Consider the following 71,074-nt stretch of genomic DNA (forward strand, 5'->3'; position numbering starts at 1 on the left):
ACTTTAGCGAACGACGGTGTTTGGCTTGCACCAGAGCGACGCAACATCCACGAGCTGCTTGATGAAGTTGTTGTCCCTGAAAAGATTTATAAGCTCGATGATGAGTAAGTGAGCTCACAGGGGGGAGAGGGTTTCAATATCTCACGTGCTCACATACGTAGGATCGCACGTATTTCGGGAGGGCTGGCCCGTGTGCCGTAGTAAACTTGAAGCGAACGCTTGTTATTGTGCCTTTACCGGTGGACACTTTTGATTCTTATTTGAAACTTCCTTGAGGCTTAGGACGATGCGTTATGCTTTTGACGTGCAGGGCCAAGGCCTAGGCGGAGAAACTATTCTATACCGTTCGGAGTACAGGCGTGGTAGGTGTGCAGATCTGGGTTAAGTCTGTGTGACCTCGCACCCGTTGCTTTCCTTCTCTGGGCTTCGGTGCCGCCTCGAGTGGTGGTGGCCGTTTAATGAACTAGAGTAACACGAGTGAAATACACTGGCGCAGGGTCTGACACGTGGCAGGCTCCCCGAGTGTTCAGAACGGCTACTCGGGAATTGTGTGGAAGTGTCCCGAATCTTACCCCTGGAGGTCTGGGAACAGTTTCGATGAGCCCCGTCAGTTTCGCGTCGTTGGGCGTGCGGGACTCCTAGCCGGCGGGGCACTGGGTTTGCCCGTCAGAGACTTCCCCCCTGAGTGGGGGACGAGGCGGGTGCCGGTTCTAGGGCCTTTGGATGCGTGTCCAAGGAAGCGTCATCCCTCCAGAGTCACCGCCGGGCCACGGGCCGCTCGGCAGCCGGCAGGCTTGCGGAGGTGTAGTGACAGCAGGTGACAGAGGGTGCCAGCTCTAGGGGAGCCAGCGCAGCCCTCGGGGAGCGGCAGCAAAGAAAGGAAAGGCGCCTTTCCTGGGAGCCTAGCCCCTGAGCCCCCTCCCTCCGCCCCGGCCAGCCAGGCCTTTGGAGGTGAGAATACCGATGACCCAGGAGTGGGGGTAGTTTTTCTTCCCCTCTGGCAAAACCTCTGTCTTCCTTCTGGACCCTCTCGGGACTTGCTTTAGCTTCCTAGTGCTCCTTCTCTCGCCCTGTTCGGCGTCGTGGCGCTGAATACGCCTATCGAAGAACTGGAGGGGGCGCTGTGTATCTTTCATATCATAAACGACGTCAGGTTTGTCCCACAAAGATAAACCTTCTGTAGTTTCTGTCTGTTCAGAAGAAAACCAGAGCATTGACGCGAGCATGGTAAACTTATCATGGAACTCGGGGCTTTGCAAATACTTCTTAAAGGCCCTCTCAGACACCTGCTCTGCTTGCAGACACATGAATACATTTTTTTTTTTTTCTTCCTCCAGGGGCATGGCTTGCACCGTGGCCGGCGTAACTTCTGACGCTAACGTTCTGACCAACGAACTGAGGCTCATTGCCCAAAGGTATGGTCAGAGAGAGTGTGACTGACGATCAGATAAGTCAGTTTGCTTGACATCTCTAAGGAGAACTCGTTTTTGCCAAGATGAGAGTCATCGCAGATTTATTAATTGAAAATTGCTTCTTTTTTCTAACCCGAACTTATAAAATGCTATGGTCATAAGATTGTTAGGATGTTGACATTCCCCTGCTCCCCTTTCAAGTGACAGGTGACTGTCAATGTCCCCCCATGGCGCAGGTTTATGTCCAGAATATGTTTTGCTTAGATTTTTGTGTCTTAGGAAAAAATGATGACTATGCCAGTGTTTTCATCCTAGGTATTTATTTATTACAGTATCGGGAGCCAATTCCTCGTGAGCAGTTGGTGACAGCGCTCTGTGATATCAAACAAGCGTACGCGCAGTTTGGAGGTAGGAAATCTGGGGCATATTTATTCCAGAAAGGGGAGACATTTTCTAGGTAATAATTTTTTTATGAGATGGTAAAAAGAAATTGAAAAGTAAGTGAAGAACTTTTTGTACATTTGCGCTTCGTGGTTTCCGCGATATGTATTATCATATGTTTTATTAATAGACCATCGAGAGGCAGAAATAGCCTTTTTAAGTCTGGAAACCGATTGCTTTTCTTACCTAATAATTAAACTCAGCGCGGAGTAGCGGTCCTCCGGGTCTTAACTCCGTCTCCTGGCTGTGCCCATCTCCCCGAAGCAAGTGGACGTTTTGGTGGGCCTTAGTCTGTGGTGGCCAGAACAGAGCCACTTACGAATGCTCAGCTTCACAAGAAAGGTGCTTCAGCTACGTTCGGGGAGCTCGAGTGACTGTAGCGATACTGCCTTTGGGCGGCCGATGTGCTTGACGGTCCTCTTTTCTTGGTTAAAGGGAAAAACGTGCCTTTGGCGTCTCGCTGCTGTCCATTGGCTGGGATAAGCGTTACGGCTTTCAGCTCTATCGGAGCGACCCGAGCGGAAATTACGGGGGATGGAAGGCCGCACGCATTGGCAATAACGGCGCCGTGAGTATTTCTGTGCTGCTGTAAAACCTAGCGATAGGTACCTAACGTGATTTTGCAACGGCGATGAATGTAAACGGTATTTGAAGGTAGCTGCAACAACTTTAGCACCTGTGATTGCTATAACGCAGCCGTGCGTGTGTGTGTTTGCCCCCAGTGGAAATTGCCACGCCGACCAGAGAGAATGGAAAGACGGTCATCGGAGTCCTCGGACAGAAGGAAGTGGAACAGCTGATCAGAAGACACGAGGAAGAAGAAGCTAAGGCTGAGCGTGAGAAGAAAGAAAAAGAACAAAAAGAAAAGGATGCGTGGAAGACAGAATTGGGGGTCTTATAAATCTTTTGAGCCCCATTTCAGCCGCCCTCTTCCACAGTGAGCACGTGTTGGCTTTTGAACCCGGACGGTGGGAAAGAGGGATGGCAGCCTCTGATCGGGGCCTCGCCTTTCTGTAAGTTGAGCGGTGACTGCTCTTCATGGGCCTTTCTACCCCCCCTCCCCCCTTTTCTGGGAATAAAACTCGGTAAGAATGGAAACGGTGAAGGAGAATTGTCTGTAGCAGTCACTGTTGTTCACCGGGGTTAGTGGGTCTGTGATCCTTCATGCTTCAGTGTCCTGGGGCAGCCCTGGAGGTGCCGGGACACAAGAGGCTAAAGTCGGTGGGTGCGAGTGTCATCAGCAGGGAAAGATGGGACCTGTGCCCTGAAGGCCTCCCTTGCTGTGTCCCTACCGTCTTGGAGAACCCGTGGCCCTCGGCCTCTGTGGGAATCACGTTCTTGTACCTGTTGCCAGCCATCGACACCGATGGCTCTTCCTAGGACCGGAAGTGTGTGCGTGCACACGTATACACACACGCGTTCACGCAAACCGCTCCGAAAACACGTGAAAGGCCCGTTTACAGTGCAAGCCCTGCACCCGCTACAGTAATCGGTCATCAGTGCTTCTGAGCACCTCTGGATCCCTCAGATCCCATTTCCCTCTCCCCCTCTACTCCCGAGAGAGAACTCGAGTTTACCTTTCCCCTTACCTACGGTTCTTACAATGCGTTTGTCTGTTCCTCTGACCCAGGTGGCACATCCCTCGGGGTAGCCGGGTGTGCCCTCTCTCCGTCTCCAGCGGTTGGTTTAAGAACGACCGTGGGCTGAGCCGACCCAGACCAGACGGGCGGGGGGATGACAGCTGCGGACGCCGCGGCAGGCCCACGGCGGGCGCGTGGCAGCTCCTGTGCAGGAGAGATTATGGCCACAGAGGAAAAGGGGCCGCAGACGAGAGCAGTCGGTCTTGGCTGAGGCGGGGGTGGGGGGGGTGGGGGGTGGGGCCCTGGTCTCATCCCAGGAAGGCTCCAGGGCCACCGCCGCAGTGCCAGCCTCCCACACTTGTCCCCTCCAGCTCTCCTCAGAGCACATTGAACCCTTCCGTCGGTTCCCCATGCGAGAATTTCACAGATCTGCTGCGAAGTGAGCGAAGCTTAAGCTTCAGGACCCCTCGCTCCCGAGGCCTGGGAAGGGACCCTCACAATGTGTTCCGTGCTCGTGCTTTTTGTAAAGTCGGCAAAAGTAAGGTCTTCTACCTGCAGTTAATAAGCGCTACCGTCTGTTTCTGCAGCGGAACATACTTGTTCGCAGATACTTCCATGTGTAGTGAGGTTATTGTTACTCACCTCAGGGTCGAAATGGCTCTCGGGACGTGTTCCTCACCCACCCGCTGAGCCTGCATACCCAGTATAGTGACAGGAAGGCATAGGAACAGAAGTTGTCACCATCGTTGGAAGTTCCCGGACAGTGGGAGAGGAACAGGGCTTGACATGGGCCAAGTCAGAAGCTCGTCTGTGGCAAACTTCATCCTTAAGGTGTGTGCAGTTACCATCTGGGGATTCAGGTCTCGTGATGCCGGAAACGCCGGCGGGGGGGTGCCTTACGGGTATGTCGGCTCATCGAACCACTGCGGTGATTTGGTGAGGTTTCTCATTCTGATTTTCAATTTGATGCCCAATTTTGTATTTGCACTGTCGTATTCTTTGGCTTTAAGAGGACACCGCCCCCCCCCCCAGCCCGCTACACACACACACAAATAGTATGTTCTATATAAACCCGAATCAGCCCCTGCTTTCCCTCGTCCTGAGAATAAAGTCCACTTTCTTCATTCTGACCTGCAACTCGCCACTGCCTTGTTGCTGATGCTCTGTCCTGGACCCCCGCCCCCCTCTGGACCGCCCTCTGTCTGTCCCTCACCCTCTCTGGAATGCTCTCCTCTCTGCACTCTGTGTCTCCCGCCCCCGAAGAACTACCCCGTCCTCTTCCCTGTCCCCGTGGGACTTCAGGGCCCTCTAGCCTGCTCCCGAAGATCTTACACTCCCTCCGCCCCGCTTCCGACAGGCTGCCGCCACCTCGGCCCCGCCCCTGGAGGACTTAGGAGCCGCCTCCGGGAAGTCTGACCTTCCGCCGCACTTCCGGGACACTTCCGCCCTCCCGGTCCCACCCCAGAGGACTTCCGGGCGACTTCCGCTTGCGGCGGGCCCGCCATCTTGTTCCCGCCCTAGGAGGTCTCACGCAGCCGAGGCCCAACCCCCGAAGGTCTACGCAGCCTGCCCCGCCATCTTGGTCCCACCCCGAAGGTCTTCCGGGTGTTCGGCCTCGCGCCGCTTCCGGGTGTCTTCCGCCACCCTGTCCCCGCCCCCGAAGAACTAGAACTAGCGCGTCCCCTTCCCTGCCACGCACTGGCACTTCGGGGTCCTCTATCCTGCTCCCGAAGGTCTTACACACCCTCCGCCCCGCTTCCGACAGGCTGCCGGCACCTCGGCCCCGCCCCTGGAGGACTTAGGAGCCGCTTCCGGGAAGTCTGACCTTCCGCCGCACTTCCGGGACACTTCCGCCCTCCCGGTCCGACCCCAAAGGACTTCCGGGTGACTTCCGCTTGCGGTGGACCCGCCATCTTGTTCCCGCCCTAGGAGGTCTCACGCAGCCGGGGCCCAACCCCCGAAGGTCTACGCAGCCTGCCCCGCCATCTTGGTCCCACCCCGAAGGTCTTCCGGGTGTTCGGCCTCGCGCCGCTTCCGGGTGTCTTCCGCCACCCTGTCCCCGCCCCCGAAGAACTAGAACTAGCGCGTCCCCTTCCCTGCCACGCACTGGCACTTCGGGGTCCTCTATCCTGCTCCCAAAGGTCTTACACACCCTCCGCCCCGCTTCCGACAGGCTGCCGGCACCTCGGCCCCGCCCCTGGAGGACTTAGGAGCCGCTTCCGGGAAGTCTGACCTTCCGCCGCACTTCCGGGACACTTCCGCCCTCCCGGTCCCACCCCAGAGGACTTCCGGGCGACTTCCGCTTGCGGCGGACCCGCCATCTTGTTCCCGCCCTAGAAGGTCTCACGCAGCCGTGGCCCAACCCCCGAAGGTCTACGCAGCCTGCCCCGCCATCTTGGTCCCACCCCGAAGGTCTTCCGGGTGTTCGGCCTCGCCCCGCTTCCGGGAGTCTTCCGCCACCCTGTCCCCGCCCCCGGAGAACTGCCGCGTCCCCTTCCCTGCCCCACCCCCGCCCCAGGACTTCGGGGTCCTCTATCCTGCTCCCGAAGGTCTTACACATCCTCCGATAGCGTTCCGGCACCTCGCCCCCGCCCCTGGAAGACTTAGGAGCCGCTTCCGGGAAGTCTGACCTTCCGCCGCACTTCCGGGACACTTCCGCCCTCCCGGTCCCACCCCAGAGGACTTCCGGGCGACTTCCGCTTGCAGCGGACCCGCCATCTTGTTCCCGCCCTAGGAGGTCTCTCGCAGCCGAGGCCCGACCCCCGAAGGTCTAAGCAGCCTGCCCCGCCATCTTGGTCCCACCCCGAAGGTCTTCCGGGTGTTCGGCCTCGCCTCGCTTCCGGGAGTCTTCCGCCACCCTGTCCCCGCCCCCGAAGAACTGCCGCGTCCCCTTCCCTGCCCCCCCCCGCCCCGGGACTTCGGGGTCCTCTGTCCTGCTCCCGAAGGTCTTACACGTCCTCCGCAATTCTATGGAGAGGTTTACGGTATCAAATTACAATAGTAAACTCAACATTTACTTAATCTGATGGTGCTCAGACTTTTTTAGAAAGTGCAAATCATCACCTCTCGATTCAGACACCAGGCTCTGGGATTGCCAAGAAGCCACTTAAGTCCACTGAACTCAACGCGCTTCACCTGCTCCTGTGCGCTCCAGAGGAACTCTTCCATCAACCTGTCAGTGTGCTTGCCGGCTGTGGCTCCCCGTCTGTCCCAGTGCTGCCCTCCTGTGGGGAACTCTGGGAATTACAGCTAAGGGAAGCTCACCGAGTCCATTGTACGGATAGGGCTAGATGGCTAGGCTCAGGGTTGATAGGTTTAGCGTTAATGAGCCTAGGGTTAACAGGCTTCTATCTTTAATAGACTCAGCCTTCCTGGATGGAGCTTCAGAAGAGCTAACAGGTTTCCAGAAACGCTTCGTATGTACCCCATCATCAGGCCCAGTGCTCTTTCGGGGTGGCTGTAGGAACCTCGAAAGCGAGGAGTAAGGCCAGCGGGAGACTGTGCAGAGCGCACGTCTGTCCCAGCACACTAAGTGTGAGTAGTCGTAGCGGGGGTTAAAAAAAAAAAAAAAAAAAAAGAATGGCAAACTACCTAGATACTACCTGACTTAGTAAGATAATGTAGCTTATTTAATTTTTTCTGCACAACGGTGAGGCAGCAAAGCAGAAGTTATTCTTTCTTATTAATTTTCTAGAATTAAAAAATTCAAACATACATAAAATATTCAAATATAATGACTTGAAGAGTTCTTGCCATACACTTTTAACAGTTATTGACATTGTGCCAATAGATATCCATATTGATGTAGGTTAGGATATTGTGGCACGTGCAGGTTCACAGCTAAACGAGTGGTGGTGCCAAGTATTCAAAATAAGGTTTTCAGCTTTTCAGTCCTTTGTCCTTCCTTAGTCACCAAATTTTTTAGGTAAATCATTCTTCTAAGTCCCCAAATTTGAGACAGTACTAGAGAAATGATATTCAAAGTTAAAATTGAATTTGTACAGCCAAAACTTAAGTCTCTCAGAGTGTTAATGTCATTTTTCTTATTTATACCTTTTATGTATCCAGTTTACTTTGTCTCTTGTTATTGGCAATTTTTGGGTCTTGTTTTAAATTGTTGTTCTTTTACGGTTGTCCCAGTTTTTCGCCCGTGTTGTTTTTATTTTTAACTATCGGCCCAATACCTTCTTGTTTTTGTTCTTACACTGTTTTTAGTGTGCGTCACTGCTTGAACCCCTTCACTTTTTTTTTTTTTTTGAAATATGTCATCTGTGTGCTATTAGTAGGTTGCTCTTCTAATTATCATTATTAGCTTTAAAGGGTGTAGACTCTGGGGAAGCTTCTTATTGAACTGTCATTGTACTGTGCAGAGAGTGCCCAGTTCCACAGACAAGCTCTTCCCTCGTATTTTGCAAGGTTCCTTTCCTCGGGTGATCTGTAGGGAAACGACCTTTAGTGGCCCTCCGGGAGGTTTCAGGCAGAATCAGTAGCTCTGCAGGCAGTGACTGCTTTTGTTGCAATATTTCTGTGTATTTGTGTCTTTGGAGGTCTATCGGTTACCATTACTCTAGTAGTCATTTGTGGAATAATCAGAATGACCCCGTGCTGGCACTTCCATGCACAGTTTTATTTCATCCTCACCGTGGTCAGTTTTACAGAAGGCAAAACTGATATGCAGAGAAGGAGGTAACTTGCTTTCAGGTCAGACAGCAGGTGTTAGAGGCTGGAAGGAACCCAAGCCGTCCACCTGAAAATCCTGTGTTCTTAACCAGCGTGCTGTTATCCCCTCTCTTCATACTCAAATCTGAGTAAGACTAGGTCTCCGATTTTAAGAAGCGCAGGCTAATGCCTCATCATCCTTAGTAGCAAATTTCTGCAACTAGGTGAAAGTTGTTTCGCGACCGACGATGAAACTCCGAATATTGGAAAGAAAAGGGAATTGTCAGATGGTATGGACTCATGTGTTCATTCGTGTATGCATTCAACAAAGTGAGCACCTACTATGTACTTCGTATATCTTTGTATATTAAAATCATGTATGTCTGCCTGGTGTGGCTCCGTGGATTGAGTGAACTAAAGGGTTGCTGGTTCGATTCCCAGTCAGGGCACAGGCCTGGGTTGCAGGCCAGGTCCCCAGTCAGTGTGGGTGCATGAGAAGTGACCACACACTCATGTTTCTCCCCCTCTATTTCTCCCCACTTCCCCTCTAAAGATACATCAATAAAGTCTTTTCTAAAAACATGGAAATTAAAGCACGTTTCTTTTACATCTACCGTTGATACGTTTATTTTACTTCCCTACATGTTTTCTAGGTTTGAAATTGTGTGTCAAGCAACCCCCTAACTGGTCATTTAAAGGCTTCTGTTACTCGGAAGTTAAATAAGTCTGTACTAAGTACCGAGTGCTTCTTAGGGAACTCTGCCTATTTCCATGAGAGTCCTCTGATTCAACTTAAAAACATATCTGAACTGGAGTGTTCCTTATTGATCACAAAGAATTGTATTAATATTTCATCTTAAAAGTACTATTAATAATAGCCTAACTAATAGTTTGGTTCACTAATGATGACGAACTTTTAAAAGTTATTTGTAGGAGAGAAGCCGGTACGCTAACTTTTAAAAATTTGTTAGACAGGATTAGCTGAACCGTTCTTTATTGCAAAACATGAGGATGGCTTGTTTAAGGATTGATTTCGAGGCGACGAAAGATGGGTCCGTCCTGTGGAACACCCACGAATGACAAGATAAAAATCCAGTTTGGCCTCGCCATATCTCAGTTAGTGGGTGTGGTAGGTGTGCATGTCATTCTGTATTCAATGCCATCCTCCTCTGTAGGTCAAATCGCTCGGGGGCCGTCCGCTAAGCTATTTCTTCTTCTGTCCTCTCCGCGACTCTAGGGACGCCCGGCGGCGGCGGCACTCTAGGGACGCAGAGTGTACGTCCAAGCTTTACGAAGCTGCCGTTCTAGCTGTGGCCTCGGTATTTTTTTCTACGTAGCAGCTTCACAGAGATTCAAGCCTGTGCCTCGGCTCCTTGGGTGTTGGTAAGCTTGGAGAAGAATACACTGGGAAGGAGGACAGGGCGTGTCGGGGTCTGAATAGCATGGTCTGGAAAGGTGTCCCCGAGAAGCGGCCGGGCCGTGGGACTACCCCGGGGAGGGTGTGTCAGGCCGGGGAACTGTCGCGAGTGCAAAGGCCCCGAGGCTGGCGTGTGCCGGTGTGTTTGCGGAGCAGCGAGGAGGCCCGTGTGGCTAGAGGCGAGTGACCCCTGGGGAGGAGTGCAGGAGATGAGGTCAGAGAGGCAGTGGCAGGCTGGCCACTCGGAGATTTTGGCTTTTGACAAAGATTTTGGCATCAGAACCTGGCGGCGGCTGGAACGCCCACCCGGACTTTTGACGTACGCAAATGAACTGCATGCAAATGAACCTAGTCCCAGCATCTCCCAGAGGAAATAAAAATGGACTTGGCTCCTTCTCAGAAGAAATGTTGATGGACTTAGCATGATATATGACCGGCCTGGCGGGGAGAAAAGCAGGGCGATATAAATAGCCTGCTGAATGTGTCGCCGCGTAAACTCGCTGTAAGTGAAATGTACTGTTTGGAAAGATGTGGAGGACGGTCTTGCACCGCCCCCCGCCCCGCTTCAGATAGGCCGCCGGCACCTGGTCCCCGCCCCCGGAGGGCTTAGGAGCCGCCTCCGGGGAGGTCTGACCTTCCGCCGCACTTCCGCCACGTTGGTCCCACCCCAGAGGACTTCCCGGTGTTCGGCCCCGCCCCGCTTCCGGGAGTCTTCCGCCACCTTGTCTCCGCCCCCGAAGGGCTTCCTTGCCCTCGGCCCCGCCCCCGGAGGACTTCCGTATCTTCGGCCCGTTCTCCCCGCCCCCTGCCCCACCCCGCGAGATCGTTCTGCGCACGCGCGTGGGCCACATGGGCAGCGGACACTCGGCGGGGTGTGTCCGATAGTGGGTTCTTCCTGTGGCGTGAGGCCCTTCGTGTAGCCCCCGATTCCAGTTTTTCTTCTCCGGTTAGTACCTGCCTTTCGGGCGCCGCGGGGGTGCCGGCTGCGCCGGCCGGCGTGGAGCATGGGGATGAGGACTCTCCGGCGGCCTGGTCGCAGGTCACCGCCTCCCAAAGTGCCAGGCAGGCCCCGAGGCCCCGGCCCACCTTTAAGAAATCTCGTCTGGGCGCGCCGGTCCTGCGGCCTTCGTCTGGTGTTCCGCTATTTGGGAAATGTGCTCTGGGGGCCGAGGTCGCCCCACGCCCCCACCCCCAACCCCCCGCCTCCTTCCGCATGCAGGACCCCAGCCCTCCCGGGAGAAGCCTCTGCCCCTCTTCACGTGTCCGTCCTCCTGGACTCCGTGGTCGGGATACTGGCTTAGCTTTCGAGCGGCTGCGATTCTTTCTTTTCTTTTTTTTTTTTTTGAGCTTCGGCCGTTTGTCTCTTGCCCGTGAGGCGTCCGACTCAGTGTTTTCTGCTGAAGCTTCCTGCTCCGCCTGGACGCCCCGTTCTTTCTCCTTCCCCAGTTCTTCCTCTTGGACCTGCAGGGTCTCATCCCTCTTTCTGCCTCTACCGCGTCTCATTTGGGCTCCTTTTCTGCGTTGGTTTTTTTTTTTTTCAAAAAAGGGCTTTTTCGATTTTCCCCTCCAGCCCCGGTGCCTCGGTCTCCACCTGTGTCAAATCGTGTTTGCGTCCCTCACCTCGGCCAAAGAAGGGGGTGGACGGAACGGTTTTAAGCCGTGGAAATGCTTTTTCAGTTGTAACTTTCGTTTTAGTAAGGATCTTACCTTACTTTCTTTTGACAGGAGCCGTAAAGTTCAGAACACACGGTAAGTTCCGCACACGTCCGTAAGCTATCGCCTGACAAAGGGTCTGGTACTCAGCTTACAGACCTGCGTGAGAAAATGGGAGTGGGAAGAAATGATCGGTTCCCTGCTACACACTGGACTCTGGGTGCCAGGATGTGTTTTACGCAGGAGTTACTTTCAGTGGACGGGAGTCATGGGTATATATTTTCCTTTGCGGTCTCGAAGCTATGACTCCAGGACCACTATATTTTCTCCAGGAGGCAAAATAGGAATTGTAGAATCTGTCTCAAAAGTATTTTTAAGTGCTTGACTTTTGGGGGGGTGGGGGTGGGGGTGGGGGTGGGGCGGAAGTCAAGACACTTTTTGTATAGTTCATGCTCTCTTGTGTTTTGATGTCATTATGGTCACCAGGTCGATCACGCGCAGCACGAGAGAACGACAGAGGGACTCGAGGGTAGAGCCTGTCAGGGTTCCCGCTGACTCTCTTGGCCCAGTGGTGCAAGCACCCAGAAGGGAGTCTCGGTTTCTCACCGCTTGTGTTTTGCAGGTCGCTTGTACCAGGTTGAATACGCCATGGAGGCCATCGGACGTGCGGGCACCTGTCCGGGAACTTTAGCGAACGACGGTGTTTGGCTTGCACCAGAGCGACGCAACATCCACGAGCTGCTTGATGAAGTTGTTGTCCCTGAAAAGATTTATAAGCTCGATGATGAGTAAGTGAGCTCACAGGGGGGAGAGGGTTTCAATATCTCACGTGCTCACATACGTAGGATCGCACGTATTTCGGGAGGGCTGGCCCGTGTGCCGTAGTAAACTTGAAGCGAACGCTTGTTATTGTGCCTTTACCGGTGGACACTTTTGATTCTTATTTGAAACTTCCTTGAGGCTTAGGACGATGCGTTATGCTTTTGACGTGCAGGGCCAAGGCCTAGGCGGAGAAACTATTCTATACCGTTCGGAGTACAGGCGTGGTAGGTGTGCAGATCTGGGTTAAGTCTGTGTGACCTCGCACCCGTTGCTTTCCTTCTCTGGGCTTCGGTGCCGCCTCGAGTGGTGGTGGCCGTTTAATGAACTAGAGTAACACGAGTGAAATACACTGGCGCAGGGTCTGACACGTGGCAGGCTCCCCGAGTGTTCAGAACGGCTACTCGGGAATTGTGTGGAAGTGTCCCGAATCTTACCCCTGGAGGTCTGGGAACAGTTTCGATGAGCCCCGTCAGTTTCGCGTCGTTGGGCGTGCGGGACTCCTAGCCGGCGGGGCACTGGGTTTGCCCGTCAGAGACTTCCCCCCTGAGTGGGGGACGAGGCGGGTGCCGGTTCTAGGGCCTTTGGATGCGTGTCCAAGGAAGCGTCATCCCTCCAGAGTCACCGCCGGGCCACGGGCCGCTCGGCAGCCGGCAGGCTTGCGGAGGTGTAGTGACAGCAGGTGACAGAGGGTGCCAGCTCTAGGGGAGCCAGCGCAGCCCTCGGGGAGCGGCAGCAAAGAAAGGAAAGGCGCCTTTCCTGGGAGCCTAGCCCCTGAGCCCCCTCCCTCCGCCCCGGCCAGCCAGGCCTTTGGAGGTGAGAATACCGATGACCCAGGAGTGGGGGTAGTTTTTCTTCCCCTCTGGCAAAACCTCTGTCTTCCTTCTGGACCCTCTCGGGACTTGCTTTAGCTTCCTAGTGCTCCTTCTCTCGCCCTGTTCGGCGTCGTGGCGCTGAATACGCCTATCGAAGAACTGGAGGGGGCGCTGTGTATCTTTCATATCATAAACGACGTCAGGTTTGTCCCGCAAAGATAAACCTTCTGTAGTTTCTGTCTGTTCAGAAGAAAACCAGAGCATTGACGCGAGCATGGTAAACTTATCATGGAACTCGGGGCTTTGCAAATACTTCTTAAAGGCCCTCTCAGACACCTGCTCTGCTTGCAGACACATGAATACATTTTTTTTTTTTTCTTCCTCCAGGGGCATGGCTTGCACCGTGGCCGGCGTAACTTCTGACGCTAACGTTCTGACCAACGAACTGAGGCTCATTGCCCAAAGGTATGGTCAGAGAGAGTGTGACTGACGATCAGATAAGTCAGTTTGCTTGACATCTCTAAGGAGAACTCGTTTTTGCCAAGATGAGAGTCATCGCAGATTTATTAATTGAAAATTGCTTCTTTTTTCTAACCCGAACTTATAAAATGCTATGGTCATAAGATTGTTAGGATGTTGACATTCCCCTGCTCCCCTTTCAAGTGACAGGTGACTGTCAATGTCCCCCCATGGCGCAGGTTTATGTCCAGAATATGTTTTGCTTAGATTTTTGTGTCTTAGGAAAAAATGATGACTATGCCAGTGTTTTCATCCTAGGTATTTATTTATTACAGTATCGGGAGCCAATTCCTCGTGAGCAGTTGGTGACAGCGCTCTGTGATATCAAACAAGCGTACGCGCAGTTTGGAGGTAGGAAATCTGGGGCATATTTATTCCAGAAAGGGGAGACATTTTCTAGGTAATAATTTTTTTATGAGATGGTAAAAAGAAATTGAAAAGTAAGTGAAGAACTTTTTGTACATTTGCGCTTCGTGGTTTCCGCGATATGTATTATCATATGTTTTATTAATAGACCATCGAGAGGCAGAAATAGCCTTTTTAAGTCTGGAAACCGATTGCTTTTCTTACCTAATAATTAAACTCAGCGCGGAGTAGCGGTCCTCCGGGTCTTAACTCCGTCTCCTGGCTGTGCCCATCTCCCCGAAGCAAGTGGACGTTTTGGTGGGCCTTAGTCTGTGGTGGCCAGAACAGAGCCACTTACGAATGCTCAGCTTCACAAGAAAGGTGCTTCAGCTACGTTCGGGGAGCTCGAGTGACTGTAGCGATACTGCCTTTGGGCGGCCGATGTGCTTGACGGTCCTCTTTTCTTGGTTAAAGGGAAAAACGTGCCTTTGGCGTCTCGCTGCTGTCCATTGGCTGGGATAAGCGTTACGGCTTTCAGCTCTATCGGAGCGACCCGAGCGGAAATTACGGGGGATGGAAGGCCGCACGCATTGGCAATAACGGCGCCGTGAGTATTTCTGTGCTGCTGTAAAACCTAGCGATAGGTACCTAACGTGATTTTGCAACGGCGATGAATGTAAACGGTATTTGAAGGTAGCTGCAACAACTTTAGCACCTGTGATTGCTATAACGCAGCCGTGCGTGTGTGTGTTTGCCCCCAGTGGAAATTGCCACGCCGACCAGAGAGAATGGAAAGACGGTCATCGGAGTCCTCGGACAGAAGGAAGTGGAACAGCTGATCAGAAGACACGAGGAAGAAGAAGCTAAGGCTGAGCGTGAGAAGAAAGAAAAAGAACAAAAAGAAAAGGATGCGTGGAAGACAGAATTGGGGGTCTTATAAATCTTTTGAGCCCCATTTCAGCCGCCCTCTTCCACAGTGAGCACGTGTTGGCTTTTGAACCCGGACGGTGGGAAAGAGGGATGGCAGCCTCTGATCGGGGCCTCGCCTTTCTGTAAGTTGAGCGGTGACTGCTCTTCATGGGCCTTTCTACCCCCCCTCCCCCCTTTTCTGGGAATAAAACTCGGTAAGAATGGAAACGGTGAAGGAGAATTGTCTGTAGCAGTCACTGTTGTTCACCGGGGTTAGTGGGTCTGTGATCCTTCATGCTTCAGTGTCCTGGGGCAGCCCTGGAGGTGCCGGGACACAAGAGGCTAAAGTCGGTGGGTGCGAGTGTCATCAGCAGGGAAAGATGGGACCTGTGCCCTGAAGGCCTCCCTTGCTGTGTCCCTACCGTCTTGGAGAACCCGTGGCCCTCGGCCTCTGTGGGAATCACGTTCTTGTACCTGTTGCCAGCCATCGACACCGATGGCTCTTCCTAGGACCGGAAGTGTGTGCGTGCACACGTATACACACACGCGTTCACGCAAACCGCTCCGAAAACACGTGAAAGGCCCGTTTACAGTGCAAGCCCTGCACCCGCTACAGTAATCGGTCATCAGTGCTTCTGAGCACCTCTGGATCCCTCAGATCCCATTTCCCTCTCCCCCTCTACTCCCGAGAGAGAACTCGAGTTTACCTTTCCCCTTACCTACGGTTCTTACAATGCGTTTGTCTGTTCCTCTGACCCAGGTGGCACATCCCTCGGGGTAGCCGGGTGTGCCCTCTCTCCGTCTCCAGCGGTTGGTTTAAGAACGACCGTGGGCTGAGCCGACCCAGACCAGACGGGCGGGGGGATGACAGCTGCGGACGCCGCGGCAGGCCCACGGCGGGCGCGTGGCAGCTCCTGTGCAGGAGAGATTATGGCCACAGAGGAAAAGGGGCCGCAGACGAGAGCAGTCGGTCTTGGCTGAGGCGGGGGTGGGGGGGGTGGGGGGTGGGGCCCTGGTCTCATCCCAGGAAGGCTCCAGGGCCACCGCCGCAGTGCCAGCCTCCCACACTTGTCCCCTCCAGCTCTCCTCAGAGCACATTGAACCCTTCCGTCGGTTCCCCATGCGAGAATTTCACAGATCTGCTGCGAAGTGAGCGAAGCTTAAGCTTCAGGACCCCTCGCTCCCGAGGCCTGGGAAGGGACCCTCACAATGTGTTCCGTGCTCGTGCTTTTTGTAAAGTCGGCAAAAGTAAGGTCTTCTACCTGCAGTTAATAAGCGCTACCGTCTGTTTCTGCAGCGGAACATACTTGTTCGCAGATACTTCCATGTGTAGTGAGGTTATTGTTACTCACCTCAGGGTCGAAATGGCTCTCGGGACGTGTTCCTCACCCACCCGCTGAGCCTGCATACCCAGTATAGTGACAGGAAGGCATAGGAACAGAAGTTGTCACCATCGTTGGAAGTTCCCGGACAGTGGGAGAGGAACAGGGCTTGACATGGGCCAAGTCAGAAGCTCGTCTGTGGCAAACTTCATCCTTAAGGTGTGTGCAGTTACCATCTGGGGATTCAGGTCTCGTGATGCCGGAAACGCCGGCGGGGGGGTGCCTTACGGGTATGTCGGCTCATCGAACCACTGCGGTGATTTGGTGAGGTTTCTCATTCTGATTTTCAATTTGATGCCCAATTTTGTATTTGCACTGTCGTATTCTTTGGCTTTAAGAGGACACCGCCCCCCCCCCCAGCCCGCTACACACACACACAAATAGTATGTTCTATATAAACCCGAATCAGCCCCTGCTTTCCCTCGTCCTGAGAATAAAGTCCACTTTCTTCATTCTGACCTGCAACTCGCCACTGCCTTGTTGCTGATGCTCTGTCCTGGACCCCCGCCCCCCTCTGGACCGCCCTCTGTCTGTCCCTCACCCTCTCTGGAATGCTCTCCTCTCTGCACTCTGTGTCTCCCGCCCCCGAAGAACTACCCCGTCCTCTTCCCTGTCCCCGTGGGACTTCGGGGCCCTCTAGCCTGCTCCCGAAGATCTTACACTCCCTCCGCCCCGCTTCCGACAGGCTGCCGCCACCTCGGCCCCGCCCCTGGAGGACTTAGGAGCCGCCTCCGGGAAGTCTGACCTTCCGCCGCACTTCCGGGACACTTCCGCCCTCCCGGTCCCACCCCAGAGGACTTCCGGGCGACTTCCGCTTGCGGCGGGCCCGCCATCTTGTTCCCGCCCTAGGAGGTCTCACGCAGCCGAGGCCCAACCCCCGAAGGTCTACGCAGCCTGCCCCGCCATCTTGGTCCCACCCCGAAGGTCTTCCGGGTGTTCGGCCTCGCGCCGCTTCCGGGTGTCTTCCGCCACCCTGTCCCCGCCCCCGAAGAACTAGAACTAGCGCGTCCCCTTCCCTGCCACGCACTGGCACTTCGGGGTCCTCTATCCTGCTCCCGAAGGTCTTACACACCCTCCGCCCCGCTTCCGACAGGCTGCCGGCACCGCGGCCCCGCCCCTGGAGGACTTAGGAGCCGCTTCCGGGAAGTCTGACCTTCCGCCGCACTTCCGGGACACTTCCGCCCTCCCGGTCCGACCCCAAAGGACTTCCGGGTGACTTCCGCTTGCGGTGGACCCGCCATCTTGTTCCCGCCCTAGGAGGTCTCACGCAGCCGGGGCCCAACCCCCGAAGGTCTACGCAGCCTGCCCCGCCATCTTGGTCCCACCCCGAAGGTCTTCCGGGTGTTCGGCCTCGCGCCGCTTCCGGGTGTCTTCCGCCACCCTGTCCCCGCCCCCGAAGAACTAGAACTAGCGCGTCCCCTTCCCTGCCACGCACTGGCACTTCGGGGTCCTCTATCCTGCTCCCAAAGGTCTTACACACCCTCCGCCCCGCTTCCGACAGGCTGCCGGCACCTCGGCCCCGCCCCTGGAGGACTTAGGAGCCGCTTCCGGGAAGTCTGACCTTCCGCCGCACTTCCGGGACACTTCCGCCCTCCCGGTCCCACCCCAGAGGACTTCCGGGCGACTTCCGCTTGCAGCGGACCCGCCATCTTGTTCCCGCCCTAGGAGGTCTCTCGCAGCCGAGGCCCGACCCCCGAAGGTCTAAGCAGCCTGCCCCGCCATCTTGGTCCCACCCCGAAGGTCTTCCGGGTGTTCGGCCTCGCCTCGCTTCCGGGAGTCTTCCGCCACCCTGTCCCCACCCCCGAAGAACTGCCGCGTCCCCTTCCCTGCCCCCCCCCGCCCCGGGACTTCGGGGTCCTCTGTCCTGCTCCCGAAGGTCTTACACGTCCTCCGCAATTCTATGGAGAGGTTTACGGTATCAAATTACAATAGTAAACTCAACATTTACTTAATCTGATGGTGCTCAGACTTTTTTAGAAAGTGCAAATCATCACCTCTCGATTCAGACGCCAGGCTCTGGGATTGCCAAGAAGCCACTTAAGTCCACTGAACTCAACGCGCTTCACCTGCTCCTGTGCGCTCCAGAGGAACTCTTCCATCAACCTGTCAGTGTGCTTGCCGGCTGTGGCTCCCCGTCTGTCCCAGTGCTGCCCTCCTGTGGGGAACTCTGGGAATTACAGCTAAGGGAAGCTCACCGAGTCCATTGTACGGATAGGGCTAGATGGCTAGGCTCAGGGTTGATAGGTTTAGCGTTAATGAGCCTAGGGTTAACAGGCTTCTATCTTTAATAGACTCAGCCTTCCTGGATGGAGCTTCAGAAGAGCTAACAGGTTTCCAGAAACGCTTCGTATGTACCCCATCATCAGGCCCAGTGCTCTTTCGGGGTGGCTGTAGGAACCTCGAAAGCGAGGAGTAAGGCCAGCGGGAGACTGTGCAGAGCGCACGTCTGTCCCAGCACACTAAGTGTGAGTAGTCGTAGCGGGGGTTAAAAAAAAAAAAAAAAAAAAAGAATGGCAAACTACCTAGATACTACCTGACTTAGTAAGATAATGTAGCTTATTTAATTTTTTCTGCACAACGGTGAGGCAGCAAAGCAGAAGTTATTCTTTCTTATTAATTTTCTAGAATTAAAAAATTCAAACATACATAAAATATTCAAATATAATGACTTGAAGAGTTCTTGCCATACACTTTTAACAGTTATTGACATTGTGCCAATAGATATCCATATTGATGTAGGTTAGGATATTGTGGCACGTGCAGGTTCACAGCTAAACGAGTGGTGGTGCCAAGTATTCAAAATAAGGTTTTCAGCTTTTCAGTCCTTTGTCCTTCCTTAGTCACCAAATTTTTTAGGTAAATCATTCTTCTAAGTCCCCAAATTTGAGACAGTACTAGAGAAATGATATTCAAAGTTAAAATTGAATTTGTACAGCCAAAACTTAAGTCTCTCAGAGTGTTAATGTCATTTTTCTTATTTATACCTTTTATGTATCCAGTTTACTTTGTCTCTTGTTATTGGCAATTTTTGGGTCTTGTTTTAAATTGTTGTTCTTTTACGGTTGTCCCAGTTTTTCGCCCGTGTTGTTTTTATTTTTAACTATCGGCCCAATACCTTCTTGTTTTTGTTCTTACACTGTTTTTAGTGTGCGTCACTGCTTGAACCCCTTCACTTTTTTTTTTTTTTTGAAATATGTCATCTGTGTGCTATTAGTAGGTTGCTCTTCTAATTATCATTATTAGCTTTAAAGGGTGTAGACTCTGGGGAAGCTTCTTATTGAACTGTCATTGTACTGTGCAGAGAGTGCCCAGTTCCACAGACAAGCTCTTCCCTCGTATTTTGCAAGGTTCCTTTCCTCGGGTGATCTGTAGGGAAACGACCTTTAGTGGCCCTCCGGGAGGTTTCAGGCAGAATCAGTAGCTCTGCAGGCAGTGACTGCTTTTGTTGCAATATTTCTGTGTATTTGTGTCTTTGGAGGTCTATCGGTTACCATTACTCTAGTAGTCATTTGTGGAATAATCAGAATGACCCCGTGCTGGCACTTCCATGCACAGTTTTATTTCATCCTCACCGTGGTCAGTTTTACAGAAGGCAAAACTGATATGCAGAGAAGGAGGTAACTTGCTTTCAGGTCAGACAGCAGGTGTTAGAGGCTGGAAGGAACCCAAGCCGTCCACCTGAAAATCCTGTGTTCTTAACCAGCGTGCTGTTATCCCCTCTCTTCATACTCAAATCTGAGTAAGACTAGGTCTCCGATTTTAAGAAGCGCAGGCTAATGCCTCATCATCCTTAGTAGCAAATTTCTGCAACTAGGTGAAAGTTGTTTCGCGACCGACGATGAAACTCCGAATATTGGAAAGAAAAGGGAATTGTCAGATGGTATGGACTCATGTGTTCATTCGTGTATGCATTCAACAAAGTGAGCACCTACTATGTACTTCGTATATCTTTGTATATTAAAATCATGTATGTCTGCCTGGTGTGGCTCCGTGGATTGAGTGAACTAAAGGGTTGCTGGTTCGAGTCCCAGTCAGGGCACAGGCCTGGGTTGCAGGCCAGGTCCCCAGTCAGTGTGGGTGCATGAGAAGTGACCACACACTCATGTTTCTCCCCCTCTATTTCTCCCCACTTCCCCTCTAAAGATACATCAATAAAGTCTTTTCTAAAAACATGGAAATTAAAGCACGTTTCTTTTACATCTACCGTTGATACGTTTATTTTACTTCCCTACATGTTTTCTAGGTTTGAAATTGTGTGTCAAGCAACCCCCTAACTGGTCATTTAAAGGCTTCTGTTACTCGGAAGTTAAATAAGTCTGTACTAAGTACCGAGTGCTTCTTAGGGAACTCTGCCTATTTCCATGAGAGTCCTCTGATTCAACTTAAAAACATATCTGAACTGGAGTGTTCCTTATTGATCACAAAGAATTGTATTAATATTTCATCTTAAAAGTACTATTAATAATAGCCTAACTAATAGTTTGGTTCACTAATGATGACGAACTTTTAAAAGTTATTTGTAGGAGAGAAGCCGGTACGCTAACTTTTAAAAATTTGTTAGACAGGATTAGCTGAACCGTTCTTTATTGCAAAACATGAGGATGGCTTGTTTAAGGATTGATTTCGAGGCGACGAAAGATGGGTCCGTCCTGTGGAACACCCACGAATGACAAGATAAAAATCCAGTTTGGCCTCGCCATATCTCAGTTAGTGGGTGTGGTAGGTGTGCATGTCATTCTGTATTCAATGCCATCCTCCTCTGTAGGTCAAATCGCTCGGGGGCCGTCCGCTAAGCTATTTCTTCTTCTGTCCTCTCCGCGACTCTAGGGACGCCCGGCGGCGGCGGCACTCTAGGGACGCAGAGTGTACGTCCAAGCTTTACGAAGCTGCCGTTCTAGCTGTGGCCTCGGTATTTTTTTCTACGTAGCAGCTTCACAGAGATTCAAGCCTGTGCCTCGGCTCCTTGGGTGTTGGTAAGCTTGGAGAAGAATACACTGGGAAGGAGGACAGGGCGTGTCGGGGTCTGAATAGCATGGTCTGGAAAGGTGTCCCCGAGAAGCGGCCGGGCCGTGGGACTACCCCGGGGAGGGTGTGTCAGGCCGGGGAACTGTCGCGAGTGCAAAGGCCCCGAGGCTGGCGTGTGCCGGTGTGTTTGCGGAGCAGCGAGGAGGCCCGTGTGGCTAGAGGCGAGTGACCCCTGGGGAGGAGTGCAGGAGATGAGGTCAGAGAGGCAGTGGCAGGCTGGCCACTCGGAGATTTTGGCTTTTGACAAAGATTTTGGCATCAGAACCTGGCGGCGGCTGGAACGCCCACCCGGACTTTTGACGTACGCAAATGAACTGCATGCAAATGAACCTAGTCCCAGCATCTCCCAGAGGAAATAAAAATGGACTTGGCTCCTTCTCAGAAGAAATGTTGATGGACTTAGCATGATATATGACCGGCCTGGCGGGGAGAAAAGCAGGGCGATATAAATAGCCTGCTGAATGTGTCGCCGCGTAAACTCGCTGTAAGTGAAATGTACTGTTTGGAAAGATGTGGAGGACGGTCTTGCACCGCCCCCCGCCCCGCTTCAGATAGGCCGCCGGCACCTGGTCCCCGCCCCCGGAGGGCTTAGGAGCCGCCTCCGGGGAGGTCTGACCTTCCGCCGCACTTCCGCCACGTTGGTCCCACCCCAGAGGACTTCCCGGTGTTCGGCCCCGCCCCGCTTCCGGGAGTCTTCCGCCACCTTGTCTCCGCCCCCGAAGGGCTTCCTTGCCCTCGGCCCCGCCCCCGGAGGACTTCCGTATCTTCGGCCCGTTCTCCCCGCCCCCTGCCCCACCCCGCGAGATCGTTCTGCGCACGCGCGTGGGCCACATGGGCAGCGGACACTCGGCGGGGTGTGTCCGATAGTGGGTTCTTCCTGTGGCGTGAGGCCCTTCGTGTAGCCCCCGATTCCAGTTTTTCTTCTCCGGTTAGTACCTGCCTTTCGGGCGCCGCGGGGGTGCCGGCTGCGCCGGCCGGCGTGGAGCATGGGGATGAGGACTCTCCGGCGGCCTGGTCGCAGGTCACCGCCTCCCAAAGTGCCAGGCAGGCCCCGAGGCCCCGGCCCACCTTTAAGAAATCTCGTCTGGGCGCGCCGGTCCTGCGGCCTTCGTCTGGTGTTCCGCTATTTGGGAAATGTGCTCTGGGGGCCGAGGTCGCCCCACGCCCCCACCCCCAACCCCCCGCCTCCTTCCGCATGCAGGACCCCAGCCCTCCCGGGAGAAGCCTCTGCCCCTCTTCACGTGTCCGTCCTCCTGGACTCCGTGGTCGGGATACTGGCTTAGCTTTCGAGCGGCTGCGATTCTTTCTTTTCTTTTTTTTTTTTTTGAGCTTCGGCCGTTTGTCTCTTGCCCGTGAGGCGTCCGACTCAGTGTTTTCTGCTGAAGCTTCCTGCTCCGCCTGGACGCCCCGTTCTTTCTCCTTCCCCAGTTCTTCCTCTTGGACCTGCAGGGTCTCATCCCTCTTTCTGCCTCTACCGCGTCTCATTTGGGCTCCTTTTCTGCGTTGGTTTTTTTTTTTTTCAAAAAAGGGCTTTTTCGATTTTCCCCTCCAGCCCCGGTGCCTCGGTCTCCACCTGTGTCAAATCGTGTTTGCGTCCCTCACCTCGGCCAAAGAAGGGGGTGGACGGAACGGTTTTAAGCCGTGGAAATGCTTTTTCAGTTGTAACTTTCGTTTTAGTAAGGATCTTACCTTACTTTCTTTTGACAGGAGCCGTAAAGTTCAGAACACACGGTAAGTTCCGCACACGTCCGTAAGCTATCGCCTGACAAAGGGTCTGGTACTCAGCTTACAGACCTGCGTGAGAAAATGGGAGTGGGAAGAAATGATCGGTTCCCTGCTACACACTGGACTCTGGGTGCCAGGATGTGTTTTACGCAGGAGTTACTTTCAGTGGACGGGAGTCATGGGTATATATTTTCCTTTGCGGTCTCGAAGCTATGACTCCAGGACCACTATATTTTCTCCAGGAGGCAAAATAGGAATTGTAGAATCTGTCTCAAAAGTATTTTTAAGTGCTTGACTTTTGGGGGGGTGGGGGTGGGGGTGGGGGTGGGGCGGAAGTCAAGACACTTTTTGTATAGTTCATGCTCTCTTGTGTTTTGATGTCATTATGGTCACCAGGTCGATCACGCGCAGCACGAGAGAACGACAGAGGGACTCGAGGGTAGAGCCTGTCAGGGTTCCCGCTGACTCTCTTGGCCCAGTGGTGCAAGCACCCAGAAAAGAGTCTCAGTTTCTCACCGCTTGTGTTTTGCAGGTCGCTTGTACCAGGTTGAATACGCCATGGAGGCCATCGGACGTGCGGGCACCTGTCCGGGAACTTTAGCGAACGACGGTGTTTGGCTTGCACCAGAGCGACGCAACATCCACGAGCTGCTTGATGAAGTTGTTGTCCCTGAAAAAATTTATAAGCTCGATGATGAGTAAGTGAGCTCACAGGGGGGAGAGGGTTTCAATATCTCACGTGCTCACATACGTAGGATCGCACGTATTTCGGGAGGGCTGGCCCGTGTGCCGTAGTAAACTTGAAGCGAACGCTTGTTATTGTGCCTTTACCGGTGGACACTTTTGATTCTTGTTTGAAACTTCCTTGAGGCTTAGGACGATGCGTTATGCTTTTGACGTGCAGGGCCAAGCCCTAGGCGGAGAAACTACTCTATACCGTTCGGAGTACAGGCGTGGTAGGTGTGCAGATCTGGGTTAAGTCTGTGTGACCTCGCACCCGTTGCTTTCCTTCTCTGGGCTTCGGTGCCGCCTCGAGTGGTGGTGGCCGTTTAATGAACTAGAGTAACACGAGTGAAATACACTGGCGCAGGGTCTGACACGTGGCAGGCTCCCCGAGTGTTCCGAGCGGCTACTCGGGAATTGTGTGGAAGTGTCCCGAATCCTACCCCTGGAGGTCTGGGAACAGTTTCGATGAGCCCCGTCAGTTTCGCGTCGTTGGGCGTGCGGGACTCCTAGCCGGCGGGGCACTGGGTTTGCCCGTCAGAGACTTCCCCCCTGAGTGGGGGACGAGGCGGGTGCCGGTTCTAGGGCCTTTGGATGCGTGTCCAAGGAAGCGTCATCCCTCCAGAGTCACCGCCGGGCCACGGGCCGCTCGGCAGCCGGCAGGCTTGCGGAGGTGTAGTGACAGCAGGTGACAGAGGGTGCCAGCTCTAGGGGAGCCAGCGCAGCCCTCGGGGAGCGGCAGCAAAGAAAGGAAAGGCGCCTTTCCTGGGAGCCTAGCCCCTGAGCCCCCTCCCTCCGCCCCGGCCAGCCAGGCCTTTGGAGGTGAGAATACAGATGACCCAGGAGTGGGGGTAGTTTTTCTTCCCCTCTGGCAAAACCTCTGTCTTCCTTCTGGACCCTCTCGGGACTTGCTTTAGCTTCCTAGTGCTCCTTCTCTCGCCCTGTTCGGCGTCGTGGCGCTGAATACGCCTATCGAAGAACTGGAGGGGGCGCTGTGTATCTTTCATATCATAAACGACGTCAGGTTTGTCCCGCAAAGATAAACCTTCTGTAGTTTCTGTCTGTTCAGAAGAAAACCAGAGCATTGACGCGAGCATGGTAAACTTATCATGGAACTCGGGGCTTTGCAAATACTTCTTAAAGGCCCTCTCAGACACCTGCTCTGCTTACAGACACATGAATACATTTTTTTTTTTTTCTTCCTCCAGGGGCACGGCTTGCACCGTGGCCGGCGTAACTTCTGACGCTAACGTTCTGACCAACGAACTGAGGCTCATTGCCCAAAGGTATGGTCAGAGAGAGTGTGAGTGACGATCAGGTAAGTCAGTCTGCTTGACATCTCTAAGGAGAACTCGTTTTTGCCAAGATGAGAGTCATCGCAGATTTATTAATTGAAAATTGCTTCTTTTTTCTAACCCGAACTTATAAAATGCTATGGTCATAAGATCGTTAGGATGTTGACATTCCCCTGCTCCCCTTTCAAGTGACAGGTGACTGTCAATGTCCCCCCATGGCGCAGGTTTATGTCCAGAATATGTTTTGCTTAGATTTTTGTGTCTTAGGAAAAAATGATGACTATGCCAGTGTTTTCATCCTAGGTATTTATTTATTACAGTATCGGGAGCCAATTCCTCGTGAGCAGTTGGTGACAGCGCTCTGTGATATCAAACAAGCGTACGCGCAGTTTGGAGGTAGGAAATCTGGGGCATATTTATTCCAGAAAGGGGAGACATTTTCTAGGTAATAATTTTTTTATGAGATGGTAAAAAGAAATTGAAAAGTAAGTGAAGAACTTTTTGTACATTTGCGCTTCGTGGTTTCCGCGATATGTATCATCATATGTTTTATTAATAGACCATCGAGAGGCAGAAATAGCCTTTTTAAATCTGGAAACCGATTGCTTTTCTTACCTAATAATTAAACTCAGCGCGGAGTAGCGGTCCTCCGGGTCTTAACTCCGTCTCCTGGCTGTGCCCATCTCCCGGAAGCAAGTGGACGTTTTGGTGGGCCTTATTCTGTGGTGGCCAGAACAGAGCCACTTACGAATGCTCAGCTTCACAAGAAAGGTGCTTCAGCTACGTTCGGGGAGCTCGAGTGACTGTAGCGATACTGCCTTTGGGCGGCCGATGTGCTTGACGGTCCTCTTTTCTTGGTTAAAGGGAAAAACGTGCCTTTGGCGTCTCGCTGCTGTCCATTGGCTGGGATAAGCGTTACGGCTTTCAGCTCTATCGGAGCGACCCGAGCGGAAATTACGGGGGATGGAAGGCCGCACGCATTGGCAATAACGGCGCCGTGAGTATTTCTGTGCTGCTGTAAAACCTAGCGATAGGTACCTAACGTGATTTTGCAACGGCGATGAATGTAAACGGTATTTGAAGGTAGCTGCAACAACTTTAGCACCTGTGATTGCTATAACGCAGCCGTGCGTGTGTGTGTTTGCCCCCAGTGGAAATTGCCACGCCGACCAGAGAGAATGGAAAGACGGTCATCGGAGTCCTCGGACAGAAGGAAGTGGAACAGCTGATCAGAAGACACGAGGAAGAAGAAGCTAAGGCTGAGCGTGAGAAGAAAGAAAAAGAACAAAAAGAAAAGGATGCGTGCGTGGAAGACAGAATTGGGGGTCTTATAAATCTTTTGAGCCCCATTTCAGCCGCCCTCTTCCACAGTGAGCACGTGTTGGCTTTTGAACCCGGACGGTGGGAAAGAGGGATGGTAGCCTCTGATCGGGGCCTCGCCTTTCTGTAAGTTGAGCGGTGACTGCTCTTCATGGGCCTTTCTACCCCCCTCCCCCCTTTTCTGGGAATAAAACTCGGTAAGAATGGAAACGGTGAAGGAGAATTGTCTGTAGCAGTCACTGTTGTTCACCGGGGTTAGTGGGTCTGTGATCCTTCATGCTTCAGTGTCCTGGGGCAGCCCTGGAGGTGCCGGGACACAAGAGGCTAAAGTCGGTGGGTGCGAGTGTCATCAGCAGGGAAAGATGGGACCTGTGCCCTGAAGGCCTCCCTTGCTGTGTCCCTACCGTCTTGGAGAACCCGTGGCCCTCGGCCTCTGTGGGAATCACGTTCTTGTACCTGTTGCCAGCCATCGACACCGATGGCTCTTCCTAGGACCGGAAGTGTGTGCGTGCACACGTATACACACACGCGTTCACGCAAACCGCTCCGAAAACACGTGAAAGGCCCGTTTACAGTGCAAGCCCTGCACCCGCTACAGTAATCGGTCATCAGTGCTTCTGAGCACCTCTGGATCCCTCAGATCCCATTTCCCTCTCCCCCTCTACTCCCGAGAGAGAACTCGAGTTTACCTTTCCCCTTACCTACGGTTCTTACAATGCGTTTGTCTGTTCCTCTGACCCAGGTGGCACATCCCTCGGGGTAGCCGGGTGTGCCCTCTCTCCGTCTCCAGCGGTTGGTTTAAGAACGACCGTGGGCTGAGCCGACCCAGACCAGACGGGCGGGGGGATGACAGCTGCGGACGCCGCGGCAGGCCCACGGCGGGCGCGTGGCAGCTCCTGTGCAGGAGAGATTATGGCCACAGAGGAAAAGGGGCCGCAGACGAGAGCAGTCGGTCTTGGCTGAGGCGGGGGTGGGGGGGGGTGGGGGGTGGGGCCCTGGTCTCATCCCAGGAAGGCTCCAGGGCCACCGCCGCAGTGCCAGCCTCCCACACTTGTCCCCTCCAGCTCTCCTCAGAGCACATTGAACCCTTCCGTCGGTTCCCCATGCGAGAATTTCACAGATCTGCTGCGAAGTGAGCGAAGCTTAAGCTTCAGGACCCCTCGCTCCCGAGGCCTGGGAAGGGACCCTCACAATGTGTTCCGTGCTCGTGCTTTTTGTAAAGTCGGCAAAAGTAAGGTCTTCTACCTGCAGTTAATAAGCGCTACCGTCTGTTTCTGCAGCGGAACATACTTGTTCGCAGATACTTCCATGTGTAGTGAGGTTATTGTTACTCACCTCAGGGTCGAAATGGCTCTCGGGACGTGTTCCTCACCCACCCGCTGAGCCTGCATACCCAGTATAGTGACAGGAAGGCATAGGAACAGAAGTTGTCACCATCGTTGGAAGTTCCCGGACAGTGGGAGAGGAACAGGGCTTGACATGGGCCAAGTCAGAAGCTCGTCTGTGGCAAACTTCATCCTTAAGGTGTGTGCAGTTACCATCTGGGGATTCAGGTCTCGTGATGCCGGAAACGCCGGCGGGGGGGTGCCTTACGGGTATGTCGGCTCATCGAACCACTGCGGTGATTTGGTGAGGTTTCTCATTCTGATTTTCAATTTGATGCCCAATTTTGTATTTGCACTGTCGTATTCTTTGGCTTTAAGAGGACACCGCCCCCCCCCCCCAGCCCGCTACACACACACACAAATAGTATGTTCTATATAAACCCGAATCAGCCCCTGCTTTCCCTCGTCCTGAGAATAAAGTCCACTTTCTTCATTCTGACCTGCAACTCGCCACTGCCTTGTTGCTGATGCTCTGTCCTGGACCCCCGCCCCCCTCTGGACCGCCCTCTGTCTGTCCCTCACCCTCTCTGGAATGCTCTCCTCTCTGCACTCTGTGTCTCCCGCCCCCGAAGAACTACCCCGTCCTCTTCCCTGTCCCCGTGGGACTTCGGGGCCCTCTAGCCTGCTCCCGAAGATCTTACACTCCCTCCGCCCCGCTTCCGACAGACTGCCGCCACCTCGGCCCCGCCCCTGGAGGACTTAGGAGCCGCCTCCGGGAAGTCTGACCTTCCGCCGCACTTCCGGGACACTTCCGCCCTCCCGGTCCCACCCCAGAGGACTTCCGGGCGACTTCCGCTTGCGGCGGGCCCGCCATCTTGTTCCCGCCCTAGGAGGTCTCACGCAGCCGAGGCCCAACCCCCGAAGGTCTACGCAGCCTGCCCCGCCATCTTGGTCCCACCCCGAAGGTCTTCCGGGTGTTCGGCCTCGCGCCGCTTCCGGGTGTCTTCCGCCACCCTGTCCCCGCCCCCGAAGAACTAGAACTAGCGCGTCCCCTTCCCTGCCACGCACTGGCACTTCGGGGTCCTCTATCCTGCTCCCGAAGGTCTTACACACCCTCCGCCCCGCTTCCGACAGGCTGCCGGCACCGCGGCCCCGCCCCTGGAGGACTTAGGAGCCGCTTCCGGGAAGTCTGACCTTCCGCCGCACTTCCGGGACACTTCCGCCCTCCCGGTCCGACCCCAAAGGACTTCCGGGTGACTTCCGCTTGCGGTGGACCCGCCATCTTGTTCCCGCCCTAGGAGGTCTCACGCAGCCGGGGCCCAACCCCCGAAGGTCTACGCAGCCTGCCCCGCCATCTTGGTCCCACCCCGAAGGTCTTCCGGGTGTTCGGCCTCGCGCCGCTTCCGGGTGTCTTCCGCCACCCTGTCCCCGCCCCCGAAGAACTAGAACTAGCGCGTCCCCTTCCCTGCCACGCACTGGCACTTCGGGGTCCTCTATCCTGCTCCCAAAGGTCTTACACACCCTCCGCCCCGCTTCCGACAGGCTGCCGGCACCTCGGCCCCGCCCCTGGAGGACTTAGGAGCCGCTTCCGGGAAGTCTGACCTTCCGCCGCACTTCCGGGACACTTCCGCCCTCCCGGTCCCACCCCAGAGGACTTCCGGGCGACTTCCGCTTGCGGCGGACCCGCCATCTTGTTCCCGCCCTAGAAGGTCTCACGCAGCCGTGGCCCAACCCCCGAAGGTCTACGCAGCCTGCCCCGCCATCTTGGTCCCACCCCGAAGGTCTTCCGGGTGTTCGGCCTCGCCCCGCTTCCGGGAGTCTTCCGCCACCCTGTCCCCGCCCCCGGAGAACTGCCGCGTCCCCTTCCCTGCCCCACCCCCGCCCCAGGACTTCGGGGTCCTCTATCCTGCTCCCGAAGGTCTTACACATCCTCCGATAGCGTTCCGGCACCTCGCCCCCGCCCCTGGAAGACTTAGGAGCCGCTTCCGGGAAGTCTGACCTTCCGCCGCACTTCCGGGACACTTCCGCCCTCCCGGTCCCACCCCAGAGGACTTCCGGGCGACTTCCGCTTGCAGCGGACCCGCCATCTTGTTCCCGCCCTAGGAGGTCTCTCGCGGCCGAGGCCCGACCCCCGAAGGTCTAAGCAGCCTGCCCCGCCATCTTGGTCCCACCCCGAAGGTCTTCCGGGTGTTCGGCCTCGCCTCGCTTCCGGGAGTCTTCCGCCACCCTGTCCCCACCCCCGAAGAACTGCCGCGTCCCCTTCCCTGCCCCCCCCCGCCCCGGGACTTCGGGGTCCTCTGTCCTGCTCCCGAAGGTCTTACACGTCCTCCGCAATTCTATGGAGAGGTTTACGGTATCAAATTACAATAGTAAACTCAACATTTACTTAATCTGATGGTGCTCAGACTTTTTTAGAAAGTGCAAATCATCACCTCTCGATTCAGACGCCAGGCTCTGGGATTGCCAAGAAGCCACTTAAGTCCACTGAACTCAACGCGCTTCACCTGCTCCTGTGCGCTCCAGAGGAACTCTTCCATCAACCTGTCAGTGTGCTTGCCGGCTGTGGCTCCCCGTCTGTCCCAGTGCTGCCCTCCTGTGGGGAACTCTGGGAATTACAGCTAAGGGAAGCTCACCGAGTCCATTGTACGGATAGGGCTAGATGGCTAGGCTCAGGGTTGATAGGTTTAGCGTTAATGAGCCTAGGGTTAACAGGCTTCTATCTTTAATAGACTCAGCCTTCCTGGATGGAGCTTCAGAAGAGCTAACAGGTTTCCAGAAACGCTTCGTATGTACCCCATCATCAGGCCCAGTGCTCTTTCGGGGTGGCTGTAGGAACCTCGAAAGCGAGGAGTAAGGCCAGCGGGAGACTGTGCAGAGCGCACGTCTGTCCCAGCACACTAAGTGTGAGTAGTCGTAGCGGGGGTTAAAAAAAAAAAAAAAAAAAAAGAATGGCAAACTACCTAGATACTACCTGACTTAGTAAGATAATGTAGCTTATTTAATTTTTTCTGCACAACGGTGAGGCAGCAAAGCAGAAGTTATTCTTTCTTATTAATTTTCTAGAATTAAAAAATTCAAACATACATAAAATATTCAAATATAATGACTTGAAGAGTTCTTGCCATACACTTTTAACAGTTATTGACATTGTGCCAATAGATATCCATATTGATGTAGGTTAGGATATTGTGGCACGTGCAGGTTCACAGCTAAACGAGTGGTGGTGCCAAGTATTCAAAATAAGGTTTTCAGCTTTTCAGTCCTTTGTCCTTCCTTAGTCACCAAATTTTTTAGGTAAATCATTCTTCTAAGTCCCCAAATTTGAGACAGTACTAGAGAAATGATATTCAAAGTTAAAATTGAATTTGTACAGCCAAAACTTAAGTCTCTCAGAGTGTTAATGTCATTTTTCTTATTTATACCTTTTATGTATCCAGTTTACTTTGTCTCTTGTTATTGGCAATTTTTGGGTCTTGTTTTAAATTGTTGTTCTTTTACGGTTGTCCCAGTTTTTCGCCCGTGTTGTTTTTATTTTTAACTATCGGCCCAATACCTTCTTGTTTTTGTTCTTACACTGTTTTTAGTGTGCGTCACTGCTTGAACCCCTTCACTTTTTTTTTTTTTTTGAAATATGTCATCTGTGTGCTATTAGTAGGTTGCTCTTCTAATTATCATTATTAGCTTTAAAGGGTGTAGACTCTGGGGAAGCTTCTTATTGAACTGTCATTGTACTGTGCAGAGAGTGCCCAGTTCCACAGACAAGCTCTTCCCTCGTATTTTGCAAGGTTCCTTTCCTCGGGTGATCTGTAGGGAAACGACCTTTAGTGGCCCTCCGGGAGGTTTCAGGCAGAATCAGTAGCTCTGCAGGCAGTGACTGCTTTTGTTGCAATATTTCTGTGTATTTGTGTCTTTGGAGGTCTATCGGTTACCATTACTCTAGTAGTCATTTGTGGAATAATCAGAATGACCCCGTGCTGGCACTTCCATGCACAGTTTTATTTCATCCTCACCGTGGTCAGTTTTACAGAAGGCAAAACTGATATGCAGAGAAGGAGGTAACTTGCTTTCAGGTCAGACAGCAGGTGTTAGAGGCTGGAAGGAACCCAAGCCGTCCACCTGAAAATCCTGTGTTCTTAACCAGCGTGCTGTTATCCCCTCTCTTCATACTCAAATCTGAGTAAGACTAGGTCTCCGATTTTAAGAAGCGCAGGCTAATGCCTCATCATCCTTAGTAGCAAATTTCTGCAACTAGGTGAAAGTTGTTTCGCGACCGACGATGAAACTCCGAATATTGGAAAGAAAAGGGAATTGTCAGATGGTATGGACTCATGTGTTCATTCGTGTATGCATTCAACAAAGTGAGCACCTACTATGTACTTCGTATATCTTTGTATATTAAAATCATGTATGTCTGCCCGGTGTGGCTCCGTGGATTGAGTGAACTAAAGGGTTGCTGGTTCGATTCCCAGTCAGGGCACAGGCCTGGGTTGCAGGCCAGGTCCCCAGTCAGTGTGGGTGCATGAGAAGTGACCACACACTCATGTTTCTCCCCCTCTATTTCTCCCCACTTCCCCTCTAAAGATACATCAATAAAGTCTTTTCTAAAAACATGGAAATTAAAGCACGTTTCTTTTACATCTACCGTTGATACGTTTATTTTACTTCCCTACATGTTTTCTAGGTTTGAAATTGTGTGTCAAGCAACCCCCTAACTGGTCATTTAAAGGCTTCTGTTACTCGGAAGTTAAATAAGTCTGTACTAAGTACCGAGTGCTTCTTAGGGAACTCTGCCTATTTCCATGAGAGTCCTCTGATTCAACTTAAAAACATATCTGAACTGGAGTGTTCCTTATTGATCACAAAGAATTGTATTAATATTTCATCTTAAAAGTACTATTAATAATAGCCTAACTAATAGTTTGGTTCACTAATGATGACGAACTTTTAAAAGTTATTTGTAGGAGAGAAGCCGGTACGCTAACTTTTAAAAATTTGTTAGACAGGATTAGCTGAACCGTTCTTTATTGCAAAACATGAGGATGGCTTGTTTAAGGATTGATTTCGAGGCGACGAAAGATGGGTCCGTCCTGTGGAACACCCACGAATGACAAGATAAAAATCCAGTTTGGCCTCGCCATATCTCAGTTAGTGGGTGTGGTAGGTGTGCATGTCATTCTGTATTCAATGCCATCCTCCTCTGTAGGTCAAATCGCTCGGGGGCCGTCCGCTAAGCTATTTCTTCTTCTGTCCTCTCCGCGACTCTAGGGACGCCCGGCGGCGGCGGCGGCACTCTAGGGACGCAGAGTGTACGTCCAAGCTTTACGAAGCTGCCGTTCTAGCTGTGGCCTCGGTATTTTTTTCTACGTAGCAGCTTCACAGAGATTCAAGCCTGTGCCTCGGCTCCTTGGGTGTTGGTAAGCTTGGAGAAGAATACACTGGGAAGGAGGACAGGGCGTGTCGGGGTCTGAATAGCATGGTCTGGAAAGGTGTCCCCGAGAAGCGGCCGGGCCGTGGGACTACCCCGGGGAGGGTGTGTCAGGCCGGGGAACTGTCGCGAGTGCAAAGGCCCCGAGGCTGGCGTGTGCCGGTGTGTTTGCGGAGCAGCGAGGAGGCCCGTGTGGCTAGAGGCGAGTGACCCCTGGGGAGGAGTGCAGGAGATGGGGTCAGAGAGGCAGTGGCAGGCTGGCCACTCGGAGATTTTGGCTTTTGACAAAGATTTTGGCATCAGAACCTGGCGGCGGCTGGAACGCCCACCCGGACTTTTGACGTACGCAAATGAACTGCATGCAAATGAACCTAGTCCCAGCATCTCCCAGAGGAAATAAAAATGGACTTGGCTCCTTCTCAGAAGAAATGTTGATGGACTTAGCATGATACATGACCGGCCTGGCGGGGAGAAAAGCAGGGCGATATAAATAGCCTGCTGAATGTGTCGCCGCGTAAACTCGCTGTAAGTGAAATGTACTGTTTGGAAAGATGTGGAGGACGGTCTTGCACCGCCCCCCGCCCCGCTTCAGATAGGCCGCCGGCACCTGGTCCCCGCCCCCGGAGGGCTTAGGAGCCGCCTCCGGGGAGGTCTGACCTTCCGCCGCACTTCCGCCACGTTGGTCCCACCCCAGAGGACTTCCCGGTGTTCGGCCCCGCCCCGCTTCCGGGAGTCTTCCGCCACCTTGTCTCCGCCCCCGAAGGGCTTCCTTGCCCTCGGCCCCGCCCCCGGAGGACTTCCGTATCTTCGGCCCGTTCTCCCCGCCCCCTGCCCCACCCCGCGAGATCGTTCTGCGCACGCGCGTGGGCCACATGGGCAGCGGACACTCGGCGGGGTGTGTCCGATAGTGGGTTCTTCCTGTGGCGTGAGACCCTTCGTGTAGCCCCCGATTCCAGTTTTTCTTCTCCGGTTAGTACCTGCCTTTCGGGCGCCGCGGGGGTGCCGGCTGCGCCGGCCGGCGTGGAGCATGGGGATGAGGACTCTCCGGCGGCCTGGTCGCAGGTCACCGCCTCCCAAAGTGCCAGGCAGGCCCCGAGGCCCCGGCCCACCTTTAAGAAATCTCGTCTGGGCGCGCCGGTCCTGCGGCCTTCGTCTGGTGTTCCGCTATTTGGGAAATGTGCTCTGGGGGCCGAGGTCGCCCCACGCCCCCACCCCCAACCCCCCGCCTCCTTCCGCATGCAGGACCCCAGCCCTCCCGGGAGAAGCCTCTGCCCCTCTTCACGTGTCCGTCCTCCTGGACTCCGTGGTCGGGATACTGGCTTAGCTTTCGAGCGGCTGCGATTCTTTCTTTTCTTTTTTTTTTTTTTGAGCTTCGGCCGTTTGTCTCTTGCTCGTGAGGCGTCCGACTCAGTGTTTTCTGCTGAAGCTTCCTGCTCCGCCTGGACGCCCCGTTCTTTCTCCTTCCCCAGTTCTTCCTCTTGGACCTGCAGGGTCTCATCCCTCTTTCTGCCTCTACCGCGTCTCATTTGGGCTCCTTTTCTGCGTTGGTTTTTTTTTTTTTCAAAAAAGGGCTTTTTCGATTTTCCCCTCCAGCCCCGGTGCCTCGGTCTCCACCTGTGTCAAATCGTGTTTGCGTCCCTCACCTCGGCCAAAGAAGGGGGTGGACGGAACGGTTTTAAGCCGTGGAAATGCTTTTTCAGTTGTAACTTTCGTTTTAGTAAGGATCTTACCTTACTTTCTTTTGACAGGAGCCGTAAAGTTCAGAACACACGGTAAGTTCCGCACACGTCCGTAAGCTATCGCCTGACAAAGGGTCTGGTACTCAGCTTACAGACCTGCGTGAGAAAATGGGAGTGGGAAGAAATGATCGGTTCCCTGCTACACACTGGACTCTGGGTGCCAGGATGTGTTTTACGCAGGAGTTACTTTCAGTGGACGGGAGTCATGGGTATATATTTTCCTTTGCGGTCTCGAAGCTATGACTCCAGGACCACTATATTTTCTCCAGGAGGCAAAATAGGAATTGTAGAATCTGTCTCAAAAGTATTTTTAAGTGCTTGACTTTTGGGGGGGTGGGGGTGGGGGTGGGGGTGGGGCGGAAGTCAAGACACTTTTTGTATAGTTCATGCTCTCTTGTGTTTTGATGTCATTATGGTCACCAGGTCGATCACGCGCAGCACGAGAGAACGACAGAGGGACTCGAGGGTAGAGCCTGTCAGGGTTCCCGCTGACTCTCTTGGCCCAGTGGTGCAAGCACCCAGAAAGGAGTCTCAGTTTCTCACCGCTTGTGTTTTGCAGGTCGCTTGTACCAGGTTGAATACGCCATGGAGGCCATCGGACGTGCGGGCACCTGTCCGGGAACTTTAGCGAACGACGGTGTTTGGCTTGCACCAGAGCGACGCAACATCCACGAGCTGCTTGATGAAGTTGTTGTCCCTGAAAAAATTTATAAGCTCGATGATGAGTAAGTGAGCTCACAGGGGGGAGAGGGTTTCAATATCTCACGTGCTCACATACGTAGGATCGCACGTATTTCGGGAGGGCTGGCCCGTGTGCCGTAGTAAACTTGAAGCGAACGCTTGTTATTGTGCCTTTACCGGTGGACACTTTTGATTCTTGTTTGAAACTTCCTTGAGGCTTAGGACGATGCGTTATGCTTTTGACGTGCAGGGCCAAGCCCTAGGCGGAGAAACTACTCTATACCGTTCGGAGTACAGGCGTGGTAGGTGTGCAGATCTGGGTTAAGTCTGTGTGACCTCGCACCCGTTGCTTTCCTTCTCTGGGCTTCGGTGCCGCCTCGAGTGGTGGTGGCCGTTTAATGAACTAGAGTAACACGAGTGAAATACACTGGCGCAGGGTCTGACACGTGGCAGGCTCCCCGAGTGTTCCGAGCGGCTACTCGGGAATTGTGTGGAAGTGTCCCGAATCCTACCCCTGGAGGTCTGGGAACAGTTTCGATGAGCCCCGTCAGTTTCGCGTCGTTGGGCGTGCGGGACTCCTAGCCGGCGGGGCACTGGGTTTGCCCGTCAGAGACTTCCCCCCTGAGTGGGGGACGAGGCGGGTGCCGGTTCTAGGGCCTTTGGATGCGTGTCCAAGGAAGCGTCATCCCTCCAGAGTCACCGCCGGGCCACGGGCCGCTCGGCAGCCGGCAGGCTTGCGGAGGTGTAGTGACAGCAGGTGACAGAGGGTGCCAGCTCTAGGGGAGCCAGCGCAGCCCTCGGGGAGCGGCAGCAAAGAAAGGAAAGGCGCCTTTCCTGGGAGCCTAGCCCCTGAGCCCCCTCCCTCCGCCCCGGCCAGCCAGGCCTTTGGAGGTGAGAATACAGATGACCCAGGAGTGGGGGTAGTTTTTCTTCCCCTCTGGCAAAACCTCTGTCTTCCTTCTGGACCCTCTCGGGACTTGCTTTAGCTTCCTAGTGCTCCTTCTCTCGCCCTGTTCGGCGTCGTGGCGCTGAATACGCCTATCGAAGAACTGGAGGGGGCGCTGTGTATCTTTCATATCATAAACGACGTCAGGTTTGTCCCGCAAAGATAAACCTTCTGTAGTTTCTGTCTGTTCAGAAGAAAACCAGAGCATTGACGCGAGCATGGTAAACTTATCATGGAACTCGGGGCTTTGCAAATACTTCTTAAAGGCCCTCTCAGACACCTGCTCTGCTTACAGACACATGAATACATTTTTTTTTTTTTCTTCCTCCAGGGGCACGGCTTGCACCGTGGCCGGCGTAACTTCTGACGCTAACGTTCTGACCAACGAACTGAGGCTCATTGCCCAAAGGTATGGTCAGAGAGAGTGTGAGTGACGATCAGGTAAGTCAGTCTGCTTGACATCTCTAAGGAGAACTCGTTTTTGCCAAGATGAGAGTCATCGCAGATTTATTAATTGAAAATTGCTTCTTTTTTCTAACCCGAACTTATAAAATGCTATGGTCATAAGATCGTTAGGATGTTGACATTCCCCTGCTCCCCTTTCAAGTGACAGGTGACTGTCAATGTCCCCCCATGGCGCAGGTTTATGTCCAGAATATGTTTTGCTTAGATTTTTGTGTCTTAGGAAAAAATGATGACTATGCCAGTGTTTTCATCCTAGGTATTTATTTATTACAGTATCGGGAGCCAATTCCTCGTGAGCAGTTGGTGACAGCGCTCTGTGATATCAAACAAGCGTACGCGCAGTTTGGAGGTAGGAAATCTGGGGCATATTTATTCCAGAAAGGGGAGACATTTTCTAGGTAATAATTTTTTTATGAGATGGTAAAAAGAAATTGAAAAGTAAGTGAAGAACTTTTTGTACATTTGCGCTTCGTGGTTTCCGCGATATGTATCATCATATGTTTTATTAATAGACCATCGAGAGGCAGAAATAGCCTTTTTAAATCTGGAAACCGATTGCTTTTCTTACCTAATAATTAAACTCAGCGCGGAGTAGCGGTCCTCCGGGTCTTAACTCCGTCTCCTGGCTGTGCCCATCTCCCGGAAGCAAGTGGACGTTTTGGTGGGCCTTATTCTGTGGTGGCCAGAACAGAGCCACTTACGAATGCTCAGCTTCACAAGAAAGGTGCTTCAGCTACGTTCGGGGAGCTCGAGTGACTGTAGCGATACTGCCTTTGGGCGGCCGATGTGCTTGACGGTCCTCTTTTCTTGGTTAAAGGGAAAAACGTGCCTTTGGCGTCTCGCTGCTGTCCATTGGCTGGGATAAGCGTTACGGCTTTCAGCTCTATCGGAGCGACCCGAGCGGAAATTACGGGGGATGGAAGGCCGCACGCATTGGCAATAACGGCGCCGTGAGTATTTCTGTGCTGCTGTAAAACCTAGCGATAGGTACCTAACGTGATTTTGCAACGGCGATGAATGTAAACGGTATTTGAAGGTAGCTGCAACAACTTTAGCACCTGTGATTGCTATAACGCAGCCGTGCGTGTGTGTGTTTGCCCCCAGTGGAAATTGCCACGCCGACCAGAGAGAATGGAAAGACGGTCATCGGAGTCCTCGGACAGAAGGAAGTGGAACAGCTGATCAGAAGACACGAGGAAGAAGAAGCTAAGGCTGAGCGTGAGAAGAAAGAAAAAGAACAAAAAGAAAAGGATGCGTGCGTGGAAGACAGAATTGGGGGTCTTATAAATCTTTTGAGCCCCATTTCAGCCGCCCTCTTCCACAGTGAGCACGTGTTGGCTTTTGAACCCGGACGGTGGGAAAGAGGGATGGTAGCCTCTGATCGGGGCCTCGCCTTTCTGTAAGTTGAGCGGTGACTGCTCTTCATGGGCCTTTCTACCCCCCTCCCCCCTTTTCTGGGAATAAAACTCGGTAAGAATGGAAACGGTGAAGGAGAATTGTCTGTAGCAGTCACTGTTGTTCACCGGGGTTAGTGGGTCTGTGATCCTTCATGCTTCAGTGTCCTGGGGCAGCCCTGGAGGTGCCGGGACACAAGAGGCTAAAGTCGGTGGGTGCGAGTGTCATCAGCAGGGAAAGATGGGACCTGTGCCCTGAAGGCCTCCCTTGCTGTGTCCCTACCGTCTTGGAGAACCCGTGGCCCTCGGCCTCTGTGGGAATCACGTTCTTGTACCTGTTGCCAGCCATCGACACCGATGGCTCTTCCTAGGACCGGAAGTGTGTGCGTGCACACGTATACACACACGCGTTCACGCAAACCGCTCCGAAAACACGTGAAAGGCCCGTTTACAGTGCAAGCCCTGCACCCGCTACAGTAATCGGTCATCAGTGCTTCTGAGCACCTCTGGATCCCTCAGATCCCATTTCCCTCTCCCCCTCTACTCCCGAGAGAGAACTCGAGTTTACCTTTCCCCTTACCTACGGTTCTTACAATGCGTTTGTCTGTTCCTCTGACCCAGGTGGCACATCCCTCGGGGTAGCCGGGTGTGCCCTCTCTCCGTCTCCAGCGGTTGGTTTAAGAACGACCGTGGGCTGAGCCGACCCAGACCAGACGGGCGGGGGGATGACAGCTGCGGACGCCGCGGCAGGCCCACGGCGGGCGCGTGGCAGCTCCTGTGCAGGAGAGATTATGGCCACAGAGGAAAAGGGGCCGCAGACGAGAGCAGTCGGTCTTGGCTGAGGCGGGGGTGGGGGGGGGTGGGGGGTGGGGCCCTGGTCTCATCCCAGGAAGGCTCCAGGGCCACCGCCGCAGTGCCAGCCTCCCACACTTGTCCCCTCCAGCTCTCCTCAGAGCACATTGAACCCTTCCGTCGGTTCCCCATGCGAGAATTTCACAGATCTGCTGCGAAGTGAGCGAAGCTTAAGCTTCAGGACCCCTCGCTCCCGAGGCCTGGGAAGGGACCCTCACAATGTGTTCCGTGCTCGTGCTTTTTGTAAAGTCGGCAAAAGTAAGGTCTTCTACCTGCAGTTAATAAGCGCTACCGTCTGTTTCTGCAGCGGAACATACTTGTTCGCAGATACTTCCATGTGTAGTGAGGTTATTGTTACTCACCTCAGGGTCGAAATGGCTCTCGGGACGTGTTCCTCACCCACCCGCTGAGCCTGCATACCCAGTATAGTGACAGGAAGGCATAGGAACAGAAGTTGTCACCATCGTTGGAAGTTCCCGGACAGTGGGAGAGGAACAGGGCTTGACATGGGCCAAGTCAGAAGCTCGTCTGTGGCAAACTTCATCCTTAAGGTGTGTGCAGTTACCATCTGGGGATTCAGGTCTCGTGATGCCGGAAACGCCGGCGGGGGGGTGCCTTACGGGTATGTCGGCTCATCGAACCACTGCGGTGATTTGGTGAGGTTTCTCATTCTGATTTTCAATTTGATGCCCAATTTTGTATTTGCACTGTCGTATTCTTTGGCTTTAAGAGGACACCGCCCCCCCCCCCCAGCCCGCTACACACACACACAAATAGTATGTTCTATATAAACCCGAATCAGCCCCTGCTTTCCCTCGTCCTGAGAATAAAGTCCACTTTCTTCATTCTGACCTGCAACTCGCCACTGCCTTGTTGCTGATGCTCTGTCCTGGACCCCCGCCCCCCTCTGGACCGCCCTCTGTCTGTCCCTCACCCTCTCTGGAATGCTCTCCTCTCTGCACTCTGTGTCTCCCGCCCCCGAAGAACTACCCCGTCCTCTTCCCTGTCCCCGTGGGACTTCGGGGCCCTCTAGCCTGCTCCCGAAGATCTTACACTCCCTCCGCCCCGCTTCCGACAGGCTGCCGCCACCTCGGCCCCGCCCCTGGAGGACTTAGGAGCCGCCTCCGGGAAGTCTGACCTTCCGCCGCACTTCCGGGACACTTCCGCCCTCCCGGTCCCACCCCAGAGGACTTCCGGGCGACTTCCGCTTGCGGCGGGCCCGCCATCTTGTTCCCGCCCTAGGAGGTCTCACGCAGCCGAGGCCCAACCCCCGAAGGTCTACGCAGCCTGCCCCGCCATCTTGGTCCCACCCCGAAGGTCTTCCGGGTGTTCGGCCTCGCGCCGCTTCCGGGTGTCTTCCGCCACCCTGTCCCCGCCCCCGAAGAACTAGAACTAGCGCGTCCCCTTCCCTGCCACGCACTGGCACTTCGGGGTCCTCTATCCTGCTCCCGAAGGTCTTACACACCCTCCGCCCCGCTTCCGACAGGCTGCCGGCACCGCGGCCCCGCCCCTGGAGGACTTAGGAGCCGCTTCCGGGAAGTCTGACCTTCCGCCGCACTTCCGGGACACTTCCGCCCTCCCGGTCCGACCCCAAAGGACTTCCGGGTGACTTCCGCTTGCGGTGGACCCGCCATCTTGTTCCCGCCCTAGGAGGTCTCACGCAGCCGGGGCCCAACCCCCGAAGGTCTACGCAGCCTGCCCCGCCATCTTGGTCCCACCCCGAAGGTCTTCCGGGTGTTCGGCCTCGCGCCGCTTCCGGGTGTCTTCCGCCACCCTGTCCCCGCCCCCGAAGAACTAGAACTAGCGCGTCCCCTTCCCTGCCACGCACTGGCACTTCGGGGTCCTCTATCCTGCTCCCAAAGGTCTTACACACCCTCCGCCCCGCTTCCGACAGGCTGCCGGCACCTCGGCCCCGCCCCTGGAGGACTTAGGAGCCGCTTCCGGGAAGTCTGACCTTCCGCCGCACTTCCGGGACACTTCCGCCCTCCCGGTCCCACCCCAGAGGACTTCCGGGCGACTTCCGCTTGCGGCGGACCCGCCATCTTGTTCCCGCCCTAGAAGGTCTCACGCAGCCGTGGCCCAACCCCCGAAGGTCTACGCAGCCTGCCCCGCCATCTTGGTCCCACCCCGAAGGTCTTCCGGGTGTTCGGCCTTGCCCCGCTTCCGGGAGTCTTCCGCCACCCTGTCCCCGCCCCCGGAGAACTGCCGCGTCCCCTTCCCTGCCCCACCCCCGCCCCAGGACTTCGGGGTCCTCTATCCTGCTCCCGAAGGTCTTACACATCCTCCGATAGCGTTCCGGCACCTCGCCCCCGCCCCTGGAAGACTTAGGAGCCGCTTCCGGGAAGTCTGACCTTCCGCCGCACTTCCGGGACACTTCCGCCCTCCCGGTCCCACCCCAGAGGACTTCCGGGCGACTTCCGCTTGCAGCGGACCCGCCATCTTGTTCCCGCCCTAGGAGGTCTCTCGCGGCCGAGGCCCGACCCCCGAAGGTCTAAGCAGCCTGCCCCGCCATCTTGGTCCCACCCCGAAGGTCTTCCGGGTGTTCGGCCTCGCCTCGCTTCCGGGAGTCTTCCGCCACCCTGTCCCCACCCCCGAAGAACTGCCGCGTCCCCTTCCCTGCCCCCCCCCGCCCCGGGACTTCGGGGTCCTCTGTCCTGCTCCCGAAGGTCTTACACGTCCTCCGCAATTCTATGGAGAGGTTTACGGTATCAAATTACAATAGTAAACTCAACATTTACTTAATCTGATGGTGCTCAGACTTTTTTAGAAAGTGCAAATCATCACCTCTCGATTCAGACGCCAGGCTCTGGGATTGCCAAGAAGCCACTTAAGTCCACTGAACTCAACGCGCTTCACCTGCTCCTGTGCGCTCCAGAGGAACTCTTCCATCAACCTGTCAGTGTGCTTGCCGGCTGTGGCTCCCCGTCTGTCCCAGTGCTGCCCTCCTGTGGGGAACTCTGGGAATTACAGCTAAGGGAAGCTCACCGAGTCCATTGTACGGATAGGGCTAGATGGCTAGGCTCAGGGTTGATAGGTTTAGCGTTAATGAGCCTAGGGTTAACAGGCTTCTATCTTTAATAGACTCAGCCTTCCTGGATGGAGCTTCAGAAGAGCTAACAGGTTTCCAGAAACGCTTCGTATGTACCCCATCATCAGGCCCAGTGCTCTTTCGGGGTGGCTGTAGGAACCCCGAAAGCGAGGAGTAAGGCCAGCGGGAGACTGTGCAGAGCGCACGTCTGTCCCAGCACACTAAGTGTGAGTAGTCGTAGCGGGGGTTAAAAAAAAAAAAAAAAAGAATGGCAAACTACCTAGATACTACCTGACTTAGTAAGATAATGTAGCTTATTTAATTTTTTCTGCACAACGGTGAGGCAGCAAAGCAGAAGTTATTCTTTCTTATTAATTTTCTAGAATTAAAAAATTCAAACATACATAAAATATTCAAATATAATGACTTGAAGAGTTCTTGCCATACACTTTTAACAGTTATTGACATTGTGCCAATAGATATCCATATTGATGTAGGTTAGGATATTGTGGCACGTGCAGGTTCACAGCTAAACGAGTGGTGGTGCCAAGTATTCAAAATAAGGTTTTCAGCTTTTCAGTCCTTTGTCCTTCCTTAGTCACCAAATTTTTTAGGTAAATCATTCTTCTAAGTCCCCAAATTTGAGACAGTACTAGAGAAATGATATTCAAAGTTAAAATTGAATTTGTACAGCCAAAACTTAAGTCTCTCAGAGTGTTAATGTCATTTTTCTTATTTATACCTTTTATGTATCCAGTTTACTTTGTCTCTTGTTATTGGCAATTTTTGGGTCTTGTTTTAAATTGTTGTTCTTTTACGGTTGTCCCAGTTTTTCGCCCGTGTTGTTTTTTATTTTTAACTATCGGCCCAATACCTTCTTGTTTTTGTTCTTACACTGTTTTTAGTGTGCGTCACTGCTTGAACCCCTTCACTTTTTTTTTTTTTTGAAATATGTCATCTGTGTGCTATTAGTAGGTTGCTCTTCTAATTATCATTATTAGCTTTAAAGGGTGTAGACTCTGGGGAAGCTTCTTATTGAACTGTCATTGTACTGTGCAGAGAGTGCCCAGTTCCACAGACAAGCTCTTCCCTCGTATTTTGCAAGGTTCCTTTCCTCGGGTGATCTGTAGGGAAACGACCTTTAGTGGCCCTCCGGGAGGTTTCAGGCAGAATCAGTAGCTCTGCAGGCAGTGACTGCTTTTGTTGCAATATTTCTGTGTATTTGTGTCTTTGGAGGTCTATCGGTTACCATTACTCTAGTAGTCATTTGTGGAATAATCAGAATGACCCCGTGCTGGCACTTCCATGCACAGTTTTATTTCATCCTCACCGTGGTCAGTTTTACAGAAGGCAAAACTGATATGCAGAGAAGGAGGTAACTTGCTTTCAGGTCAGACAGCAGGTGTTAGAGGCTGGAAGGAACCCAAGCCGTCCACCTGAAAATCCTGTGTTCTTAACCAGCGTGCTGTTATCCCCTCTCTTCATACTCAAATCTGAGTAAGACTAGGTCTCCGATTTTAAGAAGCGCAGGCTAATGCCTCATCATCCTTAGTAGCAAATTTCTGCAACTAGGTGAAAGTTGTTTCGCGACCGACGATGAAACTCCGAATATTGGAAAGAAAAGGGAATTGTCAGATGGTATGGACTCATGTGTTCATTCGTGTATGCATTCAACAAAGTGAGCACCTACTATGTACTTCGTATATCTTTGTATATTAAAATCATGTATGTCTGCCTGGTGTGGCTCCGTGGATTGAGTGAACTAAAGGGTTGCTGGTTCGATTCCCAGTCAGGGCACAGGCCTGGGTTGCAGGCCAGGTCCCCAGTCAGTGTGGGTGCATGAGAAGTGACCACACACTCATGTTTCTCCCCCTCTATTTCTCCCCACTTCCCCTCTAAAGATACATCAATAAAGTCTTTTCTAAAAACATGGAAATTAAAGCACGTTTCTTTTACATCTACCGTTGATACGTTTATTTTACTTCCCTACATGTTTTCTAGGTTTGAAATTGTGTGTCAAGCAACCCCCTAACTGGTCATTTAAAGGCTTCTGTTACTCGGAAGTTAAATAAGTCTGTACTAAGTACCGAGTGCTTCTTAGGGAACTCTGCCTATTTCCATGAGAGTCCTCTGATTCAACTTAAAAACATATCTGAACTGGAGTGTTCCTTATTGATCACAAAGAATTGTATTAATATTTCATCTTAAAAGTACTATTAATAATAGCCTAACTAATAGTTTGGTTCACTAATGATGACGAACTTTTAAAAGTTATTTGTAGGAGAGAAGCCGGTACGCTAACTTTTAAAAATTTGTTAGACAGGATTAGCTGAACCGTTCTTTATTGCAAAACATGAGGATGGCTTGTTTAAGGATTGATTTCGAGGCGACGAAAGATGGGTCCGTCCTGTGGAACACCCACGAATGACAAGATAAAAATCCAGTTTGGCCTCGCCATATCTCAGTTAGTGGGTGTGGTAGGTGTGCATGTCATTCTGTATTCAATGCCATCCTCCTCTGTAGGTCAAATCGCTCGGGGGCCGTCTGCTAAGCTATTTCTTCTTCTGTCCTCTCCGCGACTCTAGGGACGCCCGGCGGCGGCGGCGGCACTCTAGGGACGCAGAGTGTACGTACAAGCTTTACGAAGCTGCCGTTCTAGCTGTGGCCTCGGTATTTTTTTCTACGTAGCAGCTTCACAGAGATTCAAGCCTGTGCCTCGGCTCCTTGGGTGTTGGTAAGCTTGGAGAAGAATACACTGGGAAGGAGGACAGGGCGTGTCGGGGTCTGAATAGCATGGTCTGGAAAGGTGTCCCCGAGAAGCGGCCGGGCCGTGGGACTACCCCGGGGAGGGTGTGTCAGGCCGGGGAACTGTCGCGAGTGCAAAGGCCCCGAGGCTGGCGTGTGCCGGTGTGTTTGCGGAGCAGCGAGGAGGCCCGTGTGGCTAGAGGCGAGTGACCCCTGGGGAGGAGTGCAGGAGATGAGGTCAGAGAGGCAGTGGCAGGCTGGCCACTCGGAGATTTTGGCTTTTGACAAAGATTTTGGCATCAGAACCTGGCGGCGGCTGGAACGCCCACCCGGACTTTTTGACGTACGCACCATTGAATGTGATATTTCCAGATATATCAGGAAAATATGATGGGGAAACTGATAGTGATTGGAAGAACTGTGTGAGATCCCGGGGTTCCTACTTTGAAGGGAACTGAGTTGTTGTTGTCCTATGTACAAAGTTTCTGGTATCTTCTTCCATAAATGTCTCTATTTTCATAGTATATGGCTGGATACTTTATTTTTTGGACAGACCACTATGTGTGTGTGTGTGTGTGTGTGTGTGTGTGTACACATATATATTTTTTGCAATTTCTTATCTTAATTTAACATTATCAACTCTTTTATATAAATGCTGTTTTATACACATAAAATGTTACTTATAATTTCTTAACAAGCATGATTTGTCCCAACTCTTGACCTTTTTGCTCACAAATTATCAACATAGGAAGAAATTTCCTTCCCTTAAATTGTTAGAACATTCTTTAGTTAATTTCATGTACTAAGCCAAGTTTGGTTCCTTGCTGAACCTTCCCATGGCTCTTATGCTTCGTTCTCCAAGAACAAAGAACTACCTATTCTTTCTTTATTGTTAGCTACACATAACCATTTTATCTAGCAGACTGAACAACCTGAGGAAATTATTGTTTAACTTTGCAACCCATGACTGACATAATAGCTGCCATATAGGTGATGTCCAATTGATAATTGCAATGCTGGTTAAGAAAACTATTTATGATGGTTTTAGGGACTATACAAAGACTTACACACTTCCAAACAATTTAAATAATTATGCTATCTATGAGCCACATGATATTATCACCCTTCTTTTACAAAGGAGGAAAACACGGGTTAAAGACAATTGTAGTAAAGGCAGAACTCAGACTAATTCAAGTATCTATGATCATGGTCATGAGCATATTATCTTTTAGATTATTTAAAGTGAAAAGTTGTGTGTGTGTGTGTGTGTGTGTGTGTGCTAATACCTACATTTGGATATCTCCCTGTACTTACCTTCAAGTAATAAGGATTTTGCCTATTTTAAAATAATAACTGAATGTATAATGAAAATAACCATACAAATACTTGAATAAGATTCACTTAAGAGAATGACCTTTGCACATTAAAATTGTTTTATTTAGCTACAATTTATTTTAATCTAAAAAATGTGAATACTAGGGATCAACTTTGTCATGAGAAGTATGTTGTAATCACTTTTGCAAAGCTTCAGAAAATTTAATAACAATTACATACTATAGGTTATTTGACAATTCACATAAAGCCCTTTAAAAAGGATTAGTAGAATAAAATTATATAGAAAACGTTTACCCATGAAGTATGTATTTTATTGTATTATGCTTTAATTATTAGAATGGTGATACCCTAAATAAAATTATTATCAGAAGCAAGAAAAATACTTTAAGCAAACGTGTACAAAGAGTTCATGTCTACATGTATAACATTCAAAATATTTATGTTTTATATCATGCAATCCTGATTTTTTTAAAAAATTATATTTTATGCAGAATATCTAATCAAGTGACTTGCTGGGTTAAGGAAGACTGTGATACTATGGTTTAAAATAAGTGTTTTTATATGGACAAGAGTTTGCTTTCATAGCCTCTAGATTATATATTCAAGCTCTTAAGGAAATGGTAGACAGGGCATATGGAACCTCTGGGTATTAATCAAATACTCAAGACCACCCAGGAACTTTAGATGACACTAGATTTGAGTGCCCTCTTCTGTAGCTTTTCAATAAACAACATATATCAGCTTTAGTACATACATTAATGAGCTGAAAGGAATCTGCCTTTAAATTATATAGTCAAGTGCTTTAATTAGCACAGCAAAAACAAAAATTTAATTATTGGAAAAGAAAGAAAATCCATCCAAAATTAAACAGTCTTTTTACACACCAAAAAGGCCCAAAAGTAAAGAGAAAATAATGTTTTCAAGAGCTATAGTGGGACCATAGTCAGATGTTAGAATTGTCAGATGGGAATTAAAATAAAATTCAGGCTGGTTGATTATTCCCTTAGAACAGAAGCTGAGTGAGTGTTCTTTAAACATAGACTGTGTCCATATTTTGTTAGAAAACAGGAAACAGAGAACAGCTGAGCAGCTTGCTCGGCCTGGAAGACACACCCCCCGGGGTGAAGGCAGAAGACAGGTAATAGAGAACAGGTGAGCAGCTTGCTCGGCCTGGCAGACTGGCCGCTGGATTGAAGGGAAAAGACAACTAACAAAGAATATTCTGTTTGAACATGGACTGACTGAGAATTCTGTTAGAACTCAGGCTGAGTGAGTATTCTTTAAAGATGGACTGAGTCCATAATCTGTTGCAACACAGGTTGAATGACTATTCTCTTAGAACATTGGCTAGGTGAGTATTCTTTAAACAGAGACTGAGTCCATATGGTGTTGAAACACAGGATGAGTGTGTATTCTGTTAGAACCCAGGCTGAGAGTGTATTCCGTTAGAACAGAGGCTGAGTATTTTTTAATCATGGACTGAGTCCATATTCTGTAAGAACACAGACTGAGTAGGTATTCTTTAATCGTAGACTAGGTCCATATTCTGTTAGAACAATAGCTGAGTGGGTACTTTTTAAACAAAGACTGAGTCCATATTCTATTGAAATTCAGGCTGGTTGATTATTCCCTTAGAACAGAGGCTGAGTGAGTGTTCTTTAAACATAGACTGTGTCCATATTTTATTCCCATAAATTCAGCACAGTGATTTCATCTGACAAGTTCAAGTTTTGCTTTTTGGAACATTCTGAGATGTTTTGATATTTTTTATCCATGGTTGGTGACATCTGCAGATGTGGAACTGGAACTGTGTATGTAATGAGCCTCTGTAGTTTCCTGAGTCCATATTCTGTTAGAAAAATAGCTGAGTGGGTACTTTTTTAAAACAAAGACTGAGTCCATATTCTATTGAAATTCAGGTTGGTTGATTATTCCCTTAGAACAGAGGCTGAGTGAGTGTTCTTTAAACATAGACTCTGTCCATATTTTGTTAGAAAACAGGTAACAGAGAAGAGCTGAGCAGGTTGCTCGGCCTGGAAGACACGCCCCTCGGGGTGAAGGCAGAAGACTGGTAATAGAGAACAGGTGAGCAGCTTGCTCGGCCTGGCAGACGGGCCGCTGGATTGAAGGGAAAAGACAATTAACAAAGAATATTCTGTTTGAACATGGACTGACTGAGTATTCTGTTAGAACTCGGGCTGAGTGAGTATTCTTTCAACATAGACTGAGTCCATAATCTGTTGCAACACAGGTTGAATGACTATTCTCTTAGAACATTGGCAAGGTGATTATTCTTTAAACAGAGACTGAGTCCATAAGGTGTTGAAACACAGGCTGAGTGTGTATTCTGTTAGAAGAGAGGCTGAATGAGTACTTTTTAATCATGGACTGAGTCCACATTCTGTAAGAACACAGACTGAGTAGGTATTCTTTAATCGTAGACTAGGTCCATATTCTGTTATAAAAATAGCTGAGTGGGTACTTTTTTTAAACAAAGACTGAGTCCATATTCTATTGAAATTCAGGCTGGTTGATTATTCCCTTAGAACAGAGGCTGAGTGAGTGTTCTTTAAACATAGACTGTGTCCATATTTTATTCCCATAAATTCAGCACAGTGATTTCATCTGACAAGTTCAAGTTTTGCTTTTTGGAACATTCTGAGATGTTTTGATATTTTTTATCCATGGTTGGTGACATCTGCAGATGTGGAACTGGAACTGTGTATGTAATGAGCCTCTGTAGTTTCCTGAGTCCATATTCTGTTATAAAAATAGCTGAGTGGGTACTTTTTTTAAACAAAGACTGAGTCCATATTCTATTGAAATTCAGGCTGGTTGATTATTCCCTTAGAACAGAGGCTGAGTGAGTGTTCTTTAAACATAGACTGTGTCCATATTTTATTCCCATAAATTCAGCACAGTGATTTCATCTGACAAGTTCAAGTTTTGCTTTTTGGAACATTCTGAGATGTTTTGATATTTTTTATCCATGGTTGGTGACATCTGCAGATGTGGAACTGGAACTGTGTATGTAATGAGCCTCTGTAGTTTCCTGAGTCCATATTCTGTTAGAAAAATAGCTGAGTGGGTACTTTTTTAAAACAAAGACTGAGTCCATATTCTATTGAAATTCAGGCTGGTTGATTATTCCCTTAGAACAGAGGCTGAGTGAGTGTTCTTTAAACATAGACTGTGTCCATATTTTATTCCCATAAATTCAGCACAGTGATTTCATCTGACAAGTTCAAGTTTTGCTTTTTGGAACATTCTGAGATGTTTTGATATTTTTTATCCATGGTTGGTGACATCTGCAGATGTGGAACTGGAACTGTGTATGTAATGAGCCTCTGTAGTTTCCTGAGTCCATATTCTGTTAGAAAAATAGCTGAGTGGGTACTTTTTTAAAACAAAGACTGAGTCCATATTCTATTGAAATTCAGGTTGGTTGATTATTCCCTTAGAACAGAGGCTGAGTGAGTGTTCTTTAAACATAGACTGTGTCCATATTTTGTTAGAAAACAGGTAACAGAGAAGAGCTGAGCAGGTTGCTCGGCCTGGAAGACACGCCCCTCGGGGTGAAGGCAGAAGACTGGTAATAGAGAACAGGTGAGCAGCTTGCTCGGCCTGGCAGACGGGCCGCTGGATTGAAGGGAAAAGACAATTAACAAAGAATATTCTGTTTGAACATGGACTGACTGAGTATTCTGTTAGAACTCGGGCTGAGTGAGTATTCTTTCAACATAGACTGAGTCCATAATCTGTTGCAACACAGGTTGAATGACTATTCTCTTAGAACATTGGCAAGGTGATTATTCTTTAAACAGAGACTGAGTCCATAAGGTGTTGAAACACAGGCTGAGTGTGTATTCTGTTAGAAGAGAGGCTGAATGAGTACTTTTTAATCATGGACTGAGTCCACATTCTGTAAGAACACAGACTGAGTAGGTATTCTTTAATCGTAGACTAGGTCCATATTCTGTTATAAAAATAGCTGAGTGGGTACTTTTTTTAAACAAAGACTGAGTCCATATTCCATTGAAATTCAGGCTGGTTGATTATTCCCTTAGAACAGAGGCTGAGTGAGTGTTCTTTAAACATAGACTGTGTCCATATTTTATTCCCATAAATTCAGCACAGTGATTTCATCTGACAAGTTCAAGTTTTGCTTTTTGGAACATTCTGAGATGTTTTGATATTTTTTATCCATGGTTGGTGACATCTGCAGATGTGGAACTGGAACTGTGTATGTAATGAGCCTCTGTAGTTTCCTGAGTCCATATTCTGTTATAAAAATAGCTGAGTGGGTACTTTTTTTAAACAAAGACTGAGTCCATATTCTATTGAAATTCAGGCTGGTTGATTATTCCCTTAGAACAGAGGCGGAGTGAGTGTTCTTTAAACATAGACTGTGTCCATATTTTATTCCCATAAATTCAGCACAGTGATTTCATCTGACAAGTTCAAGTTTTGCTTTTTGGAACATTCTGAGATGTTTTGATATTTTTTATCCATGGTTGGTGACATCTGCAGATGTGGAACTGGAACTGTGTATGTAATGAGCCTCTGTAGTTTCCTGAGTCCATATTCTGTTATAAAAATAGCTGAGTGGGTACTTTTTTTAAACAAAGACTGAGTCCATATTCTATTGAAATTCAGGCTGGTTGATTATTCCCTTAGAACAGAGGCTGAGTGAGTGTTCTTTAAACATAGACTGTGTCCATATTTTATTCCCATAAATTCAGCACAGTGATTTCATCTGACAAGTTCAAGTTTTGCTTTTTGGAACATTCTGAGATGTTTTGATATTTTTTATCCATGGTTGGTGACATCTGCAGATGTGGAACTGGAACTGTGTATGTAATGAGCCTCTGTAGTTTCCTGAGTCCATATTCTGTTAGAAAAATAGCTGAGTGGGTACTTTTTTAAAACAAAGACTGAGTCCATATTCTATTGAAATTCAGGTTGGTTGATTATTCCCTTAGAACAGAGGCTGAGTGAGTGTTCTTTAAACATAGACTCTGTCCATATTTTGTTAGAAAACAGGTAACAGAGAAGAGCTGAGCAGGTTGCTCGGCCTGGAAGACACGCCCCTCGGGGTGAAGGCAGAAGACTGGTAATAGAGAACAGGTGAGCAGCTTGCTCGGCCTGGCAGACGGGCCGCTGGATTGAAGGGAAAAGACAATTAACAAAGAATATTCTGTTTGAACATGGACTGACTGAGTATTCTGTTAGAACTCGGGCTGAGTGAGTATTCTTTCAACATAGACTGAGTCCATAATCTGTTGCAACACAGGCTGAGTGTGTATTCTGTTAGAAGAGAGGCTGAATGAGTACTTTTTAATCATGGACTGAGTCCACATTCTGTAAGAACACAGACTGAGTAGGTATTCTTTAATCGTAGACTAGGTCCATATTCTGTTAGAACAATAGCTGAGTGGGTACTTTTTAAACAAAGACTGAGTCCATATTCTATTGAAATTCAGGCTGGTTGATTATTCCCTTAGAACAGAGGCTGAGTGAGTGTTCTTTAAACATAGACTGTGTCCATATTTTATTCCCATAAATTCAGCACAGTGATTTCATCTGACAAGTTCAAGTTTTGCTTTTTGGAACATTCTGAGATGTTTTGATATTTTTTATCCATGGTTGGTGACATCTGCAGATGTGGAACTGGAACTGTGTATGTAATGAGCCTCTGTAGTTTCCTGAGTCCATATTCTGTTAGAAAAATAGCTGAGTGGGTACTTTTTTAAAACAAAGACTGAGTCCATATTCTATTGAAATTCAGGTTGGTTGATTATTCCCTTAGAACAGAGGCTGAGTGAGTGTTCTTTAAACATAGACTCTGTCCATATTTTGTTAGAAAACAGGTAACAGAGAAGAGCTGAGCAGGTTGCTCGGCCTGGAAGACACGCCCCTCGGGGTGAAGGCAGAAGACTGGTAATAGAGAACAGGTGAGCAGCTTGCTCGGCCTGGCAGACGGGCCGCTGGATTGAAGGGAAAAGACAATTAACAAAGAATATTCTGTTTGAACATGGACTGACTGAGTATTCTGTTAGAACTCGGGCTGAGTGAGTATTCTTTCAACATAGACTGAGTCCATAATCTGTTGCAACACAGGTTGAATGACTATTCTCTTAGAACATTGGCAAGGTGATTATTCTTTAAACAGAGACTGAGTCCATAAGGTGTTGAAACACAGGCTGAGTGTGTATTCTGTTAGAAGAGAGGCTGAATGAGTACTTTTTAATCATGGACTGAGTCCACATTCTGTAAGAACACAGACTGAGTAGGTATTCTTTAATCGTAGACTAGGTCCATATTCTGTTATAAAAATAGCTGAGTGGGTACTTTTTTTAAACAAAGACTGAGTCCATATTCTATTGAAATTCAGGCTGGTTGATTATTCCCTTAGAACAGAGGCTGAGTGAGTGTTCTTTAAACATAGACTGTGTCCATATTTTATTCCCATAAATTCAGCACAGTGATTTCATCTGACAAGTTCAAGTTTTGCTTTTTGGAACATTCTGAGATGTTTTGATATTTTTTATCCATGGTTGGTGACATCTGCAGATGTGGAACTGGAACTGTGTATGTAATGAGCCTCTGTAGTTTCCTGAGTCCATATTCTGTTATAAAAATAGCTGAGTGGGTACTTTTTTTAAACAAAGACTGAGTCCATATTCTATTGAAATTCAGGCTGGTTGATTATTCCCTTAGAACAGAGGCTGAGTGAGTGTTCTTTAAACATAGACTGTGTCCATATTTTATTCCCATAAATTCAGCACAGTGATTTCATCTGACAAGTTCAAGTTTTGCTTTTTGGAACATTCTGAGATGTTTTGATATTTTTTATCCATGGTTGGTGACATCTGCAGATGTGGAACTGGAACTGTGTATGTAATGAGCCTCTGTAGTTTCCTGAGTCCATATTCTGTTAGAAAAATAGCTGAGTGGGTACTTTTTTAAAACAAAGACTGAGTCCATATTCTATTGAAATTCAGGCTGGTTGATTATTCCCTTAGAACAGAGGCTGAGTGAGTGTTCTTTAAACATAGACTGTGTCCATATTTTATTCCCATAAATTCAGCACAGTGATTTCATCTGACAAGTTCAAGTTTTGCTTTTTGGAACATTCTGAGATGTTTTGATATTTTTTATCCATGGTTGGTGACATCTGCAGATGTGGAACTGGAACTGTGTATGTAATGAGCCTCTGTAGTTTCCTGAGTCCATATTCTGTTAGAAAAATAGCTGAGTGGGTACTTTTTTAAAACAAAGACTGAGTCCATATTCTATTGAAATTCAGGTTGGTTGATTATTCCCTTAGAACAGAGGCTGAGTGAGTGTTCTTTAAACATAGACTCTGTCCATATTTTGTTAGAAAACAGGTAACAGAGAAGAGCTGAGCAGGTTGCTCGGCCTGGAAGACACGCCCCTCGGGGTGAAGGCAGAAGACTGGTAATAGAGAACAGGTGAGCAGCTTGCTCGGCCTGGCAGACGGGCCGCTGGATTGAAGGGAAAAGACAATTAACAAAGAATATTCTGTTTGAACATGGACTGACTGAGTATTCTGTTAGAACTCGGGCTGAGTGAGTATTCTTTCAACATAGACTGAGTCCATAATCTGTTGCAACACAGGTTGAATGACTATTCTCTTAGAACATTGGCAAGGTGATTATTCTTTAAACAGAGACTGAGTCCATAAGGTGTTGAAACACAGGCTGAGTGTGTATTCTGTTAGAAGAGAGGCTGAATGAGTACTTTTTAATCATGGACTGAGTCCACATTCTGTAAGAACACAGACTGAGTAGGTATTCTTTAATCGTAGACTAGGTCCATATTCTGTTATAAAAATAGCTGAGTGGGTACTTTTTTTAAACAAAGACTGAGTCCATATTCTATTGAAATTCAGGCTGGTTGATTATTCCCTTAGAACAGAGGCTGAGTGAGTGTTCTTTAAACATAGACTGTGTCCATATTTTATTCCCATAAATTCAGCACAGTGATTTCATCTGACAAGTTCAAGTTTTGCTTTTTGGAACATTCTGAGATGTTTTGATATTTTTTATCCATGGTTGGTGACATCTGCAGATGTGGAACTGGAACTGTGTATGTAATGAGCCTCTGTAGTTTCCTGAGTCCATATTCTGTTATAAAAATAGCTGAGTGGGTACTTTTTTTAAACAAAGACTGAGTCCATATTCTATTGAAATTCAGGCTGGTTGATTATTCCCTTAGAACAGAGGCTGAGTGAGTGTTCTTTAAACATAGACTGTGTCCATATTTTATTCCCATAAATTCAGCACAGTGATTTCATCTGACAAGTTCAAGTTTTGCTTTTTGGAACATTCTGAGATGTTTTGATATTTTTTATCCATGGTTGGTGACATCTGCAGATGTGGAACTGGAACTGTGTATGTAATGAGCCTCTGTAGTTTCCTGAGTCCATATTCTGTTAGAAAAATAGCTGAGTGGGTACTTTTTTTAAACAAAGACTGAGTCCATATTCTATTGAAATTCAGGCTGGTTGATTATTCCCTTAGAACAGAGGCTGAGTGAGTGTTCTTTAAACATAGACTGTGTCCATATTTTATTCCCATAAATTCAGCACAGTGATTTCATCTGACAAGTTCAAGTTTTGCTTTTTGGAACATTCTGAGATGTTTTGATATTTTTTATCCATGGTTGGTGACATCTGCAGATGTGGAACTGGAACTGTGTATGTAATGAGCCTCTGTAGTTTCCTGAGTCCATATTCTGTTAGAAAAATAGCTGAGTGGGTACTTTTTTAAAACAAAGACTGAGTCCATATTCTATTGAAATTCAGGTTGGTTGATTATTCCCTTAGAACAGAGGCTGAGTGAGTGTTCTTTAAACATAGACTCTGTCTATATTTTGTTAGAAAACAGGTAACAGAGAACAGCTGAGCAGGTTGCTCGGCCTGGAAGACACGCCCCTCGGGGTGAAGGCAGAAGACTGGTAATAGAGAACAGGTGAGCAGCTTGCTCGGCCTGGCAGACGGGCCGCTGGATTGAAGGGAAAAGACAATTAACAAAGAATATTCTGTTTGAACATGGACTGACTGAGTATTCTGTTAGAACTCGGGCTGAGTGAGTATTCTTTCAACATAGACTGAGTCCATAATCTGTTGCAACACAGGCTGAGTGTGTATTCTGTTAGAAGAGAGGCTGAATGAGTACTTTTTAATCATGGACTGAGTCCACATTCTGTAAGAACACAGACTGAGTAGGTATTCTTTAATCGTAGACTAGGTCCATATTCTGTTATAAAAATAGCTGAGTGGGTACTTTTTTTAAACAAAGACTGAGTCCATATTCTATTGAAATTCAGGCTGGTTGATTATTCCCTTAGAACAGAGGCTGAGTGAGTGTTCTTTAAACATAGACTGTGTCCATATTTTATTCCCATAAATTCAGCACAGTGATTTCATCTGACAAGTTCAAGTTTTGCTTTTTGGAACATTCTGAGATGTTTTGATATTTTTTATCCATGGTTGGTGACATCTGCAGATGTGGAACTGGAACTGTGTATGTAATGAGCCTCTGTAGTTTCCTGAGTCCATATTCTGTTATAAAAATAGCTGAGTGGGTACTTTTTTTAAACAAAGACTGAGTCCATATTCTATTGAAATTCAGGCTGGTTGATTATTCCCTTAGAACAGAGGCTGAGTGAGTGTTCTTTAAACATAGACTGTGTCCATATTTTATTCCCATAAATTCAGCACAGTGATTTCATCTGACAAGTTCAAGTTTTGCTTTTTGGAACATTCTGAGATGTTTTGATATTTTTTATCCATGGTTGGTGACATCTGCAGATGTGGAACTGGAACTGTGTATGTAATGAGCCTCTGTAGTTTCCTGAGTCCATATTCTGTTATAAAAATAGCTGAGTGGGTACTTTTTTTAAACAAAGACTGAGTCCATATTCTATTGAAATTCAGGCTGGTTGATTATTCCCTTAGAACAGAGGCTGAGTGAGTGTTCTTTAAACATAGACTGTGTCCATATTTTATTCCCATAAATTCAGCACAGTGATTTCATCTGACAAGTTCAAGTTTTGCTTTTTGGAACATTCTGAGATGTTTTGATATTTTTTATCCATGGTTGGTGACATCTGCAGATGTGGAACTGGAACTGTGTATGTAATGAGCCTCTGTAGTTTCCTGAGTCCATATTCTGTTATAAAAATAGCTGAGTGGGTACTTTTTTAAAACAAAGACTGAGTCCATATTCTATTGAAATTCAGGTTGGTTGATTATTCCCTTAGAACAGAGGCTGAGTGAGTGTTCTTTAAACATAGACTCTGTCCATATTTTGTTAGAAAACAGGTAACAGAGAACAGCTGAGCAGGTTGCTCGGCCTGGAAGACACGCCCCTCGGGGTGAAGGCAGAAGACTGGTAATAGAGAACAGGTGAGCAGCTTGCTCGGCCTGGCAGACGGGCCGCTGGATTGAAGGGAAAAGACAATTAACAAAGAATATTCTGTTTGAACATGGACTGACTGAGTATTCTGTTAGAACTCGGGCTGAGTGAGTATTCTTTCAACATAGACTGAGTCCATAATCTGTTGCAACACAGGTTGAATGACTATTCTCTTAGAACATTGGCAAGGTGATTATTCTTTAAACAGAGACTGAGTCCATAAGGTGTTGAAACACAGGCTGAGTGTGTATTCTGTTAGAAGAGAGGCTGAATGAGTACTTTTTAATCATGGACTGAGTCCACATTCTGTAAGAACACAGACTGAGTAGGTATTCTTTAATCGTAGACTAGGTCCATATTCTGTTATAAAAATAGCTGAGTGGGTACTTTTTTTAAACAAAGACTGAGTCCATATTCTATTGAAATTCAGGCTGGTTGATTATTCCCTTAGAACAGAGGCTGAGTGAGTGTTCTTTAAACATAGACTGTGTCCATATTTTATTCCCATAAATTCAGCACAGTGATTTCATCTGACAAGTTCAAGTTTTGCTTTTTGGAACATTCTGAGATGTTTTGATATTTTTTATCCATGGTTGGTGACATCTGCAGATGTGGAACTGGAACTGTGTATGTAATGAGCCTCTGTAGTTTCCTGAGTCCATATTCTGTTATAAAAATAGCTGAGTGGGTACTTTTTTTAAACAAAGACTGAGTCCATATTCTATTGAAATTCAGGCTGGTTGATTATTCCCTTAGAACAGAGGCTGAGTGAGTGTTCTTTAAACATAGACTGTGTCCATATTTTATTCCCATAAATTCAGCACAGTGATTTCATCTGACAAGTTCAAGTTTTGCTTTTTGGAACATTCTGAGATGTTTTGATATTTTTTATCCATGGTTGGTGACATCTGCAGATGTGGAACTGGAACTGTGTATGTAATGAGCCTCTGTAGTTTCCTGAGTCCATATTCTGTTATAAAAATAGCTGAGTGGGTACTTTTTTTAAACAAAGACTGAGTCCATATTCTATTGAAATTCAGGCTGGTTGATTATTCCCTTAGAACAGAGGCTGAGTGAGTGTTCTTTAAACATAGACTGTGTCCATATTTTATTCCCATAAATTCAGCACAGTGATTTCATCTGACAAGTTCAAGTTTTGCTTTTTGGAACATTCTGAGATGTTTTGATATTTTTTATCCATGGTTGGTGACATCTGCAGATGTGGAACTGGAACTGTGTATGTAATGAGCCTCTGTAGTTTCCTGAGTCCATATTCTGTTAGAAAAATAGCTGAGTGGGTACTTTTTTAAAACAAAGACTGAGTCCATATTCTATTGAAATTCAGGTTGGTTGATTATTCCCTTAGAACAGAGGCTGAGTGAGTGTTCTTTAAACATAGACTCTGTCCATATTTTGTTAGAAAACAGGTAACAGAGAACAGCTGAGCAGGTTGCTCGGCCTGGAAGACACGCCCCTCGGGGTGAAGGCAGAAGACTGGTAATAGAGAACAGGTGAGCAGCTTGCTCGGCCTGGCAGACGGGCCGCTGGATTGAAGGGAAAAGACAATTAACAAAGAATATTCTGTTTGAACATGGACTGACTGAGTATTCTGTTAGAACTCGGGCTGAGTGAGTATTCTTTCAACATAGACTGAGTCCATAATCTGTTGCAACACAGGTTGAATGACTATTCTCTTAGAACATTGGCAAGGTGATTATTCTTTAAACAGAGACTGAGTCCATAAGGTGTTGAAACACAGGCTGAGTGTGTATTCTGTTAGAAGAGAGGCTGAATGAGTACTTTTTAATCATGGACTGAGTCCACATTCTGTAAGAACACAGACTGAGTAGGTATTCTTTAATCGTAGACTAGGTCCATATTCTGTTATAAAAATAGCTGAGTGGGTACTTTTTTTAAACAAAGACTGAGTCCATATTCTATTGAAATTCAGGCTGGTTGATTATTCCCTTAGAACAGAGGCTGAGTGAGTGTTCTTTAAACATAGACTGTGTCCATATTTTATTCCCATAAATTCAGCACAGTGATTTCATCTGACAAGTTCAAGTTTTGCTTTTTGGAACATTCTGAGATGTTTTGATATTTTTTATCCATGGTTGGTGACATCTGCAGATGTGGAACTGGAACTGTGTATGTAATGAGCCTCTGTAGTTTCCTGAGTCCATATTCTGTTATAAAAATAGCTGAGTGGGTACTTTTTTTAAACAAAGACTGAGTCCATATTCTATTGAAATTCAGGCTGGTTGATTATTCCCTTAGAACAGAGGCTGAGTGAGTGTTCTTTAAACATAGACTGTGTCCATATTTTATTCCCATAAATTCAGCACAGTGATTTCATCTGACAAGTTCAAGTTTTGCTTTTTGGAACATTCTGAGATGTTTTGATATTTTTTATCCATGGTTGGTGACATCTGCAGATGTGGAACTGGAACTGTGTATGTAATGAGCCTCTGTAGTTTCCTGAGTCCATATTCTGTTAGAAAAATAGCTGAGTGGGTACTTTTTTAAAACAAAGACTGAGTCCATATTCTATTGAAATTCAGGTTGGTTGATTATTCCCTTAGAACAGAGGCTGAGTGAGTGTTCTTTAAACATAGACTCTGTCCATATTTTGTTAGAAAACAGGTAACAGAGAACAGCTGAGCAGGTTGCTCGGCCTGGAAGACACGCCCCTCGGGGTGAAGGCAGAAGACTGGTAATAGAGAACAGGTGAGCAGCTTGCTCGGCCTGGCAGACGGGCCGCTGGATTGAAGGGAAAAGACAATTAACAAAGAATATTCTGTTTGAACATGGACTGACTGAGTATTCTGTTAGAACTCGGGCTGAGTGAGTATTCTTTCAACATAGACTGAGTCCATAATCTGTTGCAACACAGGTTGAATGACTATTCTCTTAGAACATTGGCAAGGTGATTATTCTTTAAACAGAGACTGAGTCCATAAGGTGTTGAAACACAGGCTGAGTGTGTATTCTGTTAGAAGAGAGGCTGAATGAGTACTTTTTAATCATGGACTGAGTCCACATTCTGTAAGAACACAGACTGAGTAGGTATTCTTTAATCGTAGACTAGGTCCATATTCTGTTATAAAAATAGCTGAGTGGGTACTTTTTTTAAACAAAGACTGAGTCCATATTCTATTGAAATTCAGGCTGGTTGATTATTCCCTTAGAACAGAGGCTGAGTGAGTGTTCTTTAAACATAGACTGTGTCCATATTTTATTCCCATAAATTCAGCACAGTGATTTCATCTGACAAGTTCAAGTTTTGCTTTTTGGAACATTCTGAGATGTTTTGATATTTTTTATCCATGGTTGGTGACATCTGCAGATGTGGAACTGGAACTGTGTATGTAATGAGCCTCTGTAGTTTCCTGAGTCCATATTCTGTTATAAAAATAGCTGAGTGGGTACTTTTTTTAAACAAAGACTGAGTCCATATTCTATTGAAATTCAGGCTGGTTGATTATTCCCTTAGAACAGAGGCTGAGTGAGTGTTCTTTAAACATAGACTGTGTCCATATTTTATTCCCATAAATTCAGCACAGTGATTTCATCTGACAAGTTCAAGTTTTGCTTTTTGGAACATTCTGAGATGTTTTGATATTTTTTATCCATGGTTGGTGACATCTGCAGATGTGGAACTGGAACTGTGTATGTAATGAGCCTCTGTAGTTTCCTGAGTCCATATTCTGTTAGAAAAATAGCTGAGTGGGTACTTTTTTTAAACAAAGACTGAGTCCATATTCTATTGAAATTCAGGCTGGTTGATTATTCCCTTAGAACAGAGGCTGAGTGAGTGTTCTTTAAACATAGACTGTGTCCATATTTTATTCCCATAAATTCAGCACAGTGATTTCATCTGACAAGTTCAAGTTTTGCTTTTTGGAACATTCTGAGATGTTTTGATATTTTTTATCCATGGTTGGTGACATCTGCAGATGTGGAACTGGAACTGTGTATGTAATGAGCCTCTGTAGTTTCCTGAGTCCATATTCTGTTAGAAAAATAGCTGAGTGGGTACTTTTTTTAAACAAAGACTGAGTCCATATTCTATTGAAATTCAGGCTGGTTGATTATTCCCTTAGAACAGAGGCTGAGTGAGTGTTCTTTAAACATAGACTGTGTCCATATTTTATTCCCATAAATTCAGCACAGTGATTTCATCTGACAAGTTCAAGTTTTGCTTTTTGGAACATTCTGAGATGTTTTGATATTTTTTATCCATGGTTGGTGACATCTGCAGATGTGGAACTGGAACTGTGTATGTAATGAGCCTCTGTAGTTTCCTGAGTCCATATTCTGTTATAAAAATAGCTGAGTGGGTACTTTTTTTAAACAAAGACTGAGTCCATATTCTATTGAAATTCAGGCTGGTTGATTATTCCCTTAGAACAGAGGCTGAGTGAGTGTTCTTTAAACATAGACTGTGTCCATATTTTATTCCCATAAATTCAGCACAGTGATTTCATCTGACAAGTTCAAGTTTTGCTTTTTGGAACATTCTGAGATGTTTTGATATTTTTTATCCATGGTTGGTGACATCTGCAGATGTGGAACTGGAACTGTGTATGTAATGAGCCTCTGTAGTTTCCTGAGTCCATATTCTGTTAGAAAAATAGCTGAGTGGGTACTTTTTTTAAACAAAGACTGAGTCCATATTCTATTGAAATTCAGGCTGGTTGATTATTCCCTTAGAACAGAGGCTGAGTGAGTGTTCTTTAAACATAGACTGTGTCCATATTTTATTCCCATAAATTCAGCACAGTGATTTCATCTGACAAGTTCAAGTTTTGCTTTTTGGAACATTCTGAGATGTTTTGATATTTTTTATCCATGGTTGGTGACATCTGCAGATGTGGAACTGGAACTGTGTATGTAATGAGCCTCTGTAGTTTCCTGAGTCCATATTCTGTTAGAAAAATAGCTGAGTGGGTACTTTTTTAAAACAAAGACTGAGTCCATATTCTATTGAAATTCAGGTTGGTTGATTATTCCCTTAGAACAGAGGCTGAGTGAGTGTTCTTTAAACATAGACTCTGTCCATATTTTGTTAGAAAACAGGTAACAGAGAACAGCTGAGCAGGTTGCTCGGCCTGGAAGACACGCCCCTCGGGGTGAAGGCAGAAGACTGGTAATAGAGAACAGGTGAGCAGCTTGCTCGGCCTGGCAGACGGGCCGCTGGATTGAAGGGAAAAGACAATTAACAAAGAATATTCTGTTTGAACATGGACTGACTGAGTATTCTGTTAGAACTCGGGCTGAGTGAGTATTCTTTCAACATAGACTGAGTCCATAATCTGTTGCAACACAGGTTGAATGACTATTCTCTTAGAACATTGGCAAGGTGATTATTCTTTAAACAGAGACTGAGTCCATAAGGTGTTGAAACACAGGCTGAGTGTGTATTCTGTTAGAAGAGAGGCTGAATGAGTACTTTTTAATCATGGACTGAGTCCACATTCTGTAAGAACACAGACTGAGTAGGTATTCTTTAATCGTAGACTAGGTCCATATTCTGTTATAAAAATAGCTGAGTGGGTACTTTTTTTAAACAAAGACTGAGTCCATATTCTATTGAAATTCAGGCTGGTTGATTATTCCCTTAGAACAGAGGCTGAGTGAGTGTTCTTTAAACATAGACTGTGTCCATATTTTATTCCCATAAATTCAGCACAGTGATTTCATCTGACAAGTTCAAGTTTTGCTTTTTGGAACATTCTGAGATGTTTTGATATTTTTTATCCATGGTTGGTGACATCTGCAGATGTGGAACTGGAACTGTGTATGTAATGAGCCTCTGTAGTTTCCTGAGTCCATATTCTGTTATAAAAATAGCTGAGTGGGTACTTTTTTTAAACAAAGACTGAGTCCATATTCTATTGAAATTCAGGCTGGTTGATTATTCCCTTAGAACAGAGGCTGAGTGAGTGTTCTTTAAACATAGACTGTGTCCATATTTTATTCCCATAAATTCAGCACAGTGATTTCATCTGACAAGTTCAAGTTTTGCTTTTTGGAACATTCTGAGATGTTTTGATATTTTTTATCCATGGTTGGTGACATCTGCAGATGTGGAACTGGAACTGTGTATGTAATGAGCCTCTGTAGTTTCCTGAGTCCATATTCTGTTATAAAAATAGCTGAGTGGGTACTTTTTTTAAACAAAGACTGAGTCCATATTCTATTGAAATTCAGGCTGGTTGATTATTCCCTTAGAACAGAGGCTGAGTGAGTGTTCTTTAAACATAGACTGTGTCCATATTTTATTCCCATAAATTCAGCACAGTGATTTCATCTGACAAGTTCAAGTTTTGCTTTTTGGAACATTCTGAGATGTTTTGATATTTTTTATCCATGGTTGGTGACATCTGCAGATGTGGAACTGGAACTGTGTATGTAATGAGCCTCTGTAGTTTCCTGAGTCCATATTCTGTTAGAAAAATAGCTGAGTGGGTACTTTTTTAAAACAAAGACTGAGTCCATATTCTATTGAAATTCAGGTTGGTTGATTATTCCCTTAGAACAGAGGCTGAGTGAGTGTTCTTTAAACATAGACTCTGTCCATATTTTGTTAGAAAACAGGTAACAGAGAAGAGCTGAGCAGGTTGCTCGGCCTGGAAGACACGCCCCTCGGGGTGAAGGCAGAAGACTGGTAATAGAGAACAGGTGAGCAGCTTGCTCGGCCTGGCAGACGGGCCGCTGGATTGAAGGGAAAAGACAATTAACAAAGAATATTCTGTTTGAACATGGACTGACTGAGTATTCTGTTAGAACTCGGGCTGAGTGAGTATTCTTTCAACATAGACTGAGTCCATAATCTGTTGCAACACAGGTTGAATGACTATTCTCTTAGAACATTGGCAAGGTGATTATTCTTTAAACAGAGACTGAGTCCATAAGGTGTTGAAACACAGGCTGAGTGTGTATTCTGTTAGAAGAGAGGCTGAATGAGTACTTTTTAATCATGGACTGAGTCCACATTCTGTAAGAACACAGACTGAGTAGGTATTCTTTAATCGTAGACTAGGTCCATATTCTGTTATAAAAATAGCTGAGTGGGTACTTTTTTTAAACAAAGACTGAGTCCATATTCTATTGAAATTCAGGCTGGTTGATTATTCCCTTAGAACAGAGGCTGAGTGAGTGTTCTTTAAATATAGACTGTGTCCATATTTTATTCCCATAAATTCAGCACAATGATTTCATCTGACAAGTTCAAGTTTTGCTTTTTGGAACATTCTGAGATGTTTTGATATTTTTTATCCATGGTTGGTGACATCTGCAGATGTGGAACTGGAACTGTGTATGTAATGAGCCTCTGTAGTTTCCTGAGTCCATATTCTGTTATAAAAATAGCTGAGTGGGTACTTTTTTTAAACAAAGACTGAGTCCATATTCTATTGAAATTCAGGCTGGTTGATTATTCCCTTAGAACAGAGGCTGAGTGAGTGTTCTTTAAACATAGACTGTGTCCATATTTTATTCCCATAAATTCAGCACAGTGATTTCATCTGACAAGTTCAAGTTTTGCTTTTTGGAACATTCTGAGATGTTTTGATATTTTTTATCCATGGTTGGTGACATCTGCAGATGTGGAACTGGAACTGTGTATGTAATGAGCCTCTGTAGTTTCCTGAGTCCATATTCTGTTATAAAAATAGCTGAGTGGGTACTTTTTTTAAACAAAGACTGAGTCCATATTCTATTGAAATTCAGGCTGGTTGATTATTCCCTTAGAACAGAGGCTGAGTGAGTGTTCTTTAAACATAGACTGTGTCCATATTTTATTCCCATAAATTCAGCACAGTGATTTCATCTGACAAGTTCAAGTTTTGCTTTTTGGAACATTCTGAGATGTTTTGATATTTTTTATCCATGGTTGGTGACATCTGCAGATGTGAAACTGGAACTGTGTATGTAATGAGCCTCTGTAGTTTCCTGAGTCCATATTCTGTTAGAAAAATAGCTGAGTGGGTACTTTTTTAAAACAAAGACTGAGTCCATATTCTATTGAAATTCAGGTTGGTTGATTATTCCCTTAGAACAGAGGCTGAGTGAGTGTTCTTTAAACATAGACTGTGTCCATATTTTGTTAGAAAACAGGTAACAGAGAACAGCTGAGCAGGTTGCTCGGCCTGGAAGACACGCCCCTCGGGGTGAAGGCAGAAGACTGGTAATAGAGAACAGGTGAGCAGCTTGCTCGGCCTGGCAGACGGGCCGCTGGATTGAAGGGAAAAGACAATTAACAAAGAATATTCTGTTTGAACATGGACTGACTGAGTATTCTGTTAGAACTCGGGCTGAGTGAGTATTCTTTCAACATAGACTGAGTCCATAATCTGTTGCAACACAGGTTGAATGACTATTCTCTTAGAACATTGGCAAGGTGATTATTCTTTAAACAGAGACTGAGTCCATAAGGTGTTGAAACACAGGCTGAGTGTGTATTGTGTTAGAAGAGAGGCTGAATGAGTACTTTTTAATCATGGACTGAGTCCACATTCTGTAAGAACACAGACTGAGTAGGTATTCTTTAATCGTAGACTAGGTCCATATTCTGTTATAAAAATAGCTGAGTGGGTACTTTTTTTAAACAAAGACTGAGTCCATATTCTATTGAAATTCAGGCTGGTTGATTATTCCCTTAGAACAGAGGCTGAGTGAGTGTTCTTTAAACATAGACTGTGTCCATATTTTATTCCCATAAATTCAGCACAGTGATTTCATCTGACAAGTTCAAGTTTTGCTTTTTGGAACATTCTGAGATGTTTTGATATTTTTTATCCATGGTTGGTGACATCTGCAGATGTGGAACTGGAACTGTGTATGTAATGAGCCTCTGTAGTTTCCTGAGTCCATATTCTGTTATAAAAATAGCTGAGTGGGTACTTTTTTTAAACAAAGACTGAGTCCATATTCTATTGAAATTCAGGCTGGTTGATTATTCCCTTAGAACAGAGGCTGAGTGAGTGTTCTTTAAACATAGACTGTGTCCATATTTTATTCCCATAAATTCAGCACAGTGATTTCATCTGACAAGTTCAAGTTTTGCTTTTTGGAACATTCTGAGATGTTTTGATATTTTTTATCCATGGTTGGTGACATCTGCAGATGTGGAGCTGGAACTGTGTATGTAATGAGCCTCTGTAGTTTCCTGAGTCCATATTCTGTTATAAAAATAGCTGAGTGGGTACTTTTTTTAAACAAAGACTGAGTCCATATTCTATTGAAATTCAGGCTGGTTGATTATTCCCTTAGAACAGAGGCTGAGTGAGTGTTCTTTAAACATAGACTGTGTCCATATTTTATTCCCATAAATTCAGCACAGTGATTTCATCTGACAAGTTCAAGTTTTGCTTTTTGGAACATTCTGAGATGTTTTGATATTTTTTATCCATGGTTGGTGACATCTGCAGATGTGGAACTGGAACTGTGTATGTAATGAGCCTCTGTAGTTTCCTGAGTCCATATTCTGTTAGAAAAATAGCTGAGTGGGTACTTTTTTAAAACAAAGACTGAGTCCATATTCTATTGAAATTCAGGCTGGTTGATTATTCCCTTAGAACAGAGGCTGAGTGAGTGTTCTTTAAACATAGACTGTGTCCATATTTTGTTAGAAAACAGGTAACAGAGAACAGCTGAGCAGGTTGCTCGGCCTGGAAGACACGCCCCTCGGGGTGAAGGCAGAAGACTGGTAATAGAGAACAGGTGAGCAGCTTGCTCGGCCTGGCAGACGGGCCGCTGGATTGAAGGGAAAAGACAATTAACAAAGAATATTCTGTTTGAACATGGACTGACTGAGTATTCTGTTAGAACTCGGGCTGAGTGAGTATTCTTTCAACATAGACTGAGTCCATAATCTGTTGCAACACAGGTTGAATGACTATTCTCTTAGAACATTGGCAAGGTGATTATTCTTTAAACAGAGACTGAGTCCATAAGGTGTTGAAACACAGGCTGAGTGTGTATTCTGTTAGAAGAGAGGCTGAATGAGTACTTTTTAATCATGGACTGAGTCCACATTCTGTAAGAACACAGACTGAGTAGGTATTCTTTAATCGTAGACTAGGTCCATATTCTGTTATAAAAATAGCTGAGTGGGTACTTTTTTTAAACAAAGACTGAGTCCATATTCTATTGAAATTCAGGCTGGTTGATTATTCCCTTAGAACAGAGGCTGAGTGAGTGTTCTTTAAACATAGACTGTGTCCATATTTTATTCCCATAAATTCAGCACAGTGATTTCATCTGACAAGTTCAAGTTTTGCTTTTTGGAACATTCTGAGATGTTTTGATATTTTTTATCCATGGTTGGTGACATCTGCAGATGTGGAACTGGAACTGTGTATGTAATGAGCCTCTGTAGTTTCCTGAGTCCATATTCTGTTATAAAAATAGCTGAGTGGGTACTTTTTTTAAACAAAGACTGAGTCCATATTCTATTGAAATTCAGGCTGGTTGATTATTCCCTTAGAACAGAGGCTGAGTGAGTGTTCTTTAAACATAGACTGTGTCCATATTTTATTCCCATAAATTCAGCACAGTGATTTCATCTGACAAGTTCAAGTTTTGCTTTTTGGAACATTCTGAGATGTTTTGATATTTTTTATCCATGGTTGGTGACATCTGCAGATGTGGAACTGGAACTGTGTATGTAATGAGCCTCTGTAGTTTCCTGAGTCCATATTCTGTTATAAAAATAGCTGAGTGGGTACTTTTTTTAAACAAAGACTGAGTCCATATTCTATTGAAATTCAGGCTGGTTGATTATTCCCTTAGAACAGAGGCTGAGTGAGTGTTCTTTAAACATAGACTGTGTCCATATTTTATTCCCATAAATTCAGCACAGTGATTTCATCTGACAAGTTCAAGTTTTGCTTTTTGGAACATTCTGAGATGTTTTGATATTTTTTATCCATGGTTGGTGACATCTGCAGATGTGGAACTGGAACTGTGTATGTAATGAGCCTCTGTAGTTTCCTGAGTCCATATTCTGTTAGAAAAATAGCTGAGTGGGTACTTTTTTTAAACAAAGACTGAGTCCATATTCTATTGAAATTCAGGCTGGTTGATTATTCCCTTAGAACAGAGGCTGAGTGAGTGTTCTTTAAACATAGACTGTGTCCATATTTTATTCCCATAAATTCAGCACAGTGATTTCATCTGACAAGTTCAAGTTTTGCTTTTTGGAACATTCTGAGATGTTTTGATATTTTTTATCCATGGTTGGTGACATCTGCAGATGTGGAACTGGAACTGTGTATGTAATGAGCCTCTGTAGTTTCCTGAGTCCATATTCTGTTAGAAAAATAGCTGAGTGGGTACTTTTTTAAAACAAAGACTGAGTCCATATTCTATTGAAATTCAGGTTGGTTGATTATTCCCTTAGAACAGAGGCTGAGTGAGTGTTCTTTAAACATAGACTCTGTCCATATTTTGTTAGAAAACAGGTAACAGAGAACAGCTGAGCAGGTTGCTCGGCCTGGAAGACACGCCCCTCGGGGTGAAGGCAGAAGACTGGTAATAGAGAACAGGTGAGCAGCTTGCTCGGCCTGGCAGACGGGCCGCTGGATTGAAGGGAAAAGACAATTAACAAAGAATATTCTGTTTGAACATGGACTGACTGAGTATTCTGTTAGAACTCGGGCTGAGTGAGTATTCTTTCAACATAGACTGAGTCCATAATCTGTTGCAACACAGGTTGAATGACTATTCTCTTAGAACATTGGCAAGGTGATTATTCTTTAAACAGAGACTGAGTCCATAAGGTGTTGAAACACAGGCTGAGTGTGTATTCTGTTAGAAGAGAGGCTGAATGAGTACTTTTTAATCATGGACTGAGTCCACATTCTGTAAGAACACAGACTGAGTAGGTATTCTTTAATCGTAGACTAGGTCCATATTCTGTTATAAAAATAGCTGAGTGGGTACTTTTTTTAAACAAAGACTGAGTCCATATTCTATTGAAATTCAGGCTGGTTGATTATTCCCTTAGAACAGAGGCTGAGTGAGTGTTCTTTAAACATAGACTGTGTCCATATTTTATTCCCATAAATTCAGCACAGTGATTTCATCTGACAAGTTCAAGTTTTGCTTTTTGGAACATTCTGAGATGTTTTGATATTTTTTATCCATGGTTGGTGACATCTGCAGATGTGGAACTGGAACTGTGTATGTAATGAGCCTCTGTAGTTTCCTGAGTCCATATTCTGTTATAAAAATAGCTGAGTGGGTACTTTTTTTAAACAAAGACTGAGTCCATATTCTATTGAAATTCAGGCTGGTTGATTATTCCCTTAGAACAGAGGCTGAGTGAGTGTTCTTTAAACATAGACTGTGTCCATATTTTATTCCCATAAATTCAGCACAGTGATTTCATCTGACAAGTTCAAGTTTTGCTTTTTGGAACATTCTGAGATGTTTTGATATTTTTTATCCATGGTTGGTGACATCTGCAGATGTGGAACTGGAACTGTGTATGTAATGAGCCTCTGTAGTTTCCTGAGTCCATATTCTGTTATAAAAATAGCTGAGTGGGTACTTTTTTTAAACAAAGACTGAGTCCATATTCTATTGAAATTCAGGCTGGTTGATTATTCCCTTAGAACAGAGGCTGAGTGAGTGTTCTTTAAACATAGACTGTGTCCATATTTTATTCCCATAAATTCAGCACAGTGATTTCATCTGACAAGTTCAAGTTTTGCTTTTTGGAACATTCTGAGATGTTTTGATATTTTTTATCCATGGTTGGTGACATCTGCAGATGTGGAACTGGAACTGTGTATGTAATGAGCCTCTGTAGTTTCCTGAGTCCATATTCTGTTAGAAAAATAGCTGAGTGGGTACTTTTTTTAAACAAAGACTGAGTCCATATTCTATTGAAATTCAGGCTGGTTGATTATTCCCTTAGAACAGAGGCTGAGTGAGTGTTCTTTAAACATAGACTGTGTCCATATTTTATTCCCATAAATTCAGCACAGTGATTTCATCTGACAAGTTCAAGTTTTGCTTTTTGGAACATTCTGAGATGTTTTGATATTTTTTATCCATGGTTGGTGACATCTGCAGATGTGGAACTGGAACTGTGTATGTAATGAGCCTCTGTAGTTTCCTGAGTCCATATTCTGTTAGAAAAATAGCTGAGTGGGTACTTTTTTAAAACAAAGACTGAGTCCATATTCTATTGAAATTCAGGTTGGTTGATTATTCCCTTAGAACAGAGGCTGAGTGAGTGTTCTTTAAACATAGACTCTGTCCATATTTTGTTAGAAAACAGGTAACAGAGAACAGCTGAGCAGGTTGCTCGGCCTGGAAGACACGCCCCTCGGGGTGAAGGCAGAAGACTGGTAATAGAGAACAGGTGAGCAGCTTGCTCGGCCTGGCAGACGGGCCGCTGGATTGAAGGGAAAAGACAATTAACAAAGAATATTCTGTTTGAACATGGACTGACTGAGTATTCTGTTAGAACTCGGGCTGAGTGAGTATTCTTTCAACATAGACTGAGTCCATAATCTGTTGCAACACAGGTTGAATGACTATTCTCTTAGAACATTGGCAAGGTGATTATTCTTTAAACAGAGACTGAGTCCATAAGGTGTTGAAACACAGGCTGAGTGTGTATTCTGTTAGAAGAGAGGCTGAATGAGTACTTTTTAATCATGGACTGAGTCCACATTCTGTAAGAACACAGACTGAGTAGGTATTCTTTAATCGTAGACTAGGTCCATATTCTGTTATAAAAATAGCTGAGTGGGTACTTTTTTTAAACAAAGACTGAGTCCATATTCTATTGAAATTCAGGCTGGTTGATTATTCCCTTAGAACAGAGGCTGAGTGAGTGTTCTTTAAACATAGACTGTGTCCATATTTTATTCCCATAAATTCAGCACAGTGATTTCATCTGACAAGTTCAAGTTTTGCTTTTTGGAACATTCTGAGATGTTTTGATATTTTTTATCCATGGTTGGTGACATCTGCAGATGTGGAACTGGAACTGTGTATGTAATGAGCCTCTGTAGTTTCCTGAGTCCATATTCTGTTATAAAAATAGCTGAGTGGGTACTTTTTTTAAACAAAGACTGAGTCCATATTCTATTGAAATTCAGGCTGGTTGATTATTCCCTTAGAACAGAGGCTGAGTGAGTGTTCTTTAAACATAGACTGTGTCCATATTTTATTCCCATAAATTCAGCACAGTGATTTCATCTGACAAGTTCAAGTTTTGCTTTTTGGAACATTCTGAGATGTTTTGATATTTTTTATCCATGGTTGGTGACATCTGCAGATGTGGAGCTGGAACTGTGTATGTAATGAGCCTCTGTAGTTTCCTGAGTCCATATTCTGTTATAAAAATAGCTGAGTGGGTACTTTTTTTAAACAAAGACTGAGTCCATATTCTATTGAAATTCAGGCTGGTTGATTATTCCCTTAGAACAGAGGCTGAGTGAGTGTTCTTTAAACATAGACTGTGTCCATATTTTATTCCCATAAATTCAGCACAGTGATTTCATCTGACAAGTTCAAGTTTTGCTTTTTGGAACATTCTGAGATGTTTTGATATTTTTTATCCATGGTTGGTGACATCTGCAGATGTGGAACTGGAACTGTGTATGTAATGAGCCTCTGTAGTTTCCTGAG

General features: G+C 47.6%; 4 long non-coding RNA genes across 4 annotated transcripts; all 4 read left to right on the forward strand.

Annotated features, from left to right (window-relative positions):
- The first annotated feature begins 1,342 nt into the window (after positions 1–1,342).
- LOC149992220 (uncharacterized) lies at positions 1,343–3,013 on the forward strand. Its single transcript, XR_016508491.1, has 3 exons — positions 1,343–1,415; positions 1,745–1,820; positions 2,576–3,013. It is a non-coding gene; the product is annotated as an uncharacterized LOC149992220 (long non-coding RNA).
- A 10,175-nt stretch (positions 3,014–13,188) lies between these two features.
- Positions 13,189–14,859, forward strand: LOC149992221 (uncharacterized). Its single transcript, XR_016508490.1, has 3 exons — positions 13,189–13,261; positions 13,591–13,666; positions 14,422–14,859. It is a non-coding gene; the product is annotated as an uncharacterized LOC149992221 (long non-coding RNA).
- Positions 14,860–24,644: 9,785 nt separating this feature from the next.
- On the forward strand, positions 24,645–26,013 carry LOC149992222 (uncharacterized). Its single transcript, XR_016508486.1, has 3 exons — positions 24,645–24,710; positions 25,040–25,115; positions 25,871–26,013. It is a non-coding gene; the product is annotated as an uncharacterized LOC149992222 (long non-coding RNA).
- Positions 26,014–36,498: 10,485 nt separating this feature from the next.
- LOC149992223 (uncharacterized) lies at positions 36,499–37,867 on the forward strand. Its single transcript, XR_016508485.1, has 3 exons — positions 36,499–36,564; positions 36,894–36,969; positions 37,725–37,867. It is a non-coding gene; the product is annotated as an uncharacterized LOC149992223 (long non-coding RNA).
- Positions 37,868–71,074: the final 33,207 nt, after the last annotated feature.

The sequence above is a fragment of the Furipterus horrens genome, unplaced genomic scaffold (genome assembly GCF_987537825.1).
Source record: "Furipterus horrens unplaced genomic scaffold, mFurHor1.1.pri manual_scaffold_16, whole genome shotgun sequence".
Classification (NCBI taxonomy): domain Eukaryota; kingdom Metazoa; phylum Chordata; class Mammalia; order Chiroptera; family Furipteridae; genus Furipterus; species Furipterus horrens.